This window comes from Pinus tabuliformis, chromosome 5_1 (assembly GCF_031772625.1).
Source record: "Pinus tabuliformis cultivar Carrire ecotype Pingquan chromosome 5_1, CPIR1, whole genome shotgun sequence".
NCBI classification, from domain to species: Eukaryota; Viridiplantae; Streptophyta; class Pinopsida; order Pinales; family Pinaceae; genus Pinus; species Pinus tabuliformis.
The window spans coordinates 314,764,448-314,836,536 of record NC_142305.1 but is presented as its reverse complement, the minus strand read 5'-3'; the positions used below and the strand labels follow the sequence as shown (position 1 = coordinate 314,836,536).

General features: G+C 38.4%; 2 protein-coding genes and 1 pseudogene across 2 annotated transcripts; all 3 read left to right on the top strand.

Annotated features, from left to right (window-relative positions):
- Positions 1-49,833: 49,833 nt before the first annotated feature.
- Positions 49,834-50,106, top strand: LOC149164626 (protein RTF1 homolog). The gene has a single exon (XM_089429554.1). It carries the CDS (start codon positions 49,876-49,878, stop codon positions 50,104-50,106), a length of 231 nt encoding a protein of 76 aa, XP_089285680.1. The 5' UTR covers positions 49,834-49,875.
- Positions 50,107-54,383: 4,277 nt separating this feature from the next.
- LOC149164625 (importin subunit alpha-2-like) lies at positions 54,384-55,222 on the top strand. The gene is made up of 4 exons (XM_089429553.1): positions 54,384-54,436; positions 54,550-54,673; positions 54,770-54,895; positions 55,136-55,222. The coding sequence occupies exons 1-4, from the start codon at positions 54,384-54,386 to the stop codon at positions 55,220-55,222; spliced, it is 390 nt and encodes a 129-aa protein (XP_089285679.1).
- Positions 55,223-59,419: 4,197 nt separating this feature from the next.
- On the top strand, positions 59,420-60,642 carry LOC149164624 (protein RTF1 homolog pseudogene; annotated as a pseudogene).
- Positions 60,643-72,089: the final 11,447 nt, after the last annotated feature.

Here is a 72,089-nt window from a genome sequence, read left to right as displayed (position 1 = left end):
TTTGGATTCTAGGGTTTCGCTACTCCAAATAGGTCATCGTGGCATTTTCGCTATAACTTTTTTCTGCGATGTCTTAGAAGTTAAAAAAAATCCATTTGAGAAGAAATTGCGTTGAACCTCAGGTCCAAATTTCAGAGCTTTTCGCACTATATTTGCAGAGATATGATATGAGGAAGTTGGTCTTTTTGCAGACTCCTGAATTACATTCCAAACAGGTGACCTAGGGAAAATCGTCATAACTTTCTCTCTGAGCATCGGATTGAAATTTCATAAGAAGGTACAGAAAGAGGACGGACAGTAGTTTCTTGCATATATTTTTTAGAGCCAGAGGTCGAAACAGTGACTCGTGGCATGTCGTACAAGTTCGCTCTACTGAATTAGTCTATAATCAGGTCATTGTGGGAGATTTCACATAAATCTTCCTTGGAGAATCCAATTTGGATCAGACTGGTGGCATTTGAAAGAGGACACAGAGGGCTACTGCAGATCGCAATTTCAGAACTAGATGATATGAAAGTACAGAGATACATCAAAGGCAATATCAAGCTCCTACAAAGTGAAAAACGGTGTGTAGATTTTTTTAAATTTTTTCTTAAGCTTGGTTTGAAAATTTATTTTGAAGGAATTCAAAGGGCATAGTAGATAATTATTATCAGTAACTGGTGCCCCGAGGAAAGAAAATTCAAACACCTAGTAAGCAACCTGAAAGCTCTAGCATGACTCATGAAGAAGAGGAAGAGATGCTACATGATATATCAAAATTACAAGACCAAGTGCAACAAATGTCATTCTCACAAAAGCTAACAGAAGCTAAGATAAATGGCGTGGAATATAACATAAAGGGTGTGGAAGCTAAGATGGATGATTTGAAGATAGATTTGAAGACATATTTGAAGAGAGACATGGCAAATTTGAAGACAGACATGGCAGATTTGAAGAAAGATTTTACAAATTTTCTACAAGAAATACTTACTAATGGTGAAAAGGTAGTAAAGGAAACTCATGATGTGAACAAAATAAATGTTAATCATGATTTCATAGACTCTAATTTGGAATCGAAGACCCACCATATTCCAAAAATCGATACGAGGAAGTTTGATGGCAAGGATCCTGCAACATGGATATTATAGATGGAGCAATTTTTCGATCTCAATAATGTGCAAAACACATAAAAGATATGTATTGCAACTTTATATTTGGAACCAAAAAAGTTTGTATGGTATCAATGACTTTGCTCTTGTAAACAAATTATCACTTGGGCAATTTTTACAGAAGAATTGATAGCACATTATAAGGATACAAAAATCAACACTTTTTTTAGCCAATTGATAAGTCTCAAACAAAAGGGTTGAATAATGGAGCACATTGAGGAGTTCCAAAAATTGAACATAAGGGTAAAAAACATTCCAGAGGAGCATGGGATTGATGTGTTCATAGGGACTGTAAAGGATAATATCCAACATGATGTTCGCCTTTGGGAACCTGATTCATTAGAGAAGGCATCCAGGTTAGGAAGAAAAATGGAAAGCAAAATTATGGCAACCAGGAAGCATACTAGTCACAACTATAAAGATGGAAGTGGTGTTTCCCCTAGTCTTCCACAACCTATAAGGTTGACACCACAACAATTGGAAGAGAAAATAGCAAAAGGGCTTTGTTACAGTTGTGATAGCAAATACACTAAAGGTCATAGTGTGCTGAGAAGAAATTATTCTACATAGATTGTGAAGAGGAAGAAGAAAAGGAGCAAGAAAGGCCAAAAGAAGAGGATATACTCTAGGAACAAAGCCTAGATAAAGAAGAAATGAATATGACCATTTCTTGTAATGCATTGGTGGGAATTACCACTCCTCAAACCATCAAGATAAACGGACAAATCAAGAAGAAAAATGTAGTAGTGTTGATTGATTCAGGAAGTACCCATAATTTTATTCATTGTAAGGTAGCAAAAGAATTGAATTGCTTCTTATATCTAGCACCAGAGTGTCAAGTGATAGTTGCAAATGGTGGAACAATAAATTGCTCTGGAAAGTGCCATAATATCAAGCTATCCATGGGATAATAGGTATTGACTAGCCCAATTCTTTCCATTCCGATGGGAGGTGTTGATGTTGTACTAGGAGTCTAATGGCTACAATCCTTGGGTACAATAGCTTTTAATTTTCAAGAACTTTTCATGAAATTTTCTGTGGAAGGAAAGGAAGTTGAATTAAGGGGTATTGCAGGGAAACCGGGAAATATACTCAGCTCTAACGGTATGACAAAGCTTCTAAAAAAGGAACAAAGAGGTGTAATTGCACAATTATGTTCGCTAGATGTTTCCACATTGGAATCATCTATTTCTCCAGATCTCCAAAAGGTCTTGGACAATCATTCCAAGGTATTTGAGAATCCCAAAGGTCTCCCACCTATTTGTGATCATGATCATGCTATTCATCTGATTCTAGGAAGTGTTCCTCCAACCATCAGGCCATACAGATATCCCTATGCCCAAAAGAGTGAAATTGAACGTATGGTTGCAGAAATGCTAGAGGTTGGTATAATTCAACCAAGTCAAAGTTCTTTCTCTATGTTGTTGGGTGTTAGCTATCTATACCAATAGGTTTCATATTTCATGATTGGCAATGAAAAGGTCAAAATATGCTCTGCTTTGATGATGCAAAGATCACATATTTCCATAAGAACACAATCTGTGCTTATAGCTTGATGGGGACTCAAATTTTGATGGATGGTCCAACAGTCTAAACTGGATCATGTCATGTTTTAAATTTTCAGTTGTAGAATAGAGAAAGGAGTCTGTCCAAACTGTTTAATCTTGGCAGACAAGTAGTTTAGGTAGAGAAGAAAAGGCTCCCAACAGCTTAATCTGGGACCTTGGAAGAAATAAGGGTAGAAGTAGATAGAAAAACAAAAGAAAAAGCCAAAGAAAAGAAAAGGCAAGTAAGGGTCTGCAAGCCTAAGTGCACCCTCCAAGAAGAAACAAAAAATGTAGGCAAAGTCGCTGGGTAAGTAGATGGGGTTGCAGAAGTGGTATTTACTTCAGATCTAACCTTGATGGTCAAGATGAGAAAAGTAAAACAAAGAAGCATGTCTAACTCCCCAATTATCCCTTTTCCCACTCATTACTAACATCCCCTCATCAATTGAATTGCTTAGAAAACTTGAGGTTTGATGGTGGTTTTATTCATTGAAAGGCCACATTTCTTGTCTAAAAAATTCTTTTCATTTTGATCTACTCCCTAAACTAAGCAATTTTCAAGTAAAACTTAGTGATTTTCTCCCTCATTCACATATTCCCCCATATTAACTCTAACTCTATTATGTAATTCCCCTATGTTACCCTTTCCCTAGTATTATTAACACCATGGTGTATAAACCCCCAAAGCATTCTATAAATATCCTCCTCTTAGCATTATAGCTAAATATGTCTGTCTAAAGGGAGACTTTAGTCCACCTGGGACTGTGGTCAACCCTGTCCTGGGGCTGCTCTAACCTCTGGTTATGAGAAACAACCTCTCCCCTAAGCTCTCACCTTCCCTCTGCTCAGAAAAACCCAAAAAATCCCCAAAAACCTTGCTAAAAACCCCTTTTGTCCCTTTAACTCGCTTCATTGGCAAAAATACTCTAAAAAACCCACTTTTCTCCTTTATCCAAAGTCTAACCAGCGGGCGCATTTTGACAAAACTATTCATAAAAAACCCATTTTTATGATTCCAATGGTTCGGGCGCTATACTGGTTTTATTGAAAATATATTAAAAAACCATCGAAATTCTTCATACCCCAATGATCTTCCGCTAAGCGCGCATCCAAAAAAATACATTTTTTAAATCCCGCCCCCTTCCGTATCGCTCGATCACTTCATCAACCCGTCAGCCGTCCGATCGATCGCCTCTGATCGGACGGCCCTTATGCATATCGGGTTGGTCCCCACGCCCGACAGTTAGCGCCCGAGAAACTGACGAAGGGTTACGTCAGTCCTCGGCCACGCGTCACCTTCTCAATCTCTCGGAGCGGCCTCTGACAAAACCGGGGCCGTATTGTAAGCGGTCCGAGAAAACCGTTACCACTGTTTCACTTACTGCCCGGTTTTGCTGGTCCCATGTCATGCCCACGTCAGAGCCACGCCACCGCCACCCCGCCGTCGCATCACCTCATTCGTCCGTCCCTTCGCTGACATGTCCGCCACTTCAGCATATCCATGGACAACCCAGGACCTGCCACATCACCGGTGACGTCATGCTGACGTCATCCGACTCCGACCCCACCCGATGACGTCATGCTGACGTCATCCCAAAAAGGCGCCAATATGACAAAAATCTATTTTTAGGCCAAAATTTCATGTTTTTTCTACTTTTGCCGAAAGAGACTGTTGTTGTTCCTGCATGTATTTGACGACCATACCAGTGCCAACCTGCACCGTTCAACTCTGAAACCGCGGCCGCCTCCGTCGTACCTGCATTTGCAACTGTCAGTGGCAATCCGCAAGGTATTTCTCGAAATTATTCTCTGCACCTGGTTTTTATCCAAATTTCTACAAACAAACTGTTAAGGGAGTGTTAAAACACTGAATTCACTGTCTAGTATCCAGTAACCTGTACCTATTTCCCTCTAGCAAGGCAACAAACAGTTTACGAAACCTGCATTTGACTGAAACAACCTCAATTCACAGGTAGCTCGCGCAATCGTGAGCTAGAAACCTCTGCTGGCTAAATTCACCATAGAAAAGTTCTGGCCAGCCCTGCTATTTGTCTTTATCAATCCGTTAAACAGTATTTCAATTGTTGTGTGCTCAATTCACCCTTTGGTCCCTAAAATTCACACTTTCATTGTAAGGAATCACCTCTGTGTTGTTCTGCTTACTTAAACCAGTTGACCTGCAAGTCAGAAGCTTAATAGACCATGGAAACTCCAATTGCACTGAACATCAAGCCTCTCAATACCCCTCATAGGGAGTTAGAATGGAAAGCTCTAGGAGATATGGATTATCAGATGTTAGACTATTTTCCATTAGGCTCTAAATATAATATTCAGATGCTAAATGAGTTGAAAACCCAACACCTTAGTGGATCTGATATCCTAGGCATTTGGGACTCAAACTTGCCCATCTACAACCTCCCCCAGGTAAATCCTATGCCAGAATTGATCCACAGATGCCAGGAGTGCTATGATCCATGCCAAAGAGCTGTTCTCAGCCCCACAGGCTCAATTCTGTTCCATATCACCCCAGAGAGCATAAATGAGATGCTGCATTTCCACACTGCAAAACCATTGACCCCCCTCTACATGCAGAACTTGATAAAGAAGGGGACTAAGTTGTCAAATGACCAGATCATCAAAATCAATCAGATGTTCATACATCCAAGCTCTGAAGCCATCAGAACTCCTCCTATTGGATATGCATACTTAAATGAATTCGGCAAAATGCTAGTGGATTTGATCAGCTATGCCCTAGGGTTCAGGGGAGTGGAGGATGTGGATGATAGTATAATGGAAATGCTGTCTATATTCTCTCCTGGAAAGCCTCCAGCTGTACATTATGACTATTCCACATATATTGCAGATAGGATCCATGACCAGCTAATGAATCTGCAAAGGGAAAGACTGTTCAGATACACTTCGTACATTTACCATCTATCCTTGTTTTATCAACCAGGCAGCTTCCTCATTCCCCTGAAGCAAGTTAATGCCCAGGGGAATCCAAGGTCAGTTGTTTTTTGGACCTCTGTTTTTCATTGCACCTCTGTATCACCATACACATACTGTGAGTTCATAGACTTGTTCATTCATCCAGCTATGACATTATTGTATGGTGTTTTTCCTCCAAGGTTAACTGATGACATGAGGAGAGTTCTCCATCTCTCCAAAACCTACAGCATTGGTAATTGGTACTTTTACCAACACCACACAGTGATCAGAATATATGGCTGTGAGTTGAAGCCTTATAGGCTGCCAAGGTATGTCCCTATGAGACTTTTTGCCCTAGGATACTTCAGGCAATTTGGGAATGCTGACTACCTCCACTTCCAAAGCAAGAACAAGAAGGCACAGTTGAAGGTAAGGAGCCAGCTGGGCCCTTTCCTATATAACAAAAGAGAGGAGGGATGGAAAGAGGCAAATAGTATCCTAGAGGCCCTCAAACTGCAAACTAGTTTTGAGTGGATACCCTATGACCCCAATCATTTTGTTTCCCTCAGGAGGATAAAATACAAATTGGGTACCTATTCACATATGAGGCTGCCTGAGATTGAGCAGTATGCCAATGCATTGAGCTGGAAAAAGGGCACCCTAGAAGAAAAAATTACTAGTGAAGAGCTGCTAGAAAGAGAGGCTAGAAATATTCAAAAAGAAGTTGACTTGGAAACTTGTGGACAGGTCCCCCTCTCATATCAAAGACAACTTGGAGCAGCTGCCTCATCCTCAACAACACATCAGCAAGCTGCCATGAATACTCCACAGACATCCAACAAAGGCAAAGAAAAGCAGATGGAATAGCCACCTCCTATGACTGAAGAGCAAATGGAAACACTAGTGTAACAACAAGAAGAAATGATGCAGCAGGAAGTGCAGCAACAAACACAACACCAACAGCAAGAAGAACAAAGACAGGAGCAGCCTGTCCATCAAGAGCAAACAGTGGAAGCCCCTAAATCCACTGAACAAACTGTGCCTCCAAGGCAAGAAACTTCAGCTGAGGCATCAATCCTCCAAACTCCACAAAAGGAGGATACAAGCAGGAAAAGGGACAGAGAGACTCCCCTTACAACATCAACAACTCATGGGGAGAAAAGACAGAGAATCAATCCCTTCTCAGAGGAAGAAATGCCAATGGGACAGTCTTTTGGTATGGTCCCATCCAGCAGGGAAGCATCAGCAAGTTCCTTTCAACAGGAACAGGATAGAGCAATGGGAGGAGAAGTGAGTTCCTCAAATCAGCAAAGGGAAGGTGGACTCAGCATTAAACAGCAGTTCATCGACATTAAGAGGAGAAATGAGCCCATCAAGATACAACTGTATAACCATCTGTTAAACATGGCTCCCACCAATCAACAAAGACTCATGTCTGCATATGATGTGCAGGAAGGCAAAATGATCATGGGTCATTTTATGCCAACAGCAGTGCAACCCCAATATGCCTCTGACTACTTGAGGACCAACCTGGAGGTCCTTACCAAGGATATCCACCCAATGGACAAAATAGAACTGCATAAGCAGACGGGTGAGATGGTCTATGCTTCCCTGGCAGACCAAACATTGGATAATTACAGGCTACAAAGTAGCCTTAACAACATAGCTGCTCAGCTTGAGTTGGAGAAAGCATCCTCTCAAGCAAAGGACAACAGAATTAGGTCCTTAGAAGACATCATCATAGAGATTGGGCATGATCCCAAAGATATCAAGGGCATACAAGAGATATTAAAGTTGAGGGATGCAGACATGGCAGCTTTGAGGAGAAAGATCAAACTCCCAGCCACAATTCACCCTCAAACAGATGATGTTGCCCAGCAAAGACATGATCAAGAGGCCACAACCTTGTTGATATCTCTGTACAAGCAGCTAATACAAACTCAAGAAAAGCTGGGAGAATCGGAGGCTGCAAAAGCAGAACTACAGGCAACCTTGAAACAAAGAGAAGAAGGTCAAACCTCCCAGCCTCCTCCTGAGGTAATCAACCTTGAGGAAGCTGCTCCAACTACTGCTCCTCCTCCTCAGCAAACAGAACCTACAGCACCAACTACATCGACAGCTGCACCAACAACAGAGCAGACTCATAGTCTGGATATGCAGAAGCTTCAAAATGAAATTCAAGTCCTGGAAGCTCAAATGTTAGAGCTTAATCAAGCCAAAGAATCTTTGGCTAAAGTAAATGAAAGGTATGATAAGAGCAAACAGAATGTGGCTGAGAAGGAAAGAGATATAAAAGCTCTCAAAAAGAGAATAACTGAGCTTGAGAAAGAGCTCACACTAGATAAGGTGACAGCAGAGCTCAAAACAGTCCTGTGGGCCAATATTGGCCAGTCCATTACTGATCAGTGGCAATTCATTGAGACCATAGATGAGCAGTCAGCGCTCATTACAAAGGCAAATAGGGAGATACACAGAGCAAGAGCAAGCCTTGGCAACATGCCTGATGCTGCCAATAGGATGATCAACATACTAAATAACAGGACAAGCTCTCAACTGACCACCATGGGAATTGCTCACAGGACTGAGACAATCTCAATGGTTAAAAGGGTCCTGACATTAAGAAACCTGGTTGGAACATTAGAAAGGAGAACCCAAGATATGCAGACCGAAATCAACAGGTTCATGGACAGGTTTCAGGTATTACAAAACAGAGGCCTCCCCAGCATACTAAGCAGTGTGGGAAGACTGCTTACCCATGAAAATTATGCTAAAAGGGTCAATGCCTTTGCTGCAAGTCAAATTGCAGGACAGCCCAGCACTTCAGCAGAATCAGGGCCAGCATCAGGGCAGACTCTCTACAATAGGGTGGAAAACTTGTTTTTCATCATGAACGAGATCAATCATCTGTTCGATGTACCTCCAAATTTCTATAAATATACAGAAGTAGATGAAACCATAGAGGCAATTGTGAAGCACCAATTGCCGACACAGGAAGTCTGGAACAGATTGACACAGCTAATATTATCAAGCCAGAACCTGTAATGTCAAGTTTTGCAAATTTATAAAGTGATCATACACAGGGAAAATTTTGGTAGATCGGCATACAAAGGAAAGATGAAAGGCTGAGCCAACTCAGCAGGGCTATTCGGTCACCACAGCAGCAAGCACAGTCACAGGTGGCAGGGCCGAGAAGATACAGCGCAGCAAACGTAAAGGCACATTTTCCAGCATTAAAGCAAAGCGTTCCAACCGACTCAGTGACCTCCAAAGGTCAAAATATCCTCTGACAGACTTAAAGAGCAGTTATGTTGCATTCAAAGCTGTAATAACTTCTTTTCTACTTTTCTGTACGAAGTAATGAAGATATTTCTCTCTCAGATGACTCAATGCCTGAGATATTTTGTATAAACATTTCTATAAAGTCCCCTTTGCATGAGTTTGCAAGGGTTGTTGTTGATTTCATTCCTATATTTCTGTTGTTGTACAACTCTCAGAGAAATAATACAAAAAGGTGGATGGAATTTCCAAAGCTCTGTGTCCCTTGATGCACTGTGGTGGCTGGCTGAATGTTACAGGATTCCTGCATGTTTCATAGCACAATAAGTCTTCTTTAAACCTCTGCGTTAAATGTTTTCTAGTCTTTCATTTTCTTTCATGTTTGTGAGTTTTACACTTAATGGCAAAGTAAAAGAATAGTTCCAGGATTTAATCACACATTACCCTGAACTCAATCTAAGCTGTTATAAATGTTTTCTTCCAGATAGAGTAAATAAGGTGTAATTCTTAATTGCTACACTTTCAAGCTATATCTCTCACTGTGATAGATATTTTCAGGAATTCAAGTTTGCTCCTGAGGCATCTATCTCTTTCCCACACCCCAGCTCAGTGGAAAATTCTTGAATGCTTTTCACTGGTTGTTCACATGTCACCATCATAATCTAACTTTGTTATATGAAGTATTTAAATGGCCCTGTAATTTCAGTAAATCATCTCAAGATTTCTAAACACTTGTAGCCACAGACTCCATTGCCCAATGAAATAAACTCATCTGCAGATTGCACACTTCAAGTACAGAAAGATATCCCTCAACCAAAGCATAAAACTAAACACCCTCATTTCATAGCTAGCCTAAAATCTCCACAGAACAGAGACAAATTATAAAGAGAGAGCCCTCTCTGATTACAGTGTGGCTAGGCACTGTAATCCAAAGATTGGTTAGTGGTTACCCCGGCCGTATTCCCTTGGGAGTCATAGGGAACAACCTGGGTGTTAACATAATTGGCGACTCCACTGGGGACTTCTTAGGATTTTCCAATTTCTATACATCTCTCAAAGCCGGAAATCGAGCCTGAAACAAGTCAGGAGGCCTTCAAAACTGTTTATGTGTCACGTTGACAGTTTTAGGGAAGAGCTCTTTCAGTGAATCTTCATCTCAGCTTTGAAATATATATGGCCATTCCAAAATCTTTATCCAGTCCTTGTAGATATAAAAACTTCCTATAAAATCCTAAAAAACAGTTAGAAGCTGGCTCCCAAGAAAAATCCACGGCATACTAGGGCAAATCCTGACCCTAATCCACCCATCATTGTTGATAATCCAAATACCATCCCTAGAAACATTAGGAGGCAGCAAAGGCAGGAGCAGCCTGCTGATCTAACCTCAGATTTAGATCATCCCAGCCTTATCTCTACCCCATGCAAGGTCCTTTTCCGGTCTACCCCTAATTCCCCTAGTTCACCATCCACATCTCAAAGTCCTCCTCTCACATCTTCATCCACTGCACATATCCCCTTGACCAACACTCTAGGTTCACCCTTACTTGTCACCCTTGTGGTACCTACTGTTCCTATTATCCCAGCTGCCCCTGTTAATCCTCTAAACCCTGTAAATATGGCTAACAAATATGCACCCTTGCAGATACCAGCTAATGCTGCAGCTCTACCCCAAGATTACCAAACCAAAATCTCATATTTTGACTCCAATGGCCCTTTGACAGCTGTCCAGCATGCTAAGAGGATGCAAGACCATTTTGAGACCTATGAAATAGATGATGACAGTGTCAGAATGAGGATGTTTGTTCAAAGCCTAACTGGGGATGTAAGAACTTGGTTTAGATCCCTGAATGCAAACTCCATCACAACTCCTGATGAACTGTATCAAGCCTTTACTAGTAGATGGGAGAAGAAGAAAGATCCTCTGCACATACTTGGGGAATATGACACTATCAAAAGAGGTCCCCAAGACACTGTTTTGGAGTATTGTGCAAGATTTAACAATGTATATAACGCGATCCCACAAAATTTAAGATCTCCTCCTGATTTAGCTTTGTACAAATTCCCTGATGGTTTTGACTCTGACATGGCCTATCAGTTGAAGGAAAGAGATCCTCAATCCCTTGCAGAGGCCCAAAGGGTTGCTGTTACAGTGGAAGCCAACCTAATTGCCAAAAGAAACAGGGCAAGGTTGGAAAAGAGGACTGTTTTCAAAGAGGAACCCTCTTCCTTTGATCAGAAGCTGGATGCAATACTCAATGGAATGAAAAGATTAGGGGACAGAGTGGAATCGGTTGAGAGAAAATCATCATGTGAAGCACCACAAAACAACCCTCCTAGGAATCCAAACTTTAGGAGAACTCAAAACCCAGGCATTGGCAAACCCATTGCTGATCAAGACATAAGACCCCCTTTCCAAGAAAATTATGCAGAAACTTCCACATCAACAGAGCCCAATGAAGATCCTGAGATTAATTTAATGGGTCTAGATGGTGAAAGTCAAGTTTTCTTAACACAAGAAGATCATGAGGATGATGAAATCAAACTGTTCCAAACTAAATCAAGTGAATCCTTTGACTTTAAACAAGGCTATGACACTGCTGTTTATGAAGTCCATAAACAATACAAGCTGAGGAGCAGAACTGTGAATGTAAACCAGCCTGAAAAGATAAAGGATAATCAGCAGCCTGAAAGAGTCATAGTCACAGAACCTAATGACAAAACAAATTCACCTGCAGAAGAAGTGATTATTGTAGAGGTCACTGAACCACTGTCCTTAAAACAGCAGCCTGTGGCCACTTCACCATCTTAGCCTAACTTGAATGTTACTCCCCAAGGGATGAGTAAAAGAGGCAAGTCCCAAAGTCAAGATAAAAATCAAGAAGAAGATTTAATGAACAAGGAAAGGACTGTTATCCATAACCCCAAGGCCCAATCTGAAAAACCCTTTGACTTAGAAACTGAAATTGGCAAACTAAAGATAGCAATTCCTCTCTCAGAACTAGCCAAGCATGACATCTATAAACTACAGATCAAAAAGTCCCTTCAACTCACTAGCAACAAAGATGATGTCAATGTGTTGGATGACACCCCAGAATTACTGTTTGGCCCGGAAGTGGATGGAAAAACGGTAGCCACAGGGGTATTACCTTTCTATGTCAGTTTACATATTCATGATAAAATATTACATAATGCAATGTTTGACTCAGGTGCCTCTCACAATCTCATGCCAAAAGCAGTCATGGAGAGATTGAATCTAGACATAACAAGACCATACAAGGACCTATTTTCCTTTGACTCCAGCCAAGTCAAGTGTCTGGGTCTCATAAAAGATTTATGTGTGTCTCTGGTTCAATACCCAAACAAGACAATCCTAATGGATGTGGTAGTTGATGATATTCCACCTAAGTATGGGATGTTGTTATCAAGATCTTGGGGAGCTAAACTCCAAGGTTCCCTACAATTAGACATGTCATATGCCACCATCTCTGTTTTTGGGCAACCAAAAAGACTGTACAGAGAAACACTCATGAAATACATGGTCAGCAGTGAAAAAAAGCCTCAAAACTTTCCCATATATGCTGTCCATTCAGACATAGACTCATACATTCTCTTCAATGACAGCACAACTCCCTCAAAAGGTGAGGTTGAAACCAAGGTACTCATACAAGAGGAAGACTCCAATGAAACAACAGTTAATCAAACACTAGATACTGCTGCTGTTCTAAATATCAAGCATGCCCAATCAAATGATGAAACTGTACTAGAAGACAAGCTAGATGAAAAACCACAACTTCAACTTACTTTGCCAGCCCATGAACAGATTGTTAAATCTCCCCCACAACAAGATATTCTATGGTTCCTCGAATTTGATGGCTCAGTCAACAAGTTAGGGGCAGGAGCTGGAGTTTGGGTACACAATAAAGAAAATAGTCATGCAGAAGGCAGAGCCTGTTGGGTGTGGAGCCTGATTATCTTCTATAGTAGGCATACCCCGTTCAAAATGGGGCGGCAACGCCGCCCGTAAAATGATCGCTGCCGTGGGGGGTCCAGGGGTTTCGGGGGCAGCGCCCCCGAAGCTAAAAACAGCTGTAAAATTGCCTTGTAAAAGTATAGTAATTTCTAGTCAATCTGGGCCGTTCATTAGGCGGATGATCTGACGGTAGAACTTATGTTTAGTTTAGGGTTTTTTGCCCTAGAAGGCAACCCCTCTCTTTATATGAGGGCATTGTATTTGAGGCTGTTATATAGATGTGTATTCGGTGAGCGAGAAACATAGAGGTGAGATTGTGAGAGAAAACAGAGGATATTACAGCGGTTTTTCTGTAGGTTGTATCTCTTCATTTTGCTGGATAATAGAAAGGAAGGACTGGCTGTTCGAGGTGGACGTAGCCCAAACTGGGTGAACCACGTATATCTGTGTCTCTCTTGTTTTGTGCGTTTTCTGTGTTTATATTTCTGCAATATTATATGTGTTCCATTGCTCCGTAATATATAATTTTCTAACAGAGCCTATAGATTGAACTTCAGATGTACCAATAACATGGCAGAATATGAAGCTCTTTTACTAGGCCTCAAGCTAGTAAAGTTCTTACAAGCTGCCAGGGTTTCAATCATGGGTGATTCAGATTTAGTTATTCAACAAGTGAAGGGAAACTTTGTCACCAATGACAAAAGACTAAGGACTTATAGGTCTGCTGTTGCTGAGGTACTAAACTTTTTCTCTGAATTCCAAATCACTAAAATTCCTAGAACCCACAATCTGCATGCTCATAGTTTAGCCACCTTTGCAAGTACCTGCAAGCTGCCTTTTGAGTCCCATCATTGCTTTACAGCTGAGGTAAAACACAGACCCTCTATTCCAAACAATGTTAATGATTGGCAAGTATTTGAGGATGACAAGCAAATAAACCATTTTTTAACTCTGCAACAAGAATTTGCAGGATTAAATATTGATACTGATACAGCAAGTCAATCACAAATACTTGATACAGCAAGTCAATCACAAATACTTGATGGAGAAAGTCCATCACAAATACAGTTTCAACAGATTGCTCACCCAATATCACCTAGAACAGCAAAACAAATACTAAATCCAACTATTTTCAACAAAGACAACATTTAGCAAATTCAATCAATTAATTGTGAGGAAGTGGCCAATGCTGAAACTGAAATCATAGAGCTGAAAGACAATTTTCTAACAACAGGCCTAACTCCACTAGAAGACATCTTTGACTCAAATGATATCCCCAGAAAACCAAAAATGCAGCCCTTAAATATAGCCATTGAAGAATGCAACATAGGTACAATTGACAAACCCAAAATAATTAAATTGTCTGCTTCCTTACCGCCTGACCAAAAGCCTAAATACATTGACCTCTTTAAAGAGTTCCAGGATGTCTTTGCATGGAGTTATGAGGACATAAAGTCCTATGACACCTATGTTATCCAGCATACAATCCCTCTCAAACCTGATCAAAAGCCCTTTAAACAAAAATTGAGGAGAATCAATCCTATGCTTCTCCCAGCAATGGAACAAGAAGTACAGAAAATGTTCAAGGCAGGCATCATAGCACCAATAAGATTCTCTGAATGGATCTCCAACTTAGTCCCTACAAGAAAGAAGACTGGGGAAATAAGGTTGTGTGTGGACTTAAGGAATCTGAACCAAGTATCCCTCAAAGACAACTATCCCTTACCCAAGATGGATCACATTCTCCAAAGAGTGGTAGGGGCCTCAAGGATCTCATTACTGGATGGATTTTCAGGCTTCAAACAAATCCTGGTACACCCTGATGATCAAGACAAAACGGCATTCACTACCCCATGGGGAACTTTCAAATATGTAAAGATGCCTTTTGGATTAAAAAATGCAGGGGCAACTTTTCAAAGAGCCATGGATATTGCTTTTGCCAAGGATATTCATGACTTTTTAGTCATTTACCTAGATGACCTTACACCTTTCTCAAAATCAGACCAAGAACATATATAACATTTGAGACAGATCTTCCTAAAATGCAGAAAATATGGAATTTCCTTGAATCCCAAGAAATCCTTGTTTGGTTTAGAGGAAGGTAAGCTATTGGGCCACATCATTTCTAAAGATGGCATTAGAATTGACCCAGATAGGATACAGGCTATCCTACAAATGCCCCACCCAAGAAATGTCAAAGAGTTGCAAGGATTCTTAGGAAAAATCAATTTCTTGAGAAGGTTTATCCCAAACTTAGCAGAACTAATCAGATTATTAAATAACATGCTAAAGAAAGATTCAAAAGTCAAATGGACTGTTGAAGCCAATCAGGCCTTTGAAGGTATAAAACTGGCCCTTACCCAAACCCCAGTGTTGACCAATCCTCAGTTTTACAGAGAATTTATCATTTTCTCTTTTGCCTCCCAACATACTATTGCTGTTGTTTTATTGCAAAAAGATGACCAAGGAAATGAGAAGCCAATTGCTTTCTTTAGCAGAGCTCTTAGAGATGCACCTTTAAAGTATCAAATCATGGAAAAGCAAGCTTATGCTTTGGTCAAAGCCATTAAGGACTTTAGGATTTACATCCTTTATTCACATGTTATAGCTTATGTGCCAAGTCCTATTGTCAAAGACATTCTCACCCAAGAAAATTTAGAGGGCAGAAGAGGAAAGTGGATTGCCAACATCTTGGAATTTGATATTGAGATAAAACCTACAAAACTAATAAAAGGGCAAGGCTTGGCCAAATTAATGACAGAAGCAAATTTCCAAGCCTTAGACATTAACCAGCTGGATAGTGAATAGGAGCTAGCGACTCCAAAGATCAATGTAGCCTTTGAACAATCCCCTTGGTACTCTGATATATGTTATGTATTGCAAAACCTGTGTGCTCCCCCAGGATTGTCCAGAACTAAATGTAGGTTCCTAAAAATGAAAGCTTCTAAATTCTGTGTTATGGATGGAAACTTATTGTGGAAAAACCATGAAGGAATATTGCTAAACTGCCTAATTGAGAATGAAACTGACAATATCATAAAGGAATTTCATGCAGGTGACTGTGGTGGACACTTGTATTGGAAGTCCACTGTGGACAAAATACTGAGGGCTGGTTACTATTGGCCCACTTTGTTCTCTGATGTCAAGAAATTCACAACCGCATGTCATAAATGTCGAGTGTTTGATGGAAAGAGACAGTTGCTGCCACTTCCCTTGAGGCCTATTGCAACAGAGAGGCCTTTTCAACAATGGGGCTTGGATTTCATTGGGGAAATTCATCCCTCATCTTCAGGCCAACATAGATGGATCCTAACAGCCACAGACTACTTCACCAAGTGGATTGAAGTTGTTCCATGCAGACAAGAAAATGATTCCACTATCATTCAGTTTTTGGAGAACAACATATTGGCTAGATTTGGTTGTCCTGACAAAATAATAACAGACAATGCTGCTGCTTTCAGATCCAAGAAAATGGTGAACTTCTGTGATAAATTTCACATCACTTTGGGCCATTCTACTGCATACTCTCCCCAAGGAAATGGCCTTGCCGAGTCATCAAATAAAAGTCTGGTAAATATCATAAAGAAAGTACTAGAAGAGAACAAAAAGAATTGGCATAAGAAGCTTGTGAATGCCCTATGGGCAGATAGACTAACAACCAAAAGATCAATTGGGACCAGCCCATATGAGTTGGTTTATGGATTAGAGGCCAAATTTCCTTCATCACTAGGAGTGCCTGTTATGAAACTTCTTCAAGAAATCCAAGCTGAACCTAATGATATGCAAAGAAGAGTCAATCAAATCATATGTTTACAGCAAACTAGAGACCAAGTTTTCAGCAGAGTTCAAGTTCTACAAGAAAAATTAAAGAAGGCCTTTGATAGAAGAACTAAGGCAGAAGATTTCAACATTGATGACAAAGTCCTCAAGTGGGATTCAAGAAGAGAGGATAAGGGAAAACATGGAAAATTTGATTCCCTTCGGAGAGGACCATTTGCTGTCCAAACAGTACAAGGAAACAACACTTATTTCCTTAAGAGTCTCAATGAAACTGATTTGGATGAAGGTCCTGTGAATGGCAGGATGCTGAAGCACTATTTTGAATATCACCCATAAGTGCAGCCTGAGTTTTCCCTTGTACATATCCAGATGTATATATTATTTTCTGTCAACATGTAGAAATGCAATTTCTCAAAGTTTTCTTAGACTGCCAGTGAAAGGTGAATAGAATCAGAGGTCTACCAAGAAGAGAAGCACACAATTTTGGCATTTCAAAGCAGCAAACTTCAAGATTGGCAAGAGCAGTCAAGGAGCAAGGCAATCTGACCTGCTGTTCTTGGTCTTTCAAATGAAACACCACCCCCATGTGGAGCCACTGTTAGCTACCTATACCAATAGGTTTCATATTTCATGATTGGCAATGAAAAGGTCCAAATATGCTCTGCTTTGATGATGCAAAGATCACATATTTCCATAAGAACACAATCTGTGCTTATAGCTTGATAGGGACTCAAATTTTGATGGATGGTCCAACAGTCTAAACTGGATCATGTCATGTTTTAAATTTTCAGTTGTAGAATAGAGAAAGGAGTCTGTCCAAACTGTTTAATCTTGGCAGACAAGTAGTTCAGGTAGAGAAGAAAAGGCTCCCAACAGCTTAATCTGGGACCTTGGAAGAAATAAGGGTAGAAGTAGATAGAAAAACAAAAGAAAAAGCCAAAGAAAAGAAAAGGCAAGTAAGGGTCTGCAAGCCTAAGTGCACCCTCCGAGAAGAAACAAAAAATGCTAGGCAAAGTAGCTGGGTAAGTAGATGGGGTTGCAGAAGTGGTATTTACTTCAGATCTAACCTTGATGGTCAAGATGAGAAAAAAAAAACAAAGAAGCATGTCTAACTCCCCAATTATCCCTTTTCCCACTCATTACTAACATCCCCTCATCAATTGAATTGCTTAGAAAACTTGAGGTTTGATGGTGGTTTTATTCATTGAAAGGCCACATTTCTTGTCTAAAAAATTCTTTTCATTTTGATCTACTCCCTAAACTAAGCAAGTTTCAAGTAAAACTTAGTGATTTTCTCCCTCATTCACATATTCCCCCATATTAACTCTAACTCTATTATGTAATTCCCCTATGTTACCCTTTCCCTAGTATTATTAACACCATGGTGTATAAACCCCCAAAGCATTCTATAAATATCCTCCTCTTAGCATTATAGCTAAATATGTCTGTCTAAAGGGAGACTTTAGTCCACCTGGTATTGTGGTCAACCCTGTCCTAGGGCTGCTCTAACCTCTGGTTATGAGAAACAACCTCTCCCCTAAGCTCTCACCTTCCCTCTACTCAGAAAAACCCAAAAAATCCCCAAAAACCTTGCTAAAAACCCCTTTTGTCCCTTTAACTCGCTTCATTGGCAAAAATACTCTAAAAAACCCACTTTTCTCCTTTATCCAAAGTCTAAGCAGCGGGCGCATTTTGACAAAACTATTCATAAAAAACCCATTTTTATGATTCCAATGGTTCGGGCGCTATACTGGTTTTATTGAAAATATATTAAAAAACCATCGAAATTCTTCATACCCCAATGATCTTCCGCTAAGCGCGCATCCCAAAAAATACATTTTTTAAATCCCGCCCCCTTCCGTACCGCTCGATCACTTCATCAACCCGTCAGCCGTCCGATTGAGCGCCTCTGATCGGACGACCCTTATGCATATCGGGTTGGTCCCCACGCCCGACAGTTAGCGCCCGAGAAACTGACGAAGGGTTACGTCAGTCCTCGGCCACGTGTCACCTTCTCAGTCTCTCGGAGTGGCCTCTGAAAAAACCGGGGCCGTATTGTAAGCGGTCCGAGAAAACCGTTACCACTGTTTCACTTACCGCCCGATTTTGCTGGTCCCATGTCATGCCCACGTCAGAGCCACGTCGCCGCCACCCCGCCATCGCATCACCTCATTCGTCCGTCCCTTCGCTGACATGTCCGCCACTTCAGCATATCCATGGACCAACCAGGACCTGCCACATCACCGGTGATGTCATGCTGACGTCATCCGACTCCGACCCCACCCGATGACGTCATGCTGACGTCATCCCAAAAAGGCGCCAATATGACAAAAATCTATTTTTAGGCCAAAATTTCGTGTTTTTTCTACTTTTGCCGAAAGAGACTGTTGTTGTTCCTGCATGTATTTGACGACCATACCAGCGCCAACCTGCACCGTTCGACTCTGAAACCGCGGGCGCCTCCGTCGTACCTGCATTTGCAACTGTCAGTGGCAATCCGCAAGGTATTTCTCGAAATTATTCTCTGCACCTGGTTTTTATCCAAATTTCTACAAACAAACTGTTAAGGGAGTGTTAAAACACTGAATTCACCGTCTAGTATCCAGTAACCTGTACCTATTTCCCTCTGGCAAGGCAACAAACAGTTTACGAAACCTGCATTTGACTGAAACAACCTGAATTCACAGGTAGCTCGCGCAATCGTGAGCTAGAAACCTCTGCTGGCTAAATTCACCATAGAAAAGTTCTGGTCAGCCCTGCTATTTGTCTTTATCAATCCGTTAAACAGTATTTCAATTGCTGTGTGCTCAATTCACCCTCTGGTCCCTAAAATTCACACTTTCATTGTAAGGAATCACCTCTGTGTTGTTCTGCTTACTTCAACCAGTTCACCTGCAAGTCAGAAGCTTAATAGACCATGGAAACTCCAATTGCACTGAACATCAAGCCTCTCAATACCCCTCACAGGGAGTTAGAATGGAAAGCTCTAGGAGATATGGATTATCAGATGTTAGACTATTTTCCATTAGGCTCTAAATATAATATTCAGATGCTAAATGAGTTGAAAGCCCAGCACCTTAGTGGATCTGATATCCTAGGCATTTGGGACTCAAACTTGCCCATCTACAACCTCCCCCAGGTAAATCCTATGCCAGAATTGATCCACAAATGCCAAGAGTGCTATGATCCATGCCAAAGAGCTGTTCTCAGCCCCACAGGCTCAATTCTATTCCATATCACCCCAGAGAGCATAAATGAGATGCTGCATTTCCACACTGCAAAACCATTGACCCCCCTCTACATGCAGAACTTGATAAAGAAGGGGACTAAGTTGTCAAATGACCAGATCATCAAAATCAATCAGCTGTTCATACAACCAAGCTCTGAAGCCATCAGAACTCCTCCTATTGGATATGCATACTTAAATGAATTGGGCAGAATGCTAGTGGATTTGATCAGCTATGCCCTAGGGTTCAGGGGAGTGGAGGATGTGGATGATAGTATAATGGCAATGCTGTCTATATTCTCTCCTGGAAAGCCTCCAGCTGTACATTATGACTATGCCACATATATTGCAGATAGGATCCATGACCAGCTAATGAATCTGCAAAGGGAAAGACTGTTCAGATACACTTCGTACATTTACCATCTATTCTTGTTTTATCAACCAGGCAGCTTCCTCATTCCCCTGAAGCAAGTTAATGCCCAGGGGAATCCAAGGTCAGTTGTGTTTTGGACCTCTTTTTTTCATTGCACCTCTGTATCACCATACACATACTGTGAGTTCATAGACTTGTTCATTCATCCAGCTATGACATTATTGTATGGTGTTTCTCCTCCAAGGTTAACTGATGACATGAGGAGAGTTCTCAATCTCTCCAAAACCTACAGCATTGGTAATTGGTACTTTTACCAACACCACACAGTGATCAGAATATATGGCTATGAGTTGAAGCCTTATAGGCTGCCAAGGTATGTCCCTATGAGACTTTTTGCCCTAGAATACTTCAGGCAATTTGGGAATGCCGACTACCTCCACTTCCAAAGCAAGAACAAGAAGGCACAGTTGAAGGTAAGGAGCCAGCTGGGCCCTTTCCTATATAACAAAAGAGAGGAGGGATGGAAAGAGGCAAATAGTATCCTAGAGGCCCTCAAACTGCAAACTAGTTTTGAGTGGATACCCTATGACCCCAATCATTTTGTTTCCCTTAGGAGGATAAAATACAAATTGGGTACCTATTCACATATGAGGCTGCCTGAGATTGAGCAGTATGCCAATGCATTGAGCTGGAAAAAGGGCACCCTAGAAGAGGAAATTACTAGTGAAGAGCTGCTAGAAAGAGAGGCTAGAAATATTCAAAAAGAAGCTGACTTGGAAACTTGTGGACAGGTTCCCCTCTCATATCAAAGACAACTTGGAGCAGCTGCCTCATCCTCAACAACACATCAGCAAGCTGCCATGAATACTCCATAGACATCCAACAAAGGCAAAGAAAAGCAGATGGAACAGCCACCTCCTATGACTGAAGAGCAAATGGAAACACTAGTGCAACAACAAGAAGAAATGGTGCAGCAGGAAGTGCAGCAACAAACACAACACCAACGGCAAGAAGAACAAAGACAGGAGCAGCCTGTCCAGCAAGAGCAAACAGTGGAAGCCCCTAAATCCACTGAACAAACTGTGCCTCCAAGGCAAGAAACTTCAGCTGAGGCATCAATCCTCCAAACTCCACAAAAGGAGGATACAAGCAGGAAAAGGGACAGAGAGACTCCCCTTACAACATCAACAACTCATGGGGAGAAAAGACAGAGAATCAATCCCTTCTCAGAGGAAGAAATGCTAATGGGACAGTCTTTTGGTATGGTCCCACCCAGCAGGGAAGCATCAGCAAGTTCCTTTCAACAGGAACAGGATAGAGCAATGGGAGGAGAAGTGAGTTCCTCAAATCAGCAAAGGGAAGGTGGACTCAGCATTAAACAGCAGTTCATCGACATTAAGAGGAGAAATGAGCCCATCAAGATACAACTGTATAACCATCTGTTAAACATGGCTCCCACCAATCAACAAAGACTCATGTCTGCATATGATGTGCAGGAAGGCAAAATGATCATGAGTCATTTTATGCCAACAGCAGTGCAGCCCCAATCTGCCTCTGACTACTTGAGGACCAACCTGGAGGTCCTTGCCAAGGATATCCACCCAATGGACAAAATAGAACTGCAAAAGCAAACGGGTGAGATGGTCTATGCTTCCCTGGCAGACCAAACATTGGATAATTACAGGCTACAAAGTAGCCTTAACAACACAGCTGCTCAGCTTGAGTTGGAGAAAGCATCCTCTCAAGCAAAGGACAACAGAATTAGGTCCTTAGAAGACATCATCATAGAGATTGGGCATGATCCCAAAGATATCAAGGGCATACAAGAGATATTAAAGTTGAGGGATGCAGACATGGCAGCTTTGAGGAGAAAGATCAAAATCCCAGCCACAATTCACCCTCAAACAGATGATGTTGCCCAGCAAAGACATGATCAAGAGGCCACAACCTTGTTGATATCTCTGTACAAGCAGCTAATCCAAACTCAAGAAAAGTTGGGAGAATCGGAGGCTGCAAAAGCAGCACTACAGGCAGCCTTGAAACAAAGAGAAGAAGGTCAAACCTCCCAGCCTCCTCCTGAGGTAATCAACCTTGAGGAAGCTGCTCCAACTACTGCTCCTCCTCCTCAGCAAATAGAACCTACAACACCAACTACATCGACAGCTGCACCAACAACAGAGTAGACTCATAGTCTGGATATGCAGAAGCTTCAAAATGAAATTCAAGTCCTGGAAGCTCAAATGTTAGAGCTTAATCAAGCCAAAGAATCTTTGGCTAAAGTAAATGAAAGGTATGATAAGAGCAAACAGAATGTGGCTGAGAAGGAAAGAGATATAAAAGCTCTCAAAAAGAGAATAACTGAGCTTGAGAAAGAGCTCTCACTAGATAAGGTGACAGCAGAGCTCAAAACAGTCTTGTGGGTCAATATTGGCCAGTTCATTACTGATCAGTGGCAATTCATTGAGACCATAGATGAGCAGTCAGCGCTCATTACAAAGGCAACTAGGGAGATACACAGAGCAAGAGCAAGCCTTGGCAACATGCCTGATGCTGCCAATAGGATGATCAACATACTAAATAACAGGACAAGCTCTCAACTGACCACCATGGGAATTGCTCACAGGACTGAGACAATCTCAATGGTTAAAAGGGTCCTGACATTAAGAAACCTGGTTGGAACATTAGAAAGGAGAACCCAAGATATGCAGACCGAAATCAACAGGTTCATGGACAGGTTTCAGGTATTACAAAACAGAGGCCTCCCCAGCATACTAAGTAGTGTGGGAAGACTGCTTACCCATGAAAATTATGCTAAAAGGGTCAATGCCTTTGCTGCAAGTCAAATTGCAGGACAGCCCAGCACTTCAGCAGAATCAGGGCCAGCATCAGGGTAGACTCTCTACAATAGGGTGGAAAACCTGTTTTTCATCATGAATGAGATCAATCATCTGTTCGATGTACCTCCAAATTTCTATAAATATACAGAAGCAGACGAAACCATAGAGGCAATTGTCAAGCACCAATTGCCCGCACAGGAAGTCAAGTTTTGCAAATTTATAAAGTGATCATACACAGGGAAAATTTTGGTAGATCAGCATACAAAGGAAAGATGAAAGGCTGAGCCAACTCAGCAGGGCTATTCGGTCACCACAGCTGCAAGCACAGTCACAGGTGGCAAGGCCGAGAAGATACAGCGCAACAAACGTAAAGGCACATTTTCCAGCATTAAAGCAAAGCGTTCCAACCGACTCAGTGACCTCCAAAGGTCAAAATATCCTCTGACAGACTTAAAGAGCAGTTATGTTGCATTCAAAGCTGTAATAACTTCTTTTCTACTTTTCTGTACGAAGTAATGAAGATATTTCTCTCTCAGATGACTCAATGCCTGAGATATTTTGTATAAACATTTCTATAAAGTCCCCTTTGCATGAGTTTGCAAGGGTTGTTGTTGATTTCATTCCTATATTTCTGTTGCTATACAACTCTCAGAGAAATAATACAAAAGGTGGATGGAATTTCCAAAGCTCTGTGTCCCTTGATGCACTGTGGTGGCTGGCTGAATGTTACAGGATTCCTGCATGTTTCATAGCACAATAAGTCTTCTTTAAACCTCTGCGTTAAATGTTTTCTAGTCTTTCATTTTCTTTCATGTTTGTGAGTTTTACACTTAATGGCAAAGTAAAAGAATAGTTCCAGGATTTAATCACACATTACCCTGAACTCAATCTAAGCTGTTATAAATGTTTTCTTCCAGATAGAGTAAATAAGGTGTAATTCTTAATTGCTACACTTTCAAGCTATATCTCTCACTGTGATAGATATTTTCAGGAATTCAAGTTTGCTCCTGAGGCATCTATCTCTTTCCCACACCCGAGCTCAGTGGAAAATTCTTGAATGCTTTTCACTGGTTGTTCACATGTCACCATCATAATCTAACTTTGTTATATGAAGTATTTAAATGGCCCTGTAATTTCAGTAAATCATCTCAAGATTTCTAAACACTTGTAGCCACAGACTCCATTGCCCAATGAAATAAACTCATCTGCGGATTGCACACTTCAAGTACAGAAAGATATCTCTCAACCAAAGCATAAAACTAAACACCCTCATTTCATAGCTAGCCTAAAATCTCCACAGAACAGAGACAAATTATAAAGAGAGAGCCCTCTCTGATTACAGTGTGGCTAGGCACTGTAATCCAAAGATTGGTTAGTGGTTACCCCGGCCGTATTCTCTTGGGAGTCATAGGGAACAACCTGGGTGTTAACATTGGGAAAAGTATCCAATACGGAATGACCCTATCCCACTCTAAGGGTGATAGTACCTCAGCAACAATCAAAGCAAAGCTATTCGAGATTACTTCTTTATGAGATGTAAGAGAGGGGAGAAAGAGATCCACTAACCGATGTCTTCCGCTAATGATTGATCCAATCTTCTCTCTTTGCTGCTTTCTCCCAGCTCCTTTCTCTTTCACTAGCCCAGCTACACCAAGATCCTGCAAAATGGCAAGAGAGGGAAACTACAAGAAGCATACATTCATAATTGATTCAAGGATTAGAATAAATCAAATACACAAGTATAACAATACACCATTGAAACACATGCATATAGGAGAACCTCAAATGCTTTATTAATGGAAGAAGTAAAGTTCAGGAAGTGATACAACCATAAGAGGCCCAATCCAGCATCACCTCCCAGTAGAAAGAAATCTCCTCTTCACCTCCTTCAAAGCAAATCACCCAATAGTTCTAAACTCAAACCAACAGCACTTCCTTACATTCACAAGATTCCAGCCTCCTTAGACCTCATGAGAGAGCTCTATATATAGGAGTTTTGGAGAAAGGATGAGTCAGCTTGAGGCTGGCATGAAGCTGACTAGTGTCCTCTCCCACTTCAGTTATTCTTCAGTTCTTGAGTCCACTTGGAGGTTCTTGCTTCCACTTGGAGATCTAGAGCCTCTTACTCATTACCAGTCGAATTCTCTGATCCAAGTGTCATTTTGGAAGCTTCCTGGGCATTGACACCTTGAGGAATGACTGTGCCACTTGGCCAAACTCGATCAGTGCAGGTAGCCTTCTTTGCAGTTGACATTCAGTGCAGGTACACAGTGGAGCAGTTGACATTCAGCGCAGATGCTCAGTGGAGCAGTTGACATGATCCAGAATTAGCTTGTTTTTGAGTTTTTTCAGGTGGAGAACTGATATTCAGTGCTGTGGTTTGCTGACCTTGTTCCTCTAGGGGTAGGAACAACATGTTTAGGGACTTTGGATCCCTTAGATTATTGACATTTCATGCTTCATGCTGTAAGGCACAAAAATGTCTATAACAGTTGCCCCCTAAAGTATGAGGTCGTTTATCGGGTGAAATGCTTTATCAGGAGGATCCGAAGTTCATTCAATCGTTGAGAGGTGACCTGTAATAAAATACAATACAATACATTATTTTTCATTCTGCTTTCATGATCTAGCTGAGGCGGGCATTCCCATGCTCAGCTTTATAAATTCATTTTGGTACATAGAACAGACGATCGTTTGATGGTAGACTGATAATTCTCTGCTGAAATTATCATCCTTTGAGTAGGATGATCATCTGTTGCAATGATGTACATGTCAAATGTCTTTATATTTCCTGAATATATATCGCAGCCCGGATGGATGAAACTAGATCCGGGGTCTTCAAACTCGTTCGATCTTCACTCTAAGTACAAGTCGATCCATGTGAGAATTGTGCTGAAGTCGAACATGGAAAGACATCGCTTGATTACCGGTCAATGATGTAAACCGTTAACAAGCGCGAGAGGAATCACCGATAATGATAATGACCCTCAAGGTACTACAGTACAATTCACGTGGTGTGAATATAGGACTTGGCGTCGAACACCACGCAAAATCTTCTGGTCGAAGGTCATTGATGTATACCTGTCGCTGGAAGTGAGAAACTTGCCATTGAGGCATGCAAGCTTCAAAGTACTGAGGGGGTTGTTCCTAGATCAACCTCTTGGATAATGAGTTGAAGTCGACAAGAAGCGATCCGTCAAAGGAGGGCCTTAATGAATCCCACATCAGTGACACGGAACGGAGCTAATGATTTTAGTGGAGGTGAAAACAATCTGTGACATATGATTCAGGGTGGCGATCATGGGTGGATGAAGGATAATGTATGGCAGTGGATGGGACACGGTTGACTCTTTCTGAACGACATCTCTTGAACATATAACGACACTGATGCGATGGATCGGTAGCATTACCCCAAATGTGGATGGTTTGGCGAGACCATGGTGATGAGACCGGTGAATGAAACAACCCAACCCGATGTGATACGGAGGAAAAGTGTCATGTTCAAGAGCGACTTGCTACCATTAAAGCTTTGAGGTTCTCCCAATTTTTCCCTAGTCATTTCTGACAAGTACCTCTTTATTTTTGTCAAGCTTGAGGAGGATAACATATGCTTGTTCTATAACCTGCCCTTCGGGCAAGCCCATCGCTATGTTTTAACGAGCTTAGCGATAGGGAAACTCGTTCTCGTCTAAAGACAAGTTTGTCGCTATTTAATCATCTTAACGAGTCTAACGACAAGGAAAACTCGGTCCTTTTCATTTTTAGAGAGTCTGAAAAGGTACATAAAGTTAACTCCAAAATTCCTTTTTCGTCATCTAATCCCTTAAGTCCGAAAAAGTATAAAACAATACAGAAGGGATGAGTTTTCGATAACTTTAACGAGCCGAATAAAACAAGCGCTCGACCTTTTTGTGCAATAATCCCTCAGGTCCAAAAAGATTAAAATCTATAGGAGGGATAGCTCTTCCGGTCACTTTAACGAGCTGGAAGGCCAAAACTCGGCAAACTTTTCATATTTTACGAGTCAGATGAAAAGAGCTCAAAGAAGACTCATCTTTTGAGGAACGAGTGATAAACAGGGATAGCAGCAGATTCCAGGTACAGGTTGGAATTTCCAATCACGGCAGTGTCACAAGGATGGCTAGCTGAAATCACTCTTCGCAGCTGTTCCTCAAAATGGGTAAACTATCATATGGAGGTGAACGATCGGCCAAATGGAATGGAGGTGGCAGGTACAAAACACGACCAAGGCTTTTTATGGCTAATAAATTTACAATCACAGTGGTTATTTACCGGGGTATGTTCATTTTTTAATGAGCTTGAATGCTCAATCTTATGTTTATTTTTTAACGAGCATGAACTATGTGCTAAAACTGCTCGGATCTCGCTTTTCTATTTTTTAATGAGCATAAATTCCGCGGTAAAACTGCTCGATATACCAGTCATAAGATAAGAATGTCTCCTGAAAGATCCCATTTTTTATAGAGCTCGCGCCTTACCAAAGCTATGCTCCCTCTCATCCTTTCTTTATGCAAGTTTGGACACGGCTAATCCCAAAAACAGATAAATAACCGCTCTTAGCTTGCACTCCAAAAGGTTTGCATGCCCCCGGGTATAAAGTACAATTTCAAGGCTGCCCCTACTTATCCATCAAAACATTTTGTTTTAAAGGGTGAGGCTTGCCTCTTTCTGGTTACCCAAAGATTGTTTTGTTAACTTCTTCAAACGAAAACATTTCCTCGGCACTGTCTACCGAAGTAGACAATGGTGAATGACCTTTGTCAAACACGTGACCTTAACAAAAGAATCCTATTCTAGAACAACCCCTCTTCCATCCACGGACGGGGTACGGACTAGTCATATTCTCTCGCGGAAATTCTACCTTATACCCAAGGTTTCCTCTGCCCGAAGCAGACCAGGATGCATGCCCCCTGGGTTCCAGTCCCATCTTTCCAAATCACTCGCACTCATCGGGAAGGAGGACTGGGGGTGGAGACATTTCTTGATTGAATAGACCATTCAGGGTTGGTATGTGACTATTTGCGATGCGTGATCCCGGAAATGAAAGTTGGTCTACAAGCTTGACCATCCTTCCTTCGTGCGGAAAACACATTACTCTAAAGAGTGAGGAGACTATTGCTCCCATGCAATATATATAGTCTTGTCCAACGAGTAGGTTATAATCCAAGGGTCCTTGAAAAACCATCACGTTCATTTGAACGGTCTTCCCTTTCAATGTAACAGGCACATTGGGGAGGATCCCTAATGGTCGACTGGTTCCTTTATCAAAACCCGAGAGATTTCTTATCTCAGGCAAAAGCGCCGAGGAACCTAGTGCTTTCAAAGCAATAGAGGAAAGGATACTCACAGACGCCCCTTCATCAATGATAGTGCCAGCCATTACCATTCTGTAAATTTGGACTATGATTCTGAATGGTATACTGGCTGGCAACCGTGGTCTGCCTATTTGGTTCCAATCAAAGGACACAACCAGGTTGCTTGGTGGTGGGTCCGAATACACGGCCGGATATGTCCCTGACGATGTTCCTTCCTGCGATAAAGAAATGGGCGCATTGCCCTGACGCTCATCAGAGTCTGTGTTGATGAAAAGAATCTGGACGGTGTCATCCTTATTCTCTTCAGTGAGGGTGTCATTTGAAGATGGAACCTCTGAAGGCAGAACCGGGTCAACTGCCGTTTCGACCTTTGGACTTTCGTCCGGTCTGGATTCAGTAGGTTCATTTTCAATGACTGACGCTTCAGCTGACCACTTGAGCGGGTCAGCTGTATTTTCAACCAACGAAGGACTTGGCACGAGTTTTTTGTATCCAGGAGGAAGTCTCAACGGTGAAACCGGGCGATCTTCCAAAACTCTCTTCGCTTCGTCTAAGAAGGGACAACGGTGGATGGCGTGATCGCCTTCACACAGTCTGCAGGGGGATCTTGCTCCCCCTTTTTGTCTTGAACCTTCACTTTCGCTGGTTGACGGTAAGCATTCAACATGGCTATCAGAGGTTGATGCTCCCGAACTGTGCAACCGAGGGGACCAGTCCGCTAGTATCCAGGGAATACAGGGACAATCTCTACGGAAGTGGTCTCCTCTACATATGACACATGGCGATTTAGGCCCGGTCTATGCTGTGTGTGGATTTTTGTCAGATGTCTTTTGCTTGCCCCCAGTCGCCTTAGGCTCCTTCTTCTTCTTCTCTCTCTTCTTCTTCTCCTTCTTCTCCATGGGAGCTTGGCTTTTGCTGGCTCTACCTTGCGAAGACGAGGGATTGGAGGAAGAGTTATAGGAAGTAGAAGGCTGGTGGGCAGCTCTAGACTGATCTAACTATTGACTCGACTGTTCAGGAACCAGGTGTTCTGAACTACATTGGTTGAGAATAGCCAAATTGGCAGGCCAATTGTCAGTCCTGGAAGCAACAATGTGGCCATGTGGGGCGCACCAACTTCTCCCCAAGAGGAGAAAGGACTAGGATTTCCATCATGTGGAATTCCTTGGTTGGGGCGTTCCATGTTCTCAACCTACAGATCAACGCAAGAATAGGAGGTGATTATGTTCCGTTTAAAATAAATTTTATAACGACGCTTTAGACATAACTTGCTTTTTCACTTTTTAAGAGTCGAGAAAAAGCTAAAGATGACTCTAGTCTCCTTCGATGTTTTAACGCGCCCGAAGTGACAAATGCTCGGATGGACTTTTTCAGTTATAGAGTTTGAAAAAGGCCAAAAGAAACTGCTCTGGAGATCTAGGCAGAGGGTGTGCCAAACTTTTCGCAAAACCACAGAATACGTTTTACGGTACGAGTGGTTGATCTTCGTGAATGCTGTGTTCACTGCATTGCGATCAGTAGGGCGGCCGACACGGTTTCCTATGGCTAAAGGCTTTTTTCCTATAGGGGTCTCCCAATATATACACGACGGTACGTGGGAGCACAAGTCCGTATTGATATTTATCACTTCACCGTGGAGGAATCACCCAACCACTCAACGCTAAGATATCACGTTTAACGACGCCGGAACACGTCTCTAGCTTAGACCTCTATGTGTTTGCATTATGTTTCAATGCGTTGTTATGTAAATTCAATTTATTTTAAGGTTGATCTTGTTTAGCAGTTTTCCTTTCTGGATCACCACGAGATGTATAATACAACTTCCTGAATGCAGTCTAAGATGATAAGCAAGCTTTTCAATCTTTCAACTTTGAAAATCTTAACTACTGAGGGAAAAGAAAGACATAATCTTTTCACACATATCATAGAGCACACACTAATGCACGTTTCCCTAAATCAACATACAAGCTGTCAAAATGCACATGCACAATGCAGGTATTTCTTTTCTCTTTCTTAATGTTGGTGCAATACAAAAAAGAAAGCTGTTGTATAATTTTGAATTCAATTTCAAGTGAAAGCAAACAAGTTTGTCCAAAATCAAAAGACACCTTAAGATTTACTTGTTTCGACACTAGAAATATATAAATTCAAACCATATGACGAAAGAAAAAGCTCAATCAGCTATGAACAGCAAACAAACTAACTCTTAAGATCAAAACGACACTTATCACAGGTCTAGATCTAAGAGGCCACAGCAAGACTAGTTCACTTTTCGTTATGGGAAACTGCAAATGATATAAGAAATACACAAAGAACAAATACAGTTTCTTTATACAACCGAGGAGGAATAGTGGCAAGGAAAGTTGGTTTCAGATAGGTACATTGACTGATAACAGGCTGCAAAAACAAGGATGAAAACAGGGCAATAAACAGCAGGGAACCCTAGTAGCACTAGGCAAAACTGGTTCAGCGCAGGTAGTACACTGTCAGTTTGACATTCAGCGCAGGTAGCCCCTTCGGGATCTGCACTGAAATGCAAACTGCCTTCACAGTGTCTGCAATGAAGAGATAAACTTTCGTTTTTCTCAGTTTCCGGATCACAGATTGCTAAAAAATTCACAGTTTTTGGCCAAATCAGAAGCTATCAATCAAGTACACACTAAGGGATGAAAAGGAGGATGAAAAGCTATCACTAAGAGCTATTTAGAGTCCTTGTGGATCAGCTCTTCAAATCATAAACATGCCCAAAAACTGAGCTAGAGTAGCTGCCCTCTACTTTTCATTTGAAAGATCCAAATGCAGTTCGATTCGGTACTCCCTGTGTTTATGAAATGAATAGCAAAAACACAAACAACCAACAAGATACGATCCCCAGTGGAGTCGCCAATTTGTTGTTAGGAAAAGTATCCAATATGGAATGACCCTATCCCAATCTAAGGGTGATAGTACCTCAGCAACAATCAAAGCAAAGCTATTCGAGATTACTTCTTTATGAGATGTAAGAGAGGGGAGAAAGAGATCCACTAACCGATGTCTTCCGCTAATGATTGATCCAATCTTCTCTCTTTGTTGCTTGCTCCCAGCTCCTTGCTCTTTCACTGGCCCAGCTACACCAAGATCCTGCAAAATGGCAAGAGAGGGAAACTACAAGAAGCATACATTCATAATTGATTCAAGGATTAGAATAAATCAAATACACAAGTATAACAATACACCATTGAAACACATGCATACAGGAGAACCTCAAATGCTTTATTAATGGAAGAAGTAAAGTTTAGGAAGTGATACAACCATAAGAGGCCCAATCCAGCATCACCTCCCAGCAGAAAGAAATCTCCTCTTCACCTCCTTCAAAGCAAATCACCCAATAGTTCTAAACTCAAACCAACAGCACTTCCTTACATTCACAAGATTCCAGCCTCCTTAGACCTCATGAGAGAGCTCTATATATAGGAGTTTTGGAGAAAGGATGAGTCAGCTTGAGGCTAGCATGAAGTTGACTAGTGTCCTCTCCCACTTCAGTTATTCTTTAGTTCTTGAGTCCACTTGGAGGTTCTTGCTTCCACTTGGAGATCTAGAGCCTCTTACTCATTACCAGTCGAATTCTCTGATCCAAGTGTCATTTTGGAAGCTTCCTGGGCATTGACACCTTGAGGAATGACTGTGCCACTTGGCCAAAATCGCCCAGCGCAGGTAGCCTTCTTTGCAGTTGACATTCAGCGCAGGTACACAGTGGAGCAGTTGACATTCAGCGCAGATGCTCAGTGGAGCAGTTGACATGATCCAGAATTAGCTTGTTTTTGAGTGTTTTCAGGTGGAGAACTGATATTAAGTGCTGTGGTTTGCTGACCTTGTTCCTCTAGGGGTAGGAACAACATGTTTAGGGACTTTGGATCCCTTAGATTATTGACATTTCATGCTTCATGCTGTAAGGCAAAAAAATGTCTATAACACTCTACTCCAGTAGTATTGGTGCACAATAAGGATGGATTATGGAGCATGTGTCCGGATTATAGGGACCTCAACAAACTCACTATTAAAGATAAGTTTCCCATTCCTGTCATTGATGAATTACTGGATGAATTGCATGGATCAATTTACTTCACCAAGTTGGATCTTCGTTTAGGATATCATCAAATCAGAATGAAGACTGAAGACATTCCAAAAACAACATTTAGAACTCATGAGGGTCATTATGAATTTTTGGTCATGCCTTTTGGCCTTACCAATGCACCTTCAACATTTCAAGGTTTGATGAATTCCATTTTCAAACCATTCCTTAGAAAATTTGTGTTAGCATTTTTTGATGATATAATAATCTACAGCAAGTCTTGGAGGGATCATGTTGAACATGCTGACAGGGTGCTACAACTATTGGAGGAGAAACAATTATATGCAAAAAGATCCAAATGTTTCTTTGGAGTACAAGAGGTGGAACATCTGGGTCATATTGTATCTCATGAAGGAGTTAAGGTAGACCTTAGCAAAATTAAATCCATTGAGGAATGTAAAATCCCCACATCGATAAAGCATCTGCGAGGATTTCTCGAGTTGACAGGGTATTACCACAAGTTTGTTAAGAAATATGGGAGAATAGCAACACCTCTAACAACATTAATGAAGAAAGATGCCTTTTCATGGACTCTAGAAGCAACAAAGGCCTTAGAACATCTTAAAGAGGCAATGTGCCAAGCACTGGCCTTAGCTACATTGGACTTCACAAAAACCTTTATTGTGAAATGTGATGCTTCAGGAAATGGAATTGGTGTTGTTTTAATGCAAGATGAAAGACCCATTTCTTTTGAAAGTCGTCCAATCAAGGGAAAGTTTTTACACAAAGCTATTTATGAGAAGGAAATGTTGGCAATACTCCATGCACTTAAGAAATGGCGACCCTACCTAATGGGAAGACACTTCAAGGTAAATACGGATCATGATAGCCTTAAATACTTTTTAGAACAAAGATTATCCTCTGAAGAGCAACAAAAGTGGGTCACAAAGATGTTGGGTTATGACTTTGAAATCATCTACAAAAAAGGGAAGCAAAATTTTGTGGTAGATGCACTCTCAAGAAAGGATGAGGATGTGGAAGCATTGTTGTGCGCCATTTCTAATATCCAACCAGATTGGATAAACGAAGCAAGGGAGGAATGGAAGAATGACGAAGAAGTGTGGGCACTTATTCGAAAGTTACAACAAGATTCTAGTGTATCTAATACATTTAGATGGAAAAATGATTCGTTATGGTACAAAGATCGCTTATAGCTCTGTAAGAATTCCCAACTAAAACAAAATATTCTTATGGAATTGCACACTTCTCCCTTAGGAGGGCACTCAGGATTTTTAAAATCTTACCACAGGGTTAAGAAGGAATTTTTTTGGGATGGCCTTAAATCGGATATTCAAAGTTTGTGGCGGAATGTTTGGTTTGCAAACAAAATAAAGTTGAAACAATTAAGACACCGGGTCTATTACAACCTTTATCCATTCCATGCCAACATTGGGAGGAGGTTTCAATGGATTTTATCATAGGTTTACCCAAGTCTGAGGGAAAGAGTGTCATCATGGTGATAGATGACAGACTTACCAAGTATGCTCACTTTTGTGCATTATCACATCGATTTAAAGCCAGTACAGTTTCTACTTCATTTATGGAAACAATTCAAAAGCTACATGGAAACCTAAAGATTATTGTAAGTGACAGAGATCCCATTTTCGCTGGAAATTTTTGGTCATAATTATTTTCTTGTCTTGGTACTTAGTTAGCTCATAGCTCATCTTATCATCCTCAATCTGATGGGAAAACTGAGATAGTAAACAAATGTTTGGAAGGATATCTTCGTTGTTTTGTATCTAATAAGTAGACACAATGGGTCAAATGGTTGCCTCTGGCTGAATGGTGGTATAACACTTCCCTCCATATAGCAACAAAAATGACCCCATTTATGGCACTTTATGGATATCAGCCACCATCCATCGCATCATATTTAAGAGAAAATTCTAAGGTTCAGGTAGTGGAACATCACATCGGACATCAAAAACAAGTCCTCCAACTCTTAAAGGATAACCTAGTGTTGGCACAGAATAGAATGAAACAACAGGCAGATCAACATGACAGCGAAAGAAGTTTTGATGTAGGTGATTGGGTATTCCTATGGCTACAACCATATAAGAAAATTTCCTTCAAGCAAGTTAAGAAGGATAATAGATTATCACCAAAGTATTATGGTCCATACAAGGTGTTGCAAAAGATTGGTACTATGGCATACAAATTGGAGCTTCCTGCAACTTCTCGATTGCACCCAGTTTTCCATGTTTCATGTTTAAAGAAGGTTATAGGCGACAAGCTCCCAGTTCAAAAAGTATTGCCAGAACTTGACGAGGAAGGAAAAATTATATTGGAACCAGAAGCAGTCACAGAAACAAGAACTCGACAGTTATGAAATCGATCAATTTTGGAGTATCTTATCAAGTGGAAGAACTTATCCGCTGAAGATTCCACATGGGAGAACGAGAATTTTATACAGAAGCATCCAGAACTACTCAAGCGTTGAGGACAACACTTTTTTGAAGGAGAGGGGCATGTTGGGTCCCTATAATACTAATGATTACCCCATTACTATTGTAGTTGTATCCCTTAATAATATTGTTGTGCCCCTATTGTCCCCATATTGTTATTATTGTGCCCCATAGAATCCCTCTATTTTTATTTTTGGGGCTTTATATTATTATTGTTAGGTCGGCTGGGTTATATTGTGACTCCTTATACTCCTATATATAGAAAGGAGGGTTTTTCATTTGAATCATCCAAGAATTGTTCATCTATGTAATTTAAATGAGGTTTCCCCCTCTAAGTGGCTTAATTCTAAGGCGTTGATCTATCTTTTCTATCTTTTTTGCACTGGTTTCATAACAAAGTTTCTCTGAAATTCTCAAATTCATTAGTCTAGTTTTGAGCATTCACTGCTTCCTTCTTAGTATGCAATAAGTAGATATCCTATATGCTATGAATACTTCTCTTTTATTTCCAAGGATATGCCACTCATGGTACAATACCAATGGCTTTTGATTATACTATGACTGCAAGTATCAATGCATGGGTAGCTGCAATAGCTATCCATGGAGAAAACCTTCTTTGCAACAATCAATTGTATCTCCAACTGAACTGAGAAGCTATAATTGAAGAATAGAGGTCCTCCTCAACAGCGGCAGGGGAGTTGGGCCAGCTAAGACAACGCAGAACTATATCTGGTTTACGGTAAGGAATAATGTCCTTTTTGGAATATTATGCTACATGTCTGGTTATAATTTGCTATTGGGAATTTGGTATTCTTAGTCTGAGCTGAGATATTTTGTTCTAATAAAACACCATTCAGAAATAGGCAATGTGTTTTAGTACCTCTGTAATTAGTTGTTGTTGTATATACATAAGCCAAGCTAAATTGCCCCCTTGAAAGTTAAAACAATTTATTGTTGTTGGATTTACCTAAGCTAAGCTCGGTTTTCTCTATGCAAGTTAAAACAAATCATGTATTTCAGATCAATATTTTGATATGATTGTCAGAGTAATGTGAGTGCTCCTGAGTCAAAATATTCTTAGGTTGGTTTCTGAGCTGAGTTAATCTAGTCCTAAGCCTTCTGTCATTCTATGAAGTGTCCTAAATTTATATTACTATAATAAATTGAACTAGAAATAATTTAAATTCTAATTTCAATTTGAAAGTAAAGGTATGCATGTATTTTCAGCCTTTTATTAGTTGTCAACAACCCCTTTTGGTCTGTATTCACTTGAAATTTATCAAAATTAAAATTAAATCTGAGGGAAAATAAAAGGCACTTGCATATTTGAACAAAAGTTCAAGAAAGAATATGTTGCAGTTGTTCTAAGGAGCGATGCTCTCTTTGATTACTGCTATCTTGTTCCCTTTTGAAAACTTTCCGGCTCTCTCAATAAGTAGCTAGATTAATGACATCTTATAAATAACAAGTGAAGTCCCTGCCCACCTTGGCTCCACCCAGGGGATATCTATTTTTTTTCACACCGGGTGGTATTGACAATGTCATTGTGAGCATGAAACATAGAAATTGTGGCATAAATATGCCTTCCATGACTGAGGTTGAAAATCCAGAATTTTGAAGCTGTAGGTATTTCTACTGTGTCCCAACAGCCTCATGATAATTCAGAAAATGCTAACGAGGCTTGTCGGAAGGGTGCTACTTAGCCCTTTTATTGAATGATCAATGAAATTCAATTTATATTTGATTTATTTTACATGCACTTTCAGCTTTTAGATACAATTTTCTTTTCATCAGAGAGTTCGTGTCCCTTTCAATTAAATTTCAGCCATTTTGAACTAAATTTGAACGAATTCACAGCAGACAATTTTGTGTCATTTTACATCAAAGCTCTTGTGGAATTTGATTGAACCTGAAACTGCGACCAAATTTGATAAAATTCAAGGAGAGTTCAGCAAATCTGCCTATAATAGTTTGAAACCTTTCCTGTCATCGTTTCTGGTATTTATGTCTTTTAACTTTCTTTGAGTTTTTCCATCCGCACAAGATTTTGTGATATTCTGGTAATGAAGACATTTACAGTATTTGTTCTTATTACCGGCAATGAAGAAAATTCTAGAAACTTATGAGAAGAACATCTCAATGGTGGTAGTTGCTAAACTTTCCCACATACAATGTTAAATTGTCTACAGAAATGCCTAAGAAATTTTAGACAATGTTACATGACTCTGTTTGCTAATAGTTTTCACTTGTCTTCCTTGTAGATCCATGGATATATGGGTAGAAGATGCATGGAAATGATTGCAGCGTCAAGACAGATGGATTGCATCAATGTCACTGCATTGATTACATGCCAGTGCATTAAAGAATTATGTTTTTAAAATGATAAGTTAAATTTTACTTTAACCTCGTCATTAGTCAGTGCTTTACCATGCATACTAAAGAATTATGTTTTTAAAATGATAAGTTAAATTTTACTTTAACCTTGTCATTAGTCAGTGCTTTACCATGCATACTGGTTGGATGGGAATACCGACATGAACTTTTGCCAATAATTCCATTATTCATTCAAAACCTAATGACAAAAGCATTAGTAGTTGACAAACGCATTAGTATTTGCTCATGCTTGACAAGCTCTTGATATAGTCTTGCATTTTCTAAAGACATTTATCGCTGCTTCACGGCTCTTGGTTGAAATATAGTTGTTCTGCTTTTAATGAAACTGTGAGACTTACATTTATTAACTTAATATTACAATAACTTAATATTACAAACCACATTTTTTTTTTTAATACACTAAAAGTTGGGAGCTAAGGCTCTGAGATGATTGATGTTCATGTAATGCACAGCAGCGAGCCCTGGCAACACAACAGCTAGCCCCAACAGGGACTACCGCTACAACAGTCACTCCCTAGTTTAATATAGCATATTAAAATATTTTGCATAATTTATTTACCCATCATATTTATGAAGCTATAAAATTGATGTACAATTGTGTTAATTAATATAATTTATTAATTTTTTATATATATAAGTTATTTGCTCGTCTTATTTATATAAGTTATAATATTGACAATATATTGAATAGTGAAAAAATTATATATTTTTGATATTAAAGAGAAGTTAATTATAAAAAAAATTGTAAATATTTTATAAATTTGTTATTATTAAGGTGATTTTCTTGTGGTTCGGTTCGTATATAAATACTTTTAGACTATTATGATTTACGATTTCTCTGTGGCTCAACTCGTATATAAAGGCTTATATACTATTACTAAGGCAGTCTCTCTATGGCTCGACTCTCATATAAAATCTTCTATATCATTACAATCTGGGATATCTTTGTGGCTCGACTCGTACATAAACCGCAGAGAGAGACTTGTGGTGACTGTGTTGGAATTCTCTTAAGGTAGAAAATCAACCTCTAAGGTAGCCAATCATTTTCTTGGGCAAGCAAAGGTTGGAAATTTAGTGGCCGAGGCAGTGGAAGCTAGACTGATCCCCCTTAACACAGACGTGAAACCCTCGTGAAGCGAAAATAAAGAATAACACATATTCACCATCTTGTTCTCTGGTTTTGGGTCTCACTTTAAGGTTTCATGTCTCTTTTGCAGTTTCCTGTCCAACAAACATTCCATCCAATTAAATCTATGTTACAAACACCACTACCGACAACTCTGACATGTGCATACGTTCCCGCTTATTGTTCTCTTGTTAAATTTTTCTTATTTACACTATGAGTACTTCCCCTCAGATTTCTAAACCCCCTCTAGCAAAGGGAGACAAAGTAAAATTATCATAGAGATTCTTTATGGGTACATTGAATCTTTAGAAAGATTAAGAGAAGCAAGAGAAAACCATTTTTAACTAGAATTAACTAAACCACTTGACAACAACCACAAATAGTTAGAAACTAAAATAATCTCACTCGAGACTAAACTCCAAGGAATGAAAGGTATAATTCAAGAATTCGAACATAGTAAACAAGCAATGGTTAAAGAAAATTACACTTTGAAAAGCGAGAACAAAAATCTAACATAACAACTACATAATAAATGAGCCCTAAATGACACAAAGAATAAATTAGATATTAAACCATAAAAGAAGAAATTAATAAACGAATTGTACTCAACCATGAGTGCCACAAAAGAGCCTTACACCTTATAATTGCTATAATAGAAGAAAAAAACAATGAAGACACATTAGAAATAGTTAAAGAACAATTAAAGAAAAAATATGAAATTCAAACAACTTATCTCACCGAAGAAATAAGGGTAGGAAAGATACTTGACCATAAACATAGACTAATCTGTGTCAAAGTCAGTTGTAATGACCATAAATTAGATACATGGAGGAAATCTGCAAGCCTAAAAGAAACAAGAACTTTATAGATGAAGATCTCATTCTAGAATACCAAGCTGAACTTAGGAAATAAGTCGAAAAGGTCAAGGAGGCAAGATAAGAAGGAAAATTGGAAATCATTAGGAACATAAAGATATTATTAGAGATAGAGTCCCAAACATGAGTGATGAATAGGGAATAGCATCACTCTGGATCCTCTTATGGAATTGTCATGGTTTTCCATGGTGTAAAGGTCCTATGTTAAGTTGGATCCCAAGTGATATTGATTTTATTCTTCTAGTTTAAACTCGGGAGCATGATGAATCTAGGGTCCCTCACCTTGACGGGTTCACTCTTTGGTGAATCTGGAATAAGAAATCCTCCAAGAGAGGTTTCAGTGGTATAGCCTATTATATTAGGAGCATTTTTCCTTTCACATCTGACTTCATAAAACCAACCCCTTTAATCAATACATTTGGATCAAGATCACTGATTATATACAACTAATTGGATCTCTCTTGCAATATGTTATTTCTCCCCTATCAACTCTATATCCTATAAGTAAAACAACCTCAATAAGAATTGTCCTTTCAATACCTTAGAAAAATACATCTACAACCTAAGGAATGAAGGTAATATCCTTTTACTTGGGGAATTTAATGCTCGAACTACTACTAACCAAGCTATTATGTTAAGTAACAACTCTAACTTCAACCCCTTGTGGCCTGATGAGGATGGTAACTTAGCTAATAGATTGAATAGAAAATCTGAATACACAATCGAACTTATTCGGCACCGAACTCCTCAAACTTTGTAGTTCCCAGGACCTAATCATTTGTAATAATATTAACAAGTGGCCTCTCTCCGGTCAGATGACCTGTTTCCATAGACTAGGTAGCAGCATTATGGATTAAGAAATTTTTGACACCCATGTCCTCAATCGTATTTCAAAATTTGAGCTTCTTAATGGGTTACAGCCTGACTCTGAACACAGACCTTTGTATTTATCCTTCAATCTTGTTATGCATACCACCCACATGCAGGAGACTAGCGAAAGAAAAAGACACATTCACTTCGATAGAAGTAATGTCAACCTTTTCTTAAGGGATTTAGAAAGGTATTTAGGCTACCTTTTCTTAAGGGATTTAGAAAGGTATTTAGGCTTCCTGACTTATAATAACAACATTGATCAAATCTATTACCATTTTACTACTACCCTTTCCACTATCATTAGCAAGTTCTCTAATGAGACTTCGTATAAGAAAAATAATAGAAGTTCCAATCCTTGGTATGACAAAGACTGTAAAATTGCCAGGAAAGCGATCAAAGGCGCCCCTAATGAAATCATTAAGCTTCAGAATATAAGTATATACAAATATCTCATCAAGAGAAGAAGAGGTCATATATTAATAAGAGACAAAAGCATCTTCTCCACCTTTCTAAAGTTGCACCTAGAAAGTTTTGGCGAAATGTGCTTGTTCATAAAACTAAAGATTATCATTCTATCCCCCTATAAAATTGGGATAACTATCTTAAGAAGTTGTATGACTCTCCGGCCACCATGGGAACCATATTAAACACTCCTATTGAGGAATATATATTTTCTCTAGAAGATGTTGAGTTTGGTATTAATAAGCTTGCTAATGGGAAAGCCAAATATATTGAAGGTTACTAAGCTGAGATCTGTAAAATGGGAAGATCTATCCTCATTCCTCATCTCCACAAGCTTCTAAATTTGGTTGTAAAGAATGACTTCCCTAAGATTTGGATGCAAAGCGTTATTGTCCCTCTCTTCAAAATTGGGGACAAAAGAGTTCCCTCTAACTACAAGACGACTATGATTAGCTACATGCTATCCAAGCTTTATGGGTTCATTTTGGAAAAGAAGCTTAGCCTTTGGCTTGAGAACCAGGGTAAAAGGCCTAAAGGGCAAGCTAGGTTTAGGAGAAATCACTCGACTATTGACCACCTTATCACTCTTAGGATCATTGCAGAGGAATGTTGCAATAGTAAAACCAATCTCTTCTGTTTTTTTGTGGACTTCAGAAAATCCTTCAATGTTGTCCCTCGAGATAAGCTCTGGGAGAAGTTTGATGCGATCATTATTTCTCCTGAATTCAGTATTGTTTTTATATGCCTCTACGATACTACCATTGTCAAGCTTAATACCAACGAAGGGTGGTCCAAATATATTAAATGCAATATCAGGGTTAAGTATGGGTGTTCCCTTTCCCCTACCCTTTTTGGTATTTACATCGATAAAATAGAGGAGTGTCTAGACACTGTGGGATGCAAGGACACCGAGCTCGTTGGTATTATCATTACTATTCTCCTTTATGCTGATGATATCATTCTTCTTGCAAAGAGCCATGATGACCTAGACAAGCAGCTTAAGACTCTTCATGTCTATTTCTCCAAGATGAGTATGATAGTTAATACCGACAAGACTAAAGTCGTGATCATTAAATCCAAAAAGATCACCCATGGTAGTTTTTTCTGTGATAACCTTTGCCTAGAGTAGGCTTCTTCTTATAAATATTTTGGTATTGGCTTTTCTCATAAGCTCAAATGGAATTAAAGCATCGAGAAAATAATTATTGGAGGCTAGAAACCTTATTATGAGCTTGAAAACAATTGTAAGTCAGTTTATCTTTACATTTGGAGTAAAAAAGAGTTTCCTCTTTAAGACTCTCATCACCCCTGTTATCTTATACAAATGTGAAGTTTGGGGTTGCAGTATATCTAGGAAGTTATGGAGAAATATTGAGATGATCCAAATGAAATTCATAACTCATAACCTCAAGATCAAGGGAAATACTCTATATCCTATCCTTTTGATTGAAGCTAGCATGTCCCCCATTGAAAGTATGCCTATGTTTAGATATATAATGTATAAGAAGAAGATTCACAACATGGATTCCAAGAGGCTCCCAAAAATTGCTTCTAACTTTAGTCAAAACCCCCACCTGCGCCTCAAGTGTGCGTGGCATAAGGATGCCCAGTCTTGGCTCAACCCTTGGGGGATTAAGGAGGTATCATCATGGGAAGCAAGGATAGTATCAAAGATACTATTTCCTCCAATTTTAAGGACAAGATGTGGGATTCTAAGGAGTTGGAGGGTAAAAGGAGTCTAAGGTACTATAAGGAGGTGATCAATCCCACCCTTGATAACTAGAATTATCTCTCTATGTTTACTAGCATTAAGAAGAAAATGAACATCACTAGAATAAGAACTAACTCTCATGAGCTTCAATGTGAGACCAGGGGTGGTCTACTCCCAAGACTCCCTGGGACAATAGAATCTGTAAGATTTGTGATACTAAGAAGGTGAAAGATGAAAAACACTTCCTTTCAGACTTCCTAACTCTTGCCAACATCAACTCTCAATTCCCTATCATTTGCCACATCTCCAATCTTCTTGACTTATTAAGCTAGCCCAACTATAACGATCTTGGAGCGTTTCTTTCCCTTCTCATTGATCATAGCAACAAGATTTTGAAGAATGACAATTAGACTTTCCTTTCTTGAAGTCTGATAGACCACATTGGTCTTAGTAGACGTTCATCATCATCATCATCATTAATATTTTTAAATATTTAAATTTAAATATTATTTTATATTTTATTTTAAAATTTTATTATTATTAGACGATTCCAAAAATTTCAATCGTTGGATCAAAGTGGTTACCCATTCGTTGCAGAAACGGTTTGCTGCAGGATCTGTTTGTTAGATTCTTCCATCTGGGTTTGCAACTTGGCACAACAGTGCAGGACTGGTGTGTGTTCGCCTGCATATCGGTTTTTCAAACTGTAGTGGTTTTCAAGGTGTTGGATTCTAATTTAGCTTTAGAGCTGAAATGGTTCTCAGCTCCATCCAAGTCTGCATGGATTCTGACTGGCCACAGGTATAACAATAGCCTAATTGCACTACGATTCGGCTCAGACTCTTGTTTTTGCCCTCCTCCTCTTTCTTGGTTTTCTTAGGGTTAGGGTTGCAGCAAAGGCGATGGTATGTAGGTTTGAATTCATCCCATCCCGTCTAGGGTTTCTGAGCTTTACAAGCATCTCACGTACACTTTTGTAATGAATCATTACTTTAAGCCTTGGAAATTTAGTCTTAATTCATGTTTAGATGCAGCTCACGGTGAATTTCACAAATATATGATGCTTTATTGTCAGTTATTCTCATGCACGACTGCATCGATTAATGGGTCTCCTTCACATATCCACCATGCTCTGTAGTGACGCTGTAAAGTTCCCAAGTCTGACATTCTCTGTGCTCAGCAGCCCTGTTATTATGTTATTCTGGTTTTAGTTAGATTCAGCAGAGAATAAATTTTGTATTGATTTGTGTAAAATAAACCTTTTATTGCAGGCATTATATTGTTTGTTATTTCAGGATGTGGTTACTCTAGACTTATGAATTTTCTGAATGTATGGCAATGGGGCCTTCCCATATATAGCTTATAGGTATGTCATTCTTGTGTTTACTACTTCCAAGAGAACAATAGATCACGCTTGTGCTCAAATGAACGAAGCTTCCACATCTGTTAATGAGTTAAATATAAACGGTTCAGCTCCCCTAGGGCATTCTCAAATTGCAAATTCTATGTTCTATGGGCTTCCTGCAGAAAGCGCTACTAGTCATGATGGCATCCACAGTCTTTCTCTTGCCACAATGCTGGCAGATTAGAGAGCTCTATATGGCAATGATTCTGAGTTTCCAAGGACATAAATTGATCCCCGTAGCTGCAACCTATCCCCTCTCAATGGGATTTCCTCACTAAACGCCCTCAACTCTTTTAAACCCACTTTTCCATGTCTCAATTTTAATTCTAAACCTAATAGAACAGAGGCCCTAACTAGAGCGGTCAGAGATATAGATGCCAACTTCTTTGAAAGTCTCCCCATACAAATCTCAGAAGTACCGTTACCAGTGTTGAATTCCACTAATTGTGATGATTTGTCTCCGTATTCTCTATCTCTGCAGGAAGGGATCAATAATGGAAATACCAACAGGTATTCTGAGGCCAATCAGTGGAGAGCAATTGCGCAACAAAATTTTTGGTGCATCCGGTCTTTTGTGATTAGACCCATCTCCATTCTGCATGCACCATTGAAAGAAGCTTTTGCATGTAGGGAATTGGTGATGCTTTATTGTCAGTTATTCTCATGCAGGACTGCATCGATTAATGGGTCTCCTTCACATATCCACCATGCTCTGTAGTGACTGTAATTCGCTGTAAAGTTCCCAAGTCTGACATTCTCTGTCCTCAGCAACCCTGTTATTCTGTTATTCTGGTTTTAGTTACATTCAGTAGAGAATAAATTTTGTATTGATTTGTGTAAAATAAACCTTTTATTGCAGGCATTATATTGTTTGTTATTTCAGGATGTGGTTACCCTAAACTCATGAATTTTCTGAATGTATGGCAATGAGGCCTTCCCCTATAGCTTATAGGTATGTCATTCTTGTGTTTACTACTTCCAAGAGAACAATAGATCACGCTTGTGCTCAAATGAACGAAGCTTCCACATCTGTTAATGAGTTAAATATAAATGGTTCAGCTCCCCTAGGGCATTCTCAAATTGCAAATTCTATGTTCTATGGGCTTCCTGCAGAAAGTGCTACTACTCATGATGGCATCCACAGTCTTTCTCTTGCCACAATGCTGGCAGATCAGAGAGCTCTATATGGCAATGATTCTGAGTTTCTAAGGACATTCTTTGATCCCCGTAGCTGCAACCTATCCCCTCTCAATTTTGTGTCATTTTATATTAGTGATCGGTGTTTATCAATTTTTTTGGGTGTTTTTTTGAAATTTTATATCATATAGAAATAATGTTTTAGCTGCTGACATTCTGCCTAGAAATCTTCACTTTGTTAACTGACTGCTCGTGAAAACTCATTTATCCACTCAAATTTAGATTAATTTCCAACTTTCTGATTTTTGACTTGGATATTTGAAATTGTTGTCTCTTCCCTAAGTACATTCCAATCTGAAACAAATTGCATAGTTTAAGCCCTCTATATTGGGCTAAGTTTGACTTATGATATTTAATTACATCTTTAATTACTAAAAAGAAGAACTATGCCATCTGTATCAACCAGCGCATCTTTGGTCTAATTTTGGAAAATAATATTTCTTATGCAATTTTACAAAACCTCTATTCATCAAATTGAGACTAGATGTTTGGATAAAACCTCATTATAACAGTGCTGAAATAAGTCAAATTGTTTTTTAAGACAAATATTCTGCAAGTTGAGCCTTTACGCCTTTCAAAAGTGTAGCATCTATATCCATGAATGCTGAAAACTTTTTTGTAAGTCAAATTGTTTTTTAAGACAAAGATTCTGCAAGTTGAGCCTTTACGCCTTTCAAAATTCTAGCATCTATATCCATGAATGCTGAAAACTTTTCTGAGGATGTTCTTTAGGAATAATCCTCAATCTACTCATTTTTCTCCTTGAAATATGAGACATTTTCTCTTGCATCATCTTATAAATTTGATTTGTTCGGTGAACCATCTGGAGTAGCATTGGAGAGTTTTTTTTATGATGCCTCTTTTGTCTTCACCTACACATTATCTCGGGTAACAATTTTATTTATTTTATATTAATGATCGGTGTTTATCAATTTTTTTTAGCTACTGACATTCTGCCTAGAAATCTTCACTTTGTTAACTGACTGCTCGTGAAAACTCATTTATCCACTCAAATTTAGATTAATTTCCAACTTTCTGATTTTTGACTTGGATATTTGAAATTGTTGTCTCATCCCTAAGTACATTCGAATCTGAAACAAATTGCATAGTTTAAGCCCTCTATATTGGGCTAATTTTGACTGATGATATTTAATTACATCTTTAATTACTAAAAAGAAGAACTATGCCATCTGTATCTACCAGCTCATCTTTGGTCTAATTTTGGAAAATAATATTTCTTATGCAATTTTACAAAACCTCTATTCATCAAATTGAGGCTAGATGTTTGGATAAAACCTCATGCCAAGACCGATGGATGAAAAATGAGACATCCCGTTTAGGCCAGGTGAAAAGAAAAGACCTGAGAATAGCATCTGGTCCTGACACCATAAAAAACCTCTGTGAGATCGATGATGTTTATGATCAAATAATTTTTGCGGCATTCAAGACTGAAATGATCGAAACATTTGAAAATGATAGAAGTAATAGAACTCAGCTCATACTGAATCCCCAACCACTAAAGAGAGGGAAGATATGGGAGAAACTGACAACCGTGCTTCGGATAGGGGTTGGAAAATTAAATTATGGAAAGGCAGGTAAAAAATGATATCTATGCAGAAAACTATATATGTATATGTAATCCACTTCCCCTGGAAAGGCAAGTGCAATAAAAAAAGCAACTTAGAACCAATAAAAATTGATATTTATGCAGTAAATTAGTTCTATTTCATGAGTCCCCAACTAGCCAACCCATGAAATGTTTGGGGGTGTGCTCTGGTCGTTCTAAACACCCCTCCTCCCATCTCCCCAGTTCAGCTGTGCTGGAAACTTGTACACATAGTTCAAATTCAATTGGGATGCCTAGAAATTTTGTTTTCCAATCCAAAAAATGGACTTATGCAAATGGGGAGATGTGCTTCCTTTAAATTCCAGAAGGATTACATTTGGGCTAGACTATGTTAGGCATTGCAAGTGGCCCAGTTTTGGGGTCTTCTAAGATGAACCATGCATCACAATCACTTTTGTTTTGCCAAGCTGCGGCAACAGGGAGTTGCTCTTTCCATAAAAATAAGACAGTGCTTAAATTTTGTCCCAACCGTTTATTGGTGTTGTGGAAGACTAGATCTTTGGTGCATCGCCTGACACACCATTACATTCACCATTGAACAATGATCTCATTGGTTGCTCAGCTGAAATTTCTATTTTTTGAAATTGCTTACTTTATAACATGTTTTTAAAAGCAACACAACATGTTGCAACTTGCATGACAAGTAATGTCCAACTGTGGGACATGTAAGGACAATGGGTTTAAATTTCTATTTACAATTGTGCATCAATTACATATAAATAATGACTTAAATTAAGCCCAAATATGTTATAGCCAAAATATAACAAGGGAGTCTTACTAAGATTATGTTAGATATGTTACAGTTGGAGAGTCTTCCTGCAATGGTAGCAGGGGTCTGGTCTGATGATCCTACCCTGCAGTTAGAAGAACCAACTCAATTCCGGAAGCTTCTCTCTGTTGGTAATAGTCTTGAGTATATGTATCTTTATTACCATTTTTTTTGTCTTTAGGAAATGGCCATCTGAAAAAATATATGTGACAGAAGGCAGTCCTCCAATTGAGGAAGTTATCGCTGCGGGTGTGGTCCCTCGACTTGTAGAGTTTCTTGCAAGGGATGATTTCCCTCAGCTTCAGGTATGATCTGTTTTTCAAATGAGATTCTAAGTATTGAATTGACATTATATTGTGGTAATCTAATATCGTTTTAATTTGGTCATATTATAGTTTGAGGCAGCCTGGGCTTTAACAAATATTGCATCTGGAACCTCAGAGCATACCAGAGTTGTGATTGATCATGGAGCTATGCCCAAGTTTGTGCAACTTCTTAGTATTGTCAGTGATGCTGTCAGAGAACAGGTTGCATTTTGGACCTTTCCATTGACATCCCGTTTAGGCCAGGTGATAAGAAAAGACCTGAGAATAGCATCTGGTCCTGACACCATAAAAAACCTCTGTGAGATCGATGATGTTTATGATCAAATAATTTTTGCAGCATTCAAGACTGAAATGATCGAAACATTTGAAAATGATAGAAGTAATAGAACTCAGCTCATACTGAATCCCCAACCACTAAAGAGAGGGAAGATATGGGAGAAACTGACAGCCGTGCTTCGGATAGGGGTTGGAAAATTAAATTATGGAAAGGCAGGTAAAAAATGATATTTATGCAGTAAACTATATATGTATATGTAATCCACTTCCCCTGGAAAGGCAAGTGCAATAAAAAAAGCAACTTAGAACCAATAAAAATTGATATTTATGCAGTAAATTAGTTCTATTTCATGAGTCCCCAACTGGCCAACCCATGAAATGTTTGGGGGTGTGCTCTGGTCGTTCTAAACACCCCTCCTCCCATCTCCCCAGTTCAGCTGTCCTGGAAACTTGTACACATAGTTCAAATTCAATTGGGATGCCTAGAAAGTTTGTTTTCCAATCCAAAAAATGGACTTATGCAAATGGGGAGATGTGCTTCCTTTAAATTCCAGAAGGATTACATTTGGGCTAGACTATGTTAGGCATTGCAAGTGGCCCAGTTTTGGGGTCTTCTAAGATGAACCATGCATCACAATCACTTTTGTTTTGCCAAGCTGCGGCAACAGGGAGTTGCTCTTTCCATAAAAATAAGACAGTGCTTAAATTTTGTCCCAACCATTTATTGGTGCTGTGGAAGACTAGATCTTTGCTGCGTCGCCTGACACACCATTGCATTCACCATTGAACAATGATCTCATTGGTTGCTCAGCTGAAATTTCTATTTTTTGAAATTGCTTACTTTATAACATGTTTTTAAAAGCAACACAACATGTTGCAACTTGCATGACAAGTAATGTCCAACTGTGGGACATGCAAGGACAATGGGTTTAAATTTCTATTTACAATTGTGCATCAATTACATATAAATAATGACTTAAATTAAGCCCAGATATGTTATAGCCAAAATATAACAAGGGAGTCTTACTAAGATTATGTTGGATATGTTACAGTTGGAGAGTCTTCCTGCAATGGTAGCAGGGGTCTGGTCTGATGATCCTACCATGCAGTTAGAAGAACCAACTCAATTCAGGAAGCTTCTCTCTGTTGGTAATAGTCTTGAGTATATGTATCTTTATTACCATTTTTTTTTTGTCTTTAGGAAATGGCCATCTGAAAAAATATATGTGACAGAAGGCAGTCCTCCAATTGAGGAAGTTATCGCTGCGGGTGTGGTCCCTCGACTTGTAGAGTTTCTTGCAAGGGATGATTTCCCTCAGCTTCAGGTATGATCTGTTTTTCAAATGAGATTCTAAGTATTGAATTGACATTATATTGTGGTAATCTAATATCGTTTTAATTTGGTCATATTATATTTTGAGGCAGCCTGGGCTTTAACAAATATTGCATCTGGAACCTCAGAGCATACCAGAGTTGTGATTGATCATGGAGCTATGCCCAAGTTTGTGCAACTTCTTAGTATTGCCAGTGATGCTGTCGGAGAACAGGTTGCATTTTGGACCTTTCCATCCATTTATGTTACTTATAAATATTTCTGAAATTTTCCATCTCTATGTTCAATGTGCTTTCTTTACAGGTCTAAGGGTTCTTTTGAACTAATTGAGATAGTAATGTTCATTTCATTGTAAGGACCATGTATTACAAAACGTAATGTCGGTGATGTACATTTATTAAGCTCCATGGTGTGGTTTGCCTCTCACAATTTTAATCTATTTGATGGACAATAGGTTTTAGGTTTTGAAGATATATTGAGTGGTATTTGCAGTCTCTGCTCTAGCCAGGGAATGGACTATTCAATCGACGTGGGTGTTTAGAGGGGAAAAAAAAAGTTATGGCTGAACTGGAGCATTTGCTGCTAGAAGCAGCTGGTCGAACATCTACCAATGATGGAAAGCAAAGCCGAAATCCTGCGAAAGGGAGACTGGAAGATTCTGATTCAGATGATGGCAGTGACTCGAAATACATTGATGACGATGATTCAGATGATGCTGGGACAGCAAATAGGAAGGCTTCTGGGTCAAGAATGCCCCTGAAAAAGAGATTTGATTCTGGTGACTTATAGGTATGTCATTCTTGTGTTTACTACTTCCAAGAGAACAATAGATCACGCTTGTGCTCAAATGAACGAAGCTTCCTCATCTGTTAATGAGTTAAATATAAACGGTTCAGCTCCCCTAGGGCATTTTCAAATTGCAAATTCTATGTTCTATGGGCTTCCTGCAGAAAGTGCTACTACTCATGATGGCATCCACAGTCTTTCTCTTGCCACAATGCTGGCAGATCAGAGAGCTCTATATGGCAATGATTCTGAGTTTCTAAGGACATTCTTTGATCCCCGTAGCTGCAACCTATCCCCTCTCAATTTTGTGTCATTTTATATTAGTGATCGATGTTTATCAATTTTTTTGGGTGTTTTTTTGAAATTTTATATCATATGGAAATAATGTTTTAGCTGCTGACATTCTGCCTAGAAATCTTCACTTTGTTAACTGACTGCTCGTGAAAACTCATTTATCCACTCAAATTTAGATTAATTTCCAACTTTCTGATTTTTGACTTGGATATTTGAAATTGTTGTCTCATCCCTAAGTACATTCCAATCTGAAACAAATTGCATAGTTTAAGCCCTCTATATTGGGCTAAGTTTGACTTATGATATTTAATTACATCTTTAATTACTAAAAAGAAGAACTATGCCATCTATATCAACCAGCTCATCTTTGGTCTAATTTTGGAAAATAATATTTCTTATGCAATTTTACAAAACCTCTATTCATCAAATTGAGGCTAGATGTTTGGATAAAACCTCATTATAACAGTGTTGAAATAAGTCAAATTGTTTTTTAAGACAAATATTCTGCAAGTTGAGCCTTTACGCCTTTCAAAAGTCTAGCATCTATATCCATGAATGCTGAAAACTTTTCTGTAAGTCAAATTGTTTTTTAAGACAAAGATTCTGCAAGTTGAGCCTTTACGCCTTTCAAAATTCTAGCATCTATATCCATGAATGCTGAAAACTTTTCTGAGGATGTTCTTTAGGAATAATCCTCAATCTACTCATTTTTCTCCTTGAAATATGAGACATTTTCTCTTGCATCATCTTATAAATTTGATTTGTTCGGTGAACCATCTGGAGTAGCATTGGAGAGTTTTTTTTATGATGCCTCTTTTGTCTTCACCTACACATTATCTCGGGTAACAATTTTATTTATTTTATATTAGTGATCGGTGTTTATCAATTTTTTTTAGTTGCTGACATTCTGCCTAGAAATCTTCACTTTGTTAACTGACTGCTCGTGAAAACTCATTTATCCACTCAAATTTAGATTAATTTCCAACTTTCTGATTTTTGACTTGGATATTTGAAATTGTTGTCTCATCCCTAAGTACATTCGAATCTGAAACAAATTGCATAGTTTAAGCCCTCTATATTGGGCTAAGTTTGACTGATGATATTTAATTACATCTTTAATTACTAAAAAGAACTATGCCATCTGTATCTACCAGCTCATCTTTGGTCTAATTTTGGAAAATAATATTTCTTATGCAATTTTACAAAACCTCTATTCATCAAATTGAGGCTAGATGTTTGGATAAAACCTCATGCCAAGACCGATGGATGAAAAATGAGACATCCCGTTTAGGCCAGGTGATAAGAAAAGACCTGAGAATAGCATCTGGTCCTGACACCATAAAAAACCTCTGTGAGATCGATGATGTTTATGATCAAATAATTTTTGCGGCATTCAAGACTGAAATGATCGAAACATTTGAAAATGATAGAAGTAATAGAACTCAGCTCATACTGAATCCCCAACCACTAAAGAGAGGGAAGATATGGGAGAAACTGACAACCGTGCTTCGGATAGGGGTTGGAAAATTAAATTATGGAAAGGCAGGTAAAAAATGATATTTATGCAGAAAACTATATATGTATATGTAATCCACTTCCCCTGGAAAGGCAAGTGCAATAAAAAAAAAGCAACTTAGAACCAATAAAAATTGATATTTATGCAGTAAATTAGTTCTATTTCATGAGTCCCCAACTGGCCAACCCATGAAATGTTTGGGAGTGTGCTCTGGTCGTTCTAAACACCCCTCCTCCCATCTCCCCAGTTCAGCTGTCCTGGAAACTTGTACACACAGTTCAAATTCAATTGGGGTGCCCAGAAAGTTTGTTTTCCAATCCAAAAAATGGACTTATGCAAATGGGGAGATGTGCTTCCTTTAAATTCCAGAAGGATTACATTTGGGCTAGACTATGTTAGGCATTGCAAGTGGCCAAGTTTTGGGGTCTTCTAAGATGAACCATGCATCACAATCACTTTTGTTTTGCCAAGCTGCGGCAACAGGGAGTTGCTCTTTCCATAAAAATAAGACAGTGCTTAAATTTTGTCCGAACCGTTTATTGGTGCTGTGGAAGACTGGATCTTTGGTGCGTCGCCTGACACACCATTGCATTCACCATTGAACAATGATCTCATTGGTTGCTCAGCTGAAATTTCTATTTTTTGAAATTGCTTACTTTATAACATGTTTTTAAAGGCAACACAACATGTTGCAACTTGCATGACAAGTAATGTCCAACTGTGGGACATGCAAGGACAATGGGTTTAAATTTCTATTTACAATTGTGCATCAATTACATATAAATAATGACTTAAATTAAGCCCAAATATGTTATAGCCAAAATATAACAAGGGAGTCTTACTAAGATTATGTTGGATATGTTACAGTTGGAGAGTCTTCCTGCAATGGTAGCAGGGGTCTGGTCTGATGATCCTACCCTGCAGTTAGAAGAACCAACTCAATTCCGGAAGCTTCTCTCTGTTGGTAATAGTCTTGAGTATATGTATCTTTATTACCATTTTTTTTGTCTTTAGGAAATGGCCATCTGAAAAAATATATGTGACAGAAGGCAGTCCTCCAATTGAGGAAGTTATCGCTGCGGGTGTGGTCCCTCGACTTGTAGAGTTTCTTGCAAGGGATGATTTCCCTCAGCTTCAGGTATGATCTGTTTTTCAAATGAGATTCTAAGTATTGAATTGACATTATATTGTGGTAATCTAATATCGTTTTAATTTGGTCATATTATAGTTTGAGGCAGCCTGGGCTTTAACAAATATTGCATCTGGAACCTCAGAGCATACCAGAGTTGTGATTGATCATGGAGCTATGCCCAAGTTTGTGCAACTTCTTAGTATTTCCAGTGATGCTGTCAGAGAACAGGTTGCATTTTGGACCTTTCCATTGACATCCCGTTTAGGCCAGGTGATAAGAAAAGACCTGAGAATAGCATCTGGTCCTGACACCATAAAAAACCTCTGTGAGATCGATGATGTTTATGATCAAATAATTTTTGCGGCATTCAAGACTGAAATGATCGAAACATTTGAAAATGATAGAAGTAATAGAACTCAGCTCATACTGAATCCCCAACCACTAAAGAGAGGGAAGATATGGGAGAAACTGACAACCGTGCTTCGGATAGGGGTTGGAAAATTAAATTATGGAAAGGCAGGTAAAAAATGATATTTATGCAGAAAACTATATATGTATATGTAATCCACTTCCCCTGGAAAGGCAAGTGCAATAAAAAAAAGCAACTTAGAACCAATAAAAATTGATATTTATGCAGTAAATTAGTTCTATTTCATGAGTCCCCAACTGGCCAACCCATGAAATGTTTGGGGGTGTGCTCTGGTCGTTCTAAACACCCCTCCTCCCATCTCCCCAGTTCAGCTGTGCTGGAAACTTGTACACATAGTTCAAATTCAATTGGGATGCCTAGAAAGTTTGTTTTCCAATCCAAAAAATGGACTTATGCAAATGTGGAGATGTGCTTCCTTTAAATTCCAGAAGGATTACATTTGGGCTAGACTATGTTAGACATTGCAAGTGGCCCAGTTTTGGGGTCTTCTAAGATGAACCATGCATCACAATCACTTTTGTTTTGCCAAGCTGCGGCAACAGGGAGTTGCTCTTTCCATAAAAATAAGACAGTGCTTAAATTTTGTCCCAACCGTTTATTGGTGCTGTGGAAGACTAGATCTTTGCTGCGTCGCCTGACACACCATTGCATTCACCATTGAACAATGATCTCATTGGTTGCTCAGCTGAAATTTCTATTTTTTGAAATTGCTTACTTTATAACATGTTTTTAAAAGCAACACAACATGTTGCAACTTGCATGACAAGTAATGTCCAACTGTGGGACATGCAAGGACAATGGGTTTAAATTTCTATTTACAATTGTGCATCAATTACATATAAATAATGACTTAAATTAAGCCCAGATATGTTATAGCCAAAATATAACAAGGGAGTCTTACTAAGATTATGTTGGATATGTTACAGTTGGAGAGTCTTCCTGCAATGGTAGCAGGGGTCTGGTCTGATGATCCTACCATACAGTTAGAAGAACCAACTCAATTCAGGAAGCTTCTCTCTGTTGGTAATAGTCTTGAGTATATGTATCTTTATTACCATTTTTTTTTGTCTTTAGGAAATGGCCATCTGAAAAAATATATGTGACAGAAGGCAGTCCTCCAATTGAGGAAGTTATCACTGCGGGTGTGGTCCCTCGACTTGTAGAGTTTCTTGCAAGGGATGATTTCCCTCAGCTTCAGGTATGATCTGTTTTTCAAATGAGATTCTAAGTATTGAATTGACATTATATTGTGGTAATCTAATATCATTTTAATTTGGTCATATTATATTTTTAGGCAGCCTGGGCTTTAACAAATATTGCATCTGGAACCTCAGAGCATACCAGAGTTGTGATTGATCATGGAGCTATGCCCAAGTTTGTGCAACTTCTTAGTATTGCCAGTGATGCTGTCGGAGAACAGGTTGCATTTTGGACCTTTCCATCCATTTATGTTACTTATAAATATTTCTGAAATTTTCCATCTCTATGTTCAATGTGCTTTCTTTACAGGTCTAAGGGTTCTTTTGAACTAATTGAGATAGTAATGTTCATTTCATTGTAAGGACCATGTATTACAAAACGTAATGTCGGTGATGTACATTTATTAAGCTCCATGGTGTGGTTTGCCTCTCACAATTTTAATCTATTTGATGGACAATAGGTTTTAGGTTTTGAAGATATATTGAGTGGTATTTGCAGTGTCTGCTCTAGCCAGGGAATGGACTATTCAATCGACGTGGGTGTTTAGAGGGGAAAAAAAAAGTTATGGCTGAACTGGAGCATTTGCTGCTAGAAGCAGCTGGTCGAACATCTACCAATGATGGAAAGCAAAGCCGAAATCCTGCGAAAGGGAGACTGGAAGATTCTGATTCAGATGATGGCAGTGACTCGAAATACATTGATGATGATGATTCAGATGATGCTGGGACAGCAAATAGGAAGGCTTCTGGGTCAAGAATGCCCCTGAAAAAGAGATTTGATTCTGGTGACTTATAGGTATGTCATTCTTGTGTTTACTACTTCCAAGAGAACAATAGATCACGCTTGTGCTCAAATGAACGAAGCTTCCTCATCTGTTAATGAGTTAAATATAAACGGTTCAGCTCCCCTAGGGCATTTTCAAATTGCAAATTCTATGTTCTATGGGCTTCCTGCAGAAAGTGCTACTACTCATGATGGCATCCACAGTCTTTCTCTTGCCACAATGCTGGCAAATCAGAGAGCTCTATATGGCAATGATTCTGAGTTTCTAAGGACATTCTTTGATCCCCGTAGCTGCAACCTATCCCCTCTCAATTTTGTGTCATTTTATATTAGTGATCGATGTTTATCAATTTTTTTGGGTGTTTTTTTTGAAATTTTATATCATATGGAAATAATGTTTTAGCTGCTGACATTCTGCCTAGAAATCTTCACTTTGTTAACTGACTGCTCGTGAAAACTCATTTATCCACTCAAATTTAGATTAATTTCCAACTTTCTGATTTTTGACTTGGATATTTGAAATTGTTGTCTCATCCCTAAGTACATTCCAATCTGAAACAAATTGCATAGTTTAAGCCCTCTATATTGGGCTAAGTTTGACTTATGATATTTAATTACATCTTTAATTACTAAAAAGAAGAACTATGCCATCTATATCAACCAGCTCATCTTTGGTCTAATTTTGGAAAATAATATTTCTTATGCAATTTTACAAAACCTCTATTCATCAAATTGAGGCTAGATGTTTGGATAAAACCTCATTATAACAGTGTTGAAATAAGTCAAATTGTTTTTTAAGACAAATATTCTGCAAGTTGAGCCTTTACGCCCTTCAAAAGTCTAGCATCTATATCCATGAATGCTGAAAACTTTTCTGTAAGTCAACTTGTTTTTTAAGACAAAGATTCTGCAAGTTGAGCCTTTACACCTTTCAAAATTCTAGCGTCTATATCCATGAATGCTGAAAACCTTTCTGAGGATGTTCTTTAGGAATAATCCTCAATCTACTCATTTTTCTCCTTGAAATATGAGACATTTTCTCTTGCATCATCTTATAAATTTGATTTGTTCGGTGAACCATCTGGGGTAGCATTGGAGAGTTTTTTTTATGATGCCTCTTTTGTCTTCACCTACACATTATCTCGGGTAACAATTTTATTTATTTTATATTAGTGATTGGTGTTTATCAATTTTTTTTAGCTGCTGACATTCTGCCTAGAAATCTTCACTTTGTTAACTGACTGCTCGTGAAAACTCATTTATCCACTCAAATTTAGATTAATTTCCAACTTTCTGATTTTTGACTTGGATATTTGAATTTGTTGTCTCATCCCTAAGTACATTCGAATCTGAAACAAATTGCATAGTTTAAGCCCTCTATATTGGGCTAAGTTTGACTGATGATATTTAATTACATCTTTAATTACTAAAACGAAGAACTATGCCATCTGTATCTACCAGCTCATCTTTGGTCTAATTTTGGAAAATAATATTTCTTATGCAATTTTACAAAACCTCTATTCATCAAATTGAGGCTAGATGTTTGGATAAAACCTCATGCCAAGACCGATGGATGAAAAATGAGACATCCCGTTTAGGCTAGGTGATAAGAAAAGACCTGAGAATAGCATCTGGTCATGACACCATAAAAAACCTCTGTGAGATCGATGATGTTTATGATCAAATAATTTTTGCGGCATTCAAGACTGAAATGATCGAAACATTTGAAAATGATAGAAGTAATAGAACTCAGCTCATACTGAATCCCCAACCACTAAAGAGAGGGAAGATATGGGAGAAACTGACAACAGTGCTTCGGATAGGGGTTGGAAAATTAAATTATGGAAAGGCAGGTAAAAAATGATATTTATGCAGAAAACTATATATGTATATGTAATCCACTTCCCCTGGAAAGGCAAGTGCAATAAAAAAAAAGCAACTTAGAACCAATAAAAATTGATATTTATGCAGTAAATTAGTTCTATTTCATGAGTCCCCAACTGGCCAACCCATGAAATGTTTGGGAGTGTGCTCTGGTCGTTCTAAACACCCCTCCTCCCATCTCCCCAGTTCAGCTGTCCTGGAAACTTGTACACACGGTTCAAATTCAATTGGGGTGCCCAGAAAGTTTGTTTTCCAATCCAAAAAATGGACTTATGCAAATGGGGAGATGTGCTTCCTTTAAATTCCAGAAGGATTACATTTGGGCTAGACTATGTTAGGCATTGCAAGTGGCCCAGTTTTGGGGTCTTCTAAGATGAACCATGCATCACAATCACTTTTGTTTTGCCAAGTTGCGGCAACAGGGAGTTGCTCTTTCCATAAAAATAAGACAGTGCTTAAATTTTGTCCGAACCGTTTATTGGTGCTGTGGAAGACTAGATCTTTGGTGCATCGCCTGACACACCATTGCATTCACCATTGAACAATGATCTCATTGGTTGCTCAGCTGAAATTTCTATTTTTTGAAATTGCTTACTTTATAACATGTTTTTAAAGGCAACACAACATGTTGCAACTTGCATGACAAGTAATGTCCAACTGTGGGACATGCAAGGACAATGGGTTTAAATTTCTATTTACAATTGTGCATCAATTACATATAAATAATGACTTAAATTAAGCCCAAATATGTTATAGCCAAAATATAACAAGGGAGTCTTACTAAGATTATGTTTGATATGTTACAGTTGGAGAGTCTTCCTGCAATGGTAGCAGGGGTCTGGTCTGATGATCCTACCCTGCAGTTAGAAGAACCAACTCAATTCAGGAAGCTTCTCTCTGTTGGTAATAGTTTTGAGTATATGTATCTTTATTACCATTTTTTTTTGCCTTTAGGAAATGGCCATCTGAAAAAATATATGTGACAGAAGGCAGTCCTCCAATTGAGGAAGTTATCGCTACGGGTGTGGTCCCTCGACTTGTAGAGTTTCTTGCAAGGGATGATTCCCCTCAGCTTCAGGTATGATCTATTTTTCAAATGAGATTCTAAGTATTTAATTGACATTATATTGTGGTAATCTAATATCGTTTTAATTTGGTCATATTATAGTTTGAGGCAGCCTGGGCTTTAACAAATATTGCATCTGGAACCTCGGAGCATACCAGAGTTGTGATTGATCATGGAGCTATGCCCAAGTTTGTGCAACTTCTTAGTATTGCCAGTGATGCTGTCAGAGAACATGTTGCATTTTGGACCTTTCCATCCATTTATGTTACTTATAAATATTTCTGAAATTTGCCATCTCTATGTTCAATGTGTTTTCTTTACAGGTCTAAGGGTTCTTTTGAACTAATTGAGATAGTAATGTTCGTTTCATTGTAAGGACCATGTATTACAAAACGTAATGTCGGTGATGTACATTTATTAAGCTCCATGGTGTGGTTTGCCTCTCACAATTTTAATCTGTTTGATGAACAGTAGGTTTTAGGTTTTGAAGATATATTGAGTGGTATTTACAGTCTCTGCTCTAGCCAGGGAACGGACTATTCAATCGACGTGGGTGTTTAGAGGGGAAAAAAAAAGTTATGGCTGAACTGGAGCATTTGCTGCTAGAAGCAGCTGGTCGAACATCTAACAATGATGGAAAGCAAAACCGAAATCCTGCGAAAGGGAGACTGGAAGATTCTGATTCAGATGATGGCAGTGACTCGAAATACATTGATGACGATGATTCAGATGATGCTGGGACAGCAAATAGGAAGGCTTCTGGGTCAAGAATGCCCCTGAAAAAGAGATTTGATTCTGGTGACAAGGATGATGATGACAGGGGTTGCTGTGATGATTCCGATAGCGAATTATCCATAGGAAGTGATTTATACAAAGATGATGAAGATAGGGAGCAGCTTTGAAGATATTAGAAGCATAACAATAAGGAGATCAAAACTTTCCAAGTGGTTTATGGAACCATTCTTTGAGAATATCATTGTGGGCTGCTTTGTAAGAATTGGGATAGGAATGTCCAGGTCAGGACAGAGTACTTACCGTCTTTGCATGGTAAAAAATGTTGATGTGACAGACCCTGATAAAAAATACAAGTTTGAGAACCGCACCACATACAAGTATTTGAATTGTTTCTAGGGTAGCAAGAGCAATGCAACAAGATGGCAGATGGCCAGGGTGTCTGATTCACCTCCACTTGAGAAAGAGTTTTCAGATTGGGAACGGGAAGTAGAACGCAGTGGTGGTCAGATGATTAGTCGAGCAGAAGTTGAGGAAAAAATAAATGCGCTAAAAAAGATAAATCAATTTGTGTATTCTGCAGAAACTGTAAAACAAATGTTGCAGGAAAAGAAGTTGGCTTCCAAAAGGCCATCGAATGTGGCTGCTGAAAAGGACAGGGTTAGAAGAGAGATGGAGCTAGCGGAGAGCAGGCATGATTATTCAGAAGTTGAGAGAATTAAAGTGAGATTGAAGGAACTAGAAGTCCTTTCTCTTCAGAGCAAAAGCAAGGATGCAAAAGCCTTGATGCTAGTAGAAATGAATAAGAAAAACAAGGCTGAAAATTTCAAGAACGCTTCTGAGATCAAGCCTCTAAACCTTAATCTTAAAGCAGGTGAAGCAGGGTATGATCCTTTCACTCGGCGTTGGACTCAATCTCAAAATTATTATGATACAAAGGCGAAGGTTGCTGAAGACAACACTGATGCGAACAAAGAGGCAGATGCAGCCAAAGTAGAGGAAGCCATAGCAATAGAAACTGCTGAGGATGATGGAAAGCTTGTCGACACTGATGCTCCTGTATCAGAAGATGCAAGGGTGTATTCTTTGCATGATTTTGAACTTCCAATTTCACTTGCTGGACTGCAGAAGTATGGGGGTGCTCAAGGGGCCCCTTTAGTTTTTATGGCTAGAAAGCAGAAGATTGAGTCAACTTGTGGAGTGCAAGTTCCTAGCAATGATGGAAGGAGGCATAACCTGACATTAACTGTGAATGATTACAAGCGTAGAAGAGGCCTGCTGTTAAAATAAATAATGATATTTTCTCTGCTTGTTGGTTTCCCCATTTAATTTTTATATGAAAGATTCGGAAATTTCCTTTTGGGATTGCCAGAAACATATGCAGAAAAGCCTTAAAGTGAACATTTTTGTAAATTGTTTCAAATTCTATATGTAGTGTGCCATTATAGGCACTTTAAAACACAACTGCAATAACCTAGTCAACCAAGGATTGTCTTTTAACAGTAGCAACATCATGGATTGTTGGCAGGCATGAAATCAACAATGTGTTAGAAATATAGGCTGTATTTTCTTGACATCTAAAGTTCAAGGGTGTTTTTTTGTCTCAACCATTATGCTAAAAAATGGTATATAATGTTCCAAAAGGATTCCTTTCCTCTAAGTAACACTATTCCACTGTAAGTTGTCATGCAGTTGGTGAAACATGGCATTTTATGTTGTTTGAGATTGATCTTGAGTGATGCCCTTTTCTAAATTATTGTTGAAATATGTATTATTTTTCATATTCATGTAATAAATGCTATGTTTTATTAATTTCTTTTGTTGTAGTATAGTTTGCTTAAATGCTTTTAGAGTTGTGGTTGTTTTGTTGTGCTTAGTTGTTTATTCTTGCTTTCGATTGATTGCAATTCTATCTAATAAGCAACTATCTTTTACATGGTAAAAAAGTTTGGCTGAATCGAGGAAAACATTCGAAAATCTAGAAGAACTTTGGTTCAGCCAAATAATTCAATCTATTGTTTGTCCAAAACTGAACCAAACCAAATCCAATTTTAACCCAAAAAAAATCATCTTCCCAAGAAACCCTAAAGAATTCTTAAGAAAATTCATTTTAACTTTCAAGCCACCAATGAATATGATATTTGCCCATTTCTTCTCCCTGTCCTGCCAATGCCTGTCACTACTCCCTCGTTTAGGAGATAGCCATGGGAGATTTCAGGAGACTATGCTGCTGCTGATGCCTAGAGAGGTTTGTCTATTCTGTTCATGTGTGAAGTCTCGAGGAGACTACATTTGTAGTTGGGAAACTGTTGCCTGCACCTTAAAGGCCTGCTTAGACCTTCATAAACAAAGTTACACTCAAATGAAGCATGCCAACCGAGCCAACATAGTAAATAAGTAGATTCCACTAGGTATTTAGTCATATATTCTCTGTTTGCTATGTGCTTATTTAATTTTTATTTTGAAACTTGAAAGGGTGTACCTAATTTCTGTGCATATCCTTCTTACTTCCAGAACACCTAGAACAGGTTACATGACCTGCATTATCAAAAGTAGAATCACAACACACACAAACAAATACATACGCCCACCAAGCACAAGAAAATAGTGTGATGGCTATCAACTTTTTAAAATCAAACTTGTAATAATCTCAATAATAAATCTAATGTTCTTTAGAGAAGACCTGCTACATTTTGCTGGGTTTCGTATAGTTTATTGCGTATGATAAGGAAATACATTTTCTTGAAGGCATTGCATCAGAAGGCTCAACGGACCTTTGAGAATTTTTGTAGGGGTTTATGTTATCCAATCATTAAATTTTTGATAAAATTAGTCTCGACTATCCACATACCTATTTTTTTTCAATAAATTTGAAGAAGTGCATGTTTTTGCTTTAATAATATGTATACTCCTGAATTTTCTGAACTGTAGTTTTGTGGGCCAATTGTTTTCTGTATTGTATGGTATCCACATTTGAATTTAGATTCTATCTTGATAACTATCATTTCTTAGTATGTTTTTATGAATATATTGCATTGTAAGTGTTCTTTCTCTTCTTACATTGGACAAGAGAATACGACTGTCTTTGACAATGTGAAGTTGTTGAAGATGCAAAAATTCCCTTGCTTTACATGAGCCAACTTGACCTTCAATAGAAACGTTGCTAAACACAATGAGAAGTTTCATGTTTCTTTAGAGAGCATCCCGAAAGGCTTGTGTAATTCCTGCATTGTTTTGGTTGATGCCTTGCTGAGGAATCATTGAGACTCATCATGGTTTTGTGGTCCAATCAGAACCTATTCAATACTCACCTTCATTGACTATATTAGTTGGACACAAACCCTGTCAAAACTCTCAAGCCAGTAGGGCTCGGGCACAATGTTAGTTCCTCAATACGGTGATCAAAGTCTGTCTTCAACATTACAATTGTCTTCACGCATCCTTTTTCTAAATAAATCTATATTACATGCGCTTGAAGGACTAGCTTTGAAGTCTCTATTCTCCAGCAATGTTCAGGTCTAAGTTCATGTAGGCAATTCTATGTTGAAATTATACTTGCATACTGGAATCTGATATTGGCGGAAGACCGTTACTCAAATGTCTACCAAAAAGAGCACCCATTCTGACACACCACCTATGCAAAGGAAGAAGCCTCACAAGTGTTTGGGCTCCTTTTCTCTATCATGGCTGGGGAAGTAGCCAAGAGTATATATCTCTGCAGGTATGAAGTCCAATAAAAATAATGTATAAGACATATTTGACAACCAAAAATTGCATCTAAAATGCAAAATATGTTCCCGGCCTTTCAGAAAATGTGGAGTCCAGCAGAATGTGAGGCCACCACTATCATCGAAATTCCAACCAGATATGAATCTTTCAACCAAATATGAATCTTTCAGTCTTACGGTATTATGGGACAATAACATCACTGATATATGAACTATATATCAAGCTTTCAATCCTAAAATATAAGTGTTGGATGCTTCATTGCAAAGCCTAGAAGCCTTCTTTCAAATGTAACAACTGGATGATGCACAGAAGTTGATGCTAATAGAAGTCCGTATGGAGCGACCAACCCTTAACATGGTGGTGGGCTCTTGTACGAGAAGCCTTCTTTCAAATTTAACAACTGAATGATGCACAAAAGTTGATGCTAAAAGAAGTCAGTATGGAGCGACCAACCCTTAACATGGCGGTGGGCTCTTGTACGAGACTTAGTCAACTCAAATTCACCTCCTACACAAACTTTGATATGGTTCAAGCAAGAAATGCAAGATAGGTTATATACCTGAAGGGGAAAGCAGAGGAAATCATGAAGCAATGGATTCACGTAAGGCAAGTACCTGGTCAAAGGCATCAAACAATATTTTTGATGGCTTCAAGTCCATGGTGATGAACTTGGAAGTTCCTCGACTCACTTTGCAGAGGACTCTCAACCAAAATATCCAAAGAAAAATGGACCTGCTTAGTATAAATGCTTTGGAGAATTCTTTACAAGTAGCTTTCGAGTTTGAGGCCAAAGCTTCAGAAGAAACTTTACTAAGCCTCCACCAACTAAAGCAAGGTTCTCGAAGCCTTATCTTTTAGAAATGTCTCTATTAGTAACTCAGAGCAGCCTTTAAATCAGGGAAATGATTACACAATAGATAAAATTGGCCAGCACTTATAAAAAATTCCATCCAGCCAGATAGTCGATGCTCAATCCTACTTTATATTTTCTAAGGACAACCAATAACTCCACGAGGATAACATGATCCCTAATTAGCAAATACACCAGCTGCCCGCTCAAATCGCTGGTACCTTAAATCATAGCCCTGTATGGATAAAAACTGATGACTACGAGTTACATTGGCTCTATATATTGATGACAGTTTCTTTAGCTTTGCCAACAATCATTGTACTCTAGTATAGACTAAATGGACACTGGAATTTCCATTATCCAGAAGATGGAATCTTACCCAAGGCATTCACAAAAGTTGTTGCCAACCCACAACTGGTTGAAAATAATATCCATCATCATAATAAACTTTATGCCCATAATATGCACAAATGGTAACACATGATACATCTCCCAAACCAATGGAGTCCAACTAAAGTCTAATCCGAGATCCTCCATTCTCAACACTTTATACATAAAAAAACTTCTCTGTAATCGACCTCTCTTTGCACTTTTTGGGGCAATCACTAGTTATATTAAGTTACTTGAAAAATCGGTCTCCTACAATGTATTTTAGGTATCAGAGGAGGGAAACGGTTATTTCCATTGATTGAGGAATCATTTAGGCAATTTCAGTCTTGTAGAAAAGATTTGTGTTGGTTCAGCTTGGGCTCGAAACTTTTTCGTTGTCATCTAATTAATGAATGCATTAGGTTGACCATAACAAAATATCCATTTTCAGAATACACATTATCGTCCACCCTTGCTTTCAACAATGCCCATTCACATGTCGCTATTCTTCCCCACTCTATGCCTTACGGCGTTTCCTTTGCAACATAAGGTGCAAATGCTAGTATTAGCTTTTACAAATCGTTTTATTTAATTTGGTTTAAACTTAAGACATCCGTCATTTCAATAAAAAAATTTACAATATTTACCCCCAAGAAATAAATAACAAATTAGTCACAAAAAGAATAAACTTAGATAATTTATTGTCAATTATTTTTATTATTTAGGTACAAAAATTAACACTTTTTAATAATTTATTGTGAATTATTTTTATTATAATGATTTTTATTACATGAATTTTCATTCTAGGGGATCTGTCTTTTTGTTGTATAGTTAATTAGTTAATTTTTTTGGTTGAATAGTTAATTATTTAATTTATTTTTTTAACTTTAAGGAAAAGTCAATTTTTATATTTAGTATAGATTCATCTTAAACACGGATTTAATATTTATTGAGAGGATCAAATTTCTTCATGTGCAAATTATTTTGGAGTGCAAAATACAATGTGTAATTTTTCATAACTAACTATACACAAACTACATAACTTAAATTTGTAAGTCTAAAATTGAATTTGACAAAAAAATCATATACTTGAAAAAGAATCAAAGTGTGAAATACTAATACCACTTTAAATTCTTTAACCTTGGTTCCCTGGTGTGGGTCCAACTGCACAATATCCCTCTACATTTCTAGGATGATCGAGTTCTAACAGGTATCAAGAACAACATTGGGAAATAGGTCAAGACAATTACCCAAAGATTGGAAGAAAGGATCTACATATATGCACAGATATGTGTGGAATTAGATTTGAGCAAAGGTTTATCAGATCACATTCAACTAATCCATAAACAGAGGAATTGGACTCAACTGCTAGATTATGAGAACACAACCTTCAGATGTAGAATCTACAGGCAAACAAAGCATCTTCAAAATATGTGTCCTGACGCCAAGAAAGACACCGGTAGAAAGAAGAAGAATGGGAAACAACCCAAAGGCTGGAATTTCCCTCCACCCATGCCGGATGAGGAGGAGGACACAACAGAGGAGGAAACCACACAAATCAGGATCAACCAGACAACACATGTACTAGAAAATCAGGGGGAACATTCTCAAGGACCTAATGAGCCACAAAATAATCAGGTACAATTAGCAAACATACTAGAAGAAATGGAAGCAAGTGGATACGAACATATCCATACATGAGACAATTTAGATTTAGACAAGGACAATGCAATACCTGATACTGCCACTCAACTTGCACTTGTCTCTTCCTCGTTGTCTTGGGGGGAATGATGCAAGGTCGAAGAAAAGAAAGGGAGAAAAGCCTAACTTTTCTCCAATTTGTACATTAGTTTGATTTTTGTAAGTTTCTTCTTATCATTAGTCATGGACTTGATGATGCTATGTTTCTCAGCAAATGCAACATGTAACTTTGTTTTCACTAATAAAATTACACTTTTTTCTCGGGAAAAAGAAGAAGAACTATCTAAACATGTATAACATGATTTTATTTAATTTTTTTATTATAGTCAACACCGAGGAAAATTTTAAGGATGGAAATATATCGTAAAGTTTAGAAACTTCAGCGAATCTTGGTATTCTCTAATATGAATACTATAAAATATTTGGTGATATCTTTGTAAAATCATTCAAATTTATTATATTTTTATATATACTCTCTATGTAATTTTGGCGATATTTAAGGTAAAATAATTTTATATTATAAAACTTAGGAGAATTGTTTTAAGAAAAAATAGAAATTCGCAAATCTTTTTTTGAAAAAACCATGGAAAATTAGCCCACCTACATATATTAGCCACTAAAATTTTCCATGGTCAACATTACTTTTCTACCTGGAGAATATTACAATAATTTGATTTTAAGAGGGATACATGTCAAATCCATATTAAACATGAACAAAATTACACATCGTGCTCATACTTAACTCTAGAGTAACCCTACTAGCTTATTAATAAATTAATATGAACAATTTTAAACAATAATCCAATATCATTGATCTAAAACTAAATCAACCTAAGTTTAGAGGAAATCACAAATAATGATACAACAAAATCTTCACAGTGGCATTGGGAATTTAGTTAATTGAGTGCATGTATGGGACCATAAATTTGACAAACTAATAATGTTGACTATTATAATACTCGATATGTAACTTTGAAATTCTGACACATTGTATCCTTTAAACATCTATGGGTATGATTCATGGCGATATGTCCCACATGATAGTAACGTCAACCACTATGCTACTTTGTATCTGATGGAAGATTTATGACATGTTGTACACGCAACCCATTCTCAACTTCCTACTATTGATCTAATGAATGGATAAGGATAATTTTCAAGAGAATATTCTTTGTCTTATAAGGTGATCTATCCCTCTAATTTTACTCAAGATTATATTATTTTGTGTCACAGTCTATGAAAATATTTATTTTATTTCATTTGCAACCTGTTATCATTCCATGGTGACTGTTGTCGTTCCAACCCATTGCAGTTCATTTCCACTTCCACGCGAGTGTCGATTTTATTGCACATATTAACAAGTGTATGAAGGGCTATCGTTCATTTCCACTTGCTTTGCTATTGGTACCAGTATGCACACCACCATTCCTCGCATAAAATTCAACATCCTTGTTTGTTCAGTCGAAAGCTTTCAATCAATAGGTTTGAATCCGTAATAATGTTTGTTGGGGGGGATTTAACTTGAAGCTCTTTAATTATTACGGTTAGGGTCAGAGTAAATTTCTTTCGTTCAATGATTGTATTGATGTTGGAGTGCATGCATGAAAACCATACATAATTGTTTAGTGGAATTCTGTTAGAAAAATTGAGAGAGATTAGAGAGAGTGATTACACACAACACTAAAATGCACTTTGGTATATCTGTTATTGATCACAACAGTTACACATATATAGGACATAAATTTGTGACTTCCACACATCTAGATCATGACTACAACTCATACATAGGAAACAAGAACTTCTAGATTGACATTTGAGAACTCACAATGATAACTCATAACAACACATCAAAACATTACTTCCAATACCCTCCCTTAATGCTTACATGAAAAACATTGAAAACACATATTATAACAACAAGGATACTCTCTCTATTAATCTCTCTCTAACTAGTCTTCATCAACACTCACATCCACTCTGGAATATCACAAACACCAGTATGTCACCACCACATCTTCAACCTATCACTTGGACTCCATTTAAAATGTAACTGCCTTTGAAAATTGTTGATTAATATTGAAATACCAACAACATTGACACCTCATATTTATGGGGCTTCCACGATAAGAAGCATCAAGTAATGAATCATCCTATGGGCCAACAACCATGTTTCATATATTTCACTTTCAGCTATTTATTAGTTGTTAGGATCGAGGTCTGGATAGTGAATGTGTTCAAAAGTTGATCAAAAAACTTGACCTTACTAACACACAATAATTGATGTTTCATACAACGAGGCTTCTAGTTTAAGAACCACCAACACTTTTTATAATCAACAAAAACACACAAGAATTGATGTTTTGGACATCGGGTCTTCCAGTTTGAGAACCACCAACCCTTTTTATAACCAATAAAAACACACAAGAATATATGTTTTGGACACCGATGCCTCCATTTTAAGAACCAACAACCTATTTTATAACTAATAAAAATACAAACACCAACCACCAAAATGTACAAAGACAAAATCAATGGCTGCTCTTTATTGATTTGTGAAGATAAGATCAAATATAATAATAATAAATTTGCATGTTGGTATTTTCCATCAGATCTGAGCATTTGGATCTCGATCTTTGGATAAACTATACCACAATACTTTATTAGTTCAAATCTAGAATGAGAAATACCAATATTTCATTTGCATGTTGCAGTTGTACATCTTGCACCATCTGATAATCTTGAGAACAACAATTTAAAACATGTAGAAATTGCTCTCAATTGTGGACCCACACTAGATCAAACCAAATCTATGTTGATCCAGCTTCTTCACAAGTAAATCTCCTCTTCTTTTAAAAAGGTTTTTCCACAATGGAACTTCAAACAACAACAACAACACTAAATTTTTCGCAATTATCCTTTGCATGCAACTATCCATAATACACACACAAATCAAATATTCACACAAACAATAGATCAAGCACTTTATTAAACTAATCTATGTACAAAGGAGTATCATGGCTAAAATTTCATGATCTCAGCACCTTCCGTAAGAGAGTCAAGGCTAAACAACTCTAATACCATGTTAGAAAATTTGAGAGAGAGTAGAGAAAGCGATTACACACAACACCAAAACACACTCTAATATATCTCTTATTTCTGACTTCCACACATCTAGATCATGAATATAACTCATACATAGGAAACAACTTCTATATTGATGCATGGTAACTCATAATGACAACTCCCAACAACACATAGAAGCATTTCTTCCAATACGTTTGATATCGGTCGAGCTCCTTCAAATTAATGTGATAGTAAGCACCATCAAATTATTAATTTATATATGCCTAGAATTGGATCATCTCTTTATTTCTCTTCATTATTTCCTCGTGTTATGTTCAATATGTGTTTTAGGAATGATGCTCGATAAGATTCTTTTAGATAATGGAATCGAAGTGTTTCTCATTATGTAGGATGGACAACATGGGTTGGAGGTAACAAGATGAATCCATCTGGGAACTTGCCATGAACCATATCTTTGACACTATCTCTTCTCGTAATGCAATATTCAACATATACGACTGTAGGTATTAACACAAACTATTTTCCTCTATGTATGAATGTTGTGCTTGAGGCCCATATTTCACTGCAGTGGTCAATTCATCTAACTTGGCATTGAATTATGGTAATCATGCTTCAGCCCTTGAGGTAGATTCCACCACGGTGGATTGGATAATTGTCCTTGGTAGATTTTATTTTTGATTTCATTGTATTTGCTAACTTGTTTTCACCATTCTCACAGTTTATGAGTACTCATAAGGTCAACTATGAATGTATGTATATATTGTTAACTATGAAATTGAATGCAATTTTTTCGGGTAGTGTCAAATAATGCATCTCTTGATTAAATACTACTCAAGCCAACTCCATATAAATTGAAGTCCACCTACAAAATTTGAAATTGATCATATTCTATTAAATCCTTACTAAATAATTTAATTTCTCCATATGCCTGTAATGTACCCTATTTAATATTAATTAAAATGGAAAATTTTGTTTTCTGTGGGGGGTTATTCTGTTGAACCCAACAGTTTATCAAGAAAGAAATAAATGTAAAGAAGTTAAAAGAGACTGAAATATACACACAAGTAAACACAATATTTTACGTGGTAAAACCTTGACAGTGTGTCAAGGAAACATCCATGGGGCAAGGGATTTGATCTTTATTTAATCAAGAATGATTCTCCATGATTACATTCTCTTGGGCATTCACTAGTTTTATAAGAGCCTCTCCTCCGTTACATAACTGCTATTTGGTATAAAACTAATTGGAAATAACTAATAAAGATTTTACTCATTATTACATAATTTGTTGTCACATTTCAACAAAATCCACCTTGACAACAATTTTCCTAATCCCTTGCCCATGCCCATTCATCATCTGTTCTGCAAGCCAATAGAAGCTTAACACCATCACAACTTCTCTATTGTAACTTGCTTCGTGATGATGTTTGCACAATTCTCCCGTGTATGGACCATCTTGAGAGCTACTTTTCTTCCATCGATCACATGTCTCATAGAAATGATACCTTACATTAATGTGCTTGCTCTTGCTATGATAAGCTAGATTTTTAGCCAAGTGAATAACACTCTAATTGTCACATAATACATTCACTCTCTCTTGTGTCCTTCCAATCTCATCAAGTAGAACCTTTAACAAGATTGCTTCTTTACTGGCATTTGAAGCAGCTATATACTCTGCTTCGTTAGTGGAAAACGAAACCGTTTCTTGAAGCCTTGACATCTTGCTAATTTCTCCACTTGCAAGAGTAAAGGCATAACCTGTAGTAGATCTCCTTTTGTCCAAATCACCTACATAATCAACATCCACATATCCGTAGACTGATCCTTCACTACCATTAAATATGATGCAATGATCACTTGTGCCTCTTAAATACCAAAGAACCCATTTCACTGCTCGCCAATGTTCTTCACCTGGATTTTCCATGAAGCCACTGACAACTCCAACTGCATGTGAAATTTCAGGTCTTGTAGATGCCATCACATACATTAAGTTGCATACAACATTAGCATATGGTACATGAGACATATACTTCTTTTCTTCATTAGTTCTAGGACTCAAAACAGAAGAAAGCTTAAAATGGGAAGCGAGTGGAACATTAACAGGTTTCACACTATTCATACTGAACTTTTCAAGTACTCTTTCCACATACTTCTGCTGTGATAACCAAATCTTACCATTTTTCCTGTCTCTGTGTATTTGCATTCCCAAGATATGTTTTGTTGCTCCAAGATCCTTCATATGAAACGTCTTAGAGAGATGAGCCCTTAACCTGTTGATCTCTTCCATGATTTTGCTTGCAATAAGCATATCGTCAGCATACAAAACTAAGATAATGAATATGCCACTGAAACTCTTGAAGTATACATAATCATCATACTCACTTCTAATAAAGTTCTGGCTCACCATGAAGGAGTCAAACTTCTTGTACCATTGCCTCGGAGACTGCCTCAGGCCATACAATGATTTCCTGAGCTTGCAAACTAATCTTCTGTTGTGACCTTGTACAAAACCTTCTGGTTGTTCCATATATATCCCTTCATTCAAATCACCATGTAGAAAATTTGTTTTAACATCTAACTGTTCTAACTCAAGGTTAAGTAATGCAATTAGTGTCAAGATAGTATGAATAGAAACATTTTTTACAACTGGTGAAAAAACATCATGAAAGTCAATACCTTCAACCTGAGAATACCCTTTTGCTACCGGCCTCACCTTATACCTTTTGATACTTCCATAAAATTTCCATTTCAATTTGAAGACCCACTTGCATCCAAAAACACTTATCCCTTCAGAAAGTTATATGGGATCCCAGGTATTGTTCTTGGCTAAGGAATCCATTTCTTCTTTCATAGTTGATTTCCATTTTTTGCTATCTGTATCATCCAATGCTTCTTGATAACAAGAAGGTTCCCCATATTCAATAATGAAAGCAAATGATGAAGTGGAATCTTCATACCTTTTGGGAGTTTTTCTTTCCCTTGTAGACCTTCTTAGAGTGACTGGTTGCTAAACTGGTTCATAAATTTCAACAGTTTCTTTTGTATCTTCATCACATTTTCCTCCAGAAGTCTCTCATTCCTTTCAACTTTCATAAAAAAGTCTAGCCTCCAACTGAATTTGTTGATTTGGCAATACCTGTTCCTGTTCAATTATTTCAACATTTGATTTTAAAAGAGAAGATTCATCAAATGTTACATCTCTACTAATGACTATCT

What these genes read in the sequence shown, in the direction of transcription:
- LOC149164626 (XM_089429554.1), top strand. Translation starts at nt 49,876, where the DNA reads ATGGCTGAACTGGAGCATTTGCTGCTAGAAGCAGCTGGTCGAACATCT.
- LOC149164625 (XM_089429553.1), top strand. Translation starts at nt 54,384, where the DNA reads ATGTTGGATATGTTACAGTTGGAGAGTCTTCCTGCAATGGTAGCAGGG. An exon ending in GCAATGGTAGCAGGGGTCTG is followed by an intron (nt 54,437 to 54,549) that starts GTCTGATGATCC and finishes TTTTGTCTTTAG; the next exon opens with GAAATGGCCATCTGAAAAAA. An exon ending in GTGATGCTGTCGGAGAACAG is followed by an intron (nt 54,896 to 55,135) that starts GTTGCATTTTGG and finishes GATGGACAATAG; the next exon opens with GTTTTAGGTTTTGAAGATAT.